At 35.0% G+C, this 63,456-nt stretch overlaps 3 protein-coding genes across 4 annotated transcripts; 2 read left to right on the top strand and 1 right to left on the bottom strand.

Annotated features, from left to right (window-relative positions):
- Positions 1-28,725: 28,725 nt before the first annotated feature.
- LOC145637910 (uncharacterized) lies at positions 28,726-34,056 on the top strand. Of its 2 annotated transcripts, none has more exons than XM_081688912.1 (5): positions 28,726-29,169; positions 31,577-31,691; positions 31,776-31,857; positions 32,680-32,731; positions 33,673-34,056. In XM_081688912.1, exons 1-5 carry the CDS (start codon positions 28,819-28,821, stop codon positions 33,925-33,927), a joined length of 855 nt encoding a protein of 284 aa, XP_081545038.1. In that variant the 5' UTR covers positions 28,726-28,818; the 3' UTR covers positions 33,928-34,056. The 2 variants fall into 2 exon arrangements, with proteins under 2 accessions (XP_081545038.1, XP_081545039.1); XM_081688913.1 differs by having other exon boundaries at positions 28,731-29,169; positions 33,660-33,868.
- Positions 34,057-38,830: 4,774 nt separating this feature from the next.
- Positions 38,831-40,890, top strand: LOC145637911 (ent-kaurenoic acid oxidase 2-like). Its single transcript, XM_081688914.1, has 7 exons — positions 38,831-39,300; positions 39,393-39,647; positions 39,766-39,855; positions 39,980-40,058; positions 40,139-40,245; positions 40,340-40,458; positions 40,589-40,890. Exons 1-7 carry the CDS (start codon positions 38,845-38,847, stop codon positions 40,680-40,682), a joined length of 1,200 nt encoding a protein of 399 aa, XP_081545040.1. The 5' UTR covers positions 38,831-38,844; the 3' UTR covers positions 40,683-40,890.
- Positions 40,891-45,118: 4,228 nt separating this feature from the next.
- Positions 45,119-56,932, bottom strand: LOC145639056 (uncharacterized). Its single transcript, XM_081690173.1, has 13 exons — positions 56,606-56,932; positions 55,055-55,177; positions 54,923-54,949; positions 54,032-54,122; positions 53,722-53,765; positions 53,168-53,266; positions 52,664-52,721; positions 52,513-52,565; positions 52,101-52,202; positions 48,299-48,364; positions 47,013-47,125; positions 46,676-46,847; positions 45,119-45,513 (listed from the first exon to the last, which is right to left on the bottom strand). Exons 1-13 carry the CDS (start codon positions 56,729-56,731, stop codon positions 45,439-45,441), a joined length of 1,149 nt encoding a protein of 382 aa, XP_081546299.1. The 5' UTR covers positions 56,732-56,932; the 3' UTR covers positions 45,119-45,438.
- Positions 56,933-63,456: the final 6,524 nt, after the last annotated feature.

The following is a 63,456-nucleotide window of genomic DNA, read 5'->3' on the forward strand; positions in this document are numbered from 1 at the left end:
CATGTCCTTTATCGCCATCCTCAATAGCAAGTTGACAATCACTCCAGCCTTATACAAATTATGACACAATCAGATTTCATATACATAATTTACATTCGAAGATGTATGACTTTTAATACAATACCTCAGGAAAAGTGAAATTGCTCTTTTGAGGCCAAGATCAGTTTAGATATCATCATGATTGTTCTGATGTGCATGGTCATGTTGATTAATTTGCTTTTCTTAAGGCGTAGAAACATTGTACATCTCAGCCTCAAAGCTTTGAAGATTAACCTGGTGCACGGGAGGACTTATGTGGGCCTTACTACTACGTGAAACATTAGCAGCATCCTAAAATTGAGACTCTAACAATTGATGACCTTCACTTTGTTGTCCTTCAACCCCTCTAGTTAGTAGTTGTGTAAGTGGAATGTTAAGCATTCCATGGTCAACCAAATTATTTAATTGGGTAAAACCTAACCTATTACCATAAAGACCACAAAAACCACCGAATTCAGCTTGACCACCAAAACCAAAACCAGTCTGACCACCAGATTCATCTTGACCACCAAAACAAGTCTGACCAGAAGAACCAACCTGTTGACCATGACCAGACTGACCACCAGAACTAGACTGACCACTAGAAGCAGGCTGACTACCACCATTGCCAAATTGACCAACCAGCCACCCAAACTACCAAATTGATCAAAGGTATTTGATTGACCAAAGATGGCCATGAACGATTTCAATTGCTCCTGATTTAAGCATGACATGATGAAAGACAATAATAAATTCTGATAAGTTTTCATAGTTCCCATCTCTAATTGCATCATGCCGATTTTTGCATACAATTGGCTTGGTGCAGTTGGTTTGTTAAAGCCAAAATATTCCTTATTTGTGATACCTTATCCAACTACCCTCACAGAACCACCATGCTCATGCTTACTCAATTCTCTTGCTAATATGTCATCACGACCATTGCACACGTATTCTCCTCTTTGAGCTTGAGCCTCCACTACAATTTGTAATTTAAAATTTCAAGGGACGTAATAGATGAAACCAATTGAAATAAATTCAAATCAGGGCAATCATTAACAAGAATTTAATAAAAAATTATTGCGCAGAAGAGTCTTCATTAGATTTCTTACTACAACTTCATGGATTTCCCTATCGACTGGATTTTCAAAAATTATGATTCCATCTTTAACCTGAGAATGAGCTGTGATCCATGTTAAGTGTCGAGGCACTTGTGACACATGGACTCCCTATTTTTCAATTTCTTTTTCCTAGCATTGTACAAAATTAATTTGGACTTGTGTTTGAAGTATATGAATAGAAATTTTCAACACCAATACTGTATATATGGTAGTTACATATAGAATATTTGTCAAACTTACTATTTATTCTTCAAAATATTGATGCCCAAGTCGGCCTCCTCGATACTTTGAGGTCTTCTTCTTTTCCTTCACACAATTTTTGTCACTCAATTGCTACAAAAAAAAATAATTTAAGATTAAATTCAGTACACACTATCTTGCTAGAGGAAGCTTAACATAAATTTATATAGCATCAAAACTAATAAGCTTTGTAAAGGGGATAAACTGAACTTCATAACTAAACTCAGAATTAAGCTTCATAACGGAATTCCAAAACTGAACTCTTGAACTGAACTTTAGAATTGAATTCAGAACTGAGCTTTAGAACTGAATTCAGAACTGAACTTCAAAACTGAGTTCAGAACTGAACTTCAAAACTGAGTTCAGAAATGAACTTCAAAACTGAATTTAGAAATGAACTTCAGAACTAGATTTAGAACTGAACTTCAGTACTTGATTTAGTACTGAACTTCAGAACTGAACTTTATAACTGAATTCAAAATTGAACTTCAGAATTGGATTTAGATTGAACTTCAGAACTGAACTTCAAAGTTGAATTCAGAACTAAATTTTAAAGTTGGATCTAGAATTGAATTTTCATAACTAGATCCACAACTGGATTTCAGAATTGGATTTAGAACTGAATTTCAAAGCTGAATTCAAGGATGAGTTGTTTCCTAAATTCAGGATTGATTTTAAGGAATGGTAGGGAAAAGGGGTGTTTGCAAGGCAGGTGATTATCAGTGGAAAAATAATAATTTAATAGGATCATGTAGCTAAATTTGAATCCAACACACTCAGATTATTTTATAAATATAACAGCTACCTGAAACTCCTTCGAAGTACAATATTTGACGAAGATCTCCCAATATGTATCTTTTATGAAAGGTTATTTCCATGGGGGTTGTTGTCTGATTGCTCCATCTTCTAGAAAACATCCATTCAAGTCTTAACATAGTCTTGAAAGCTCTCCATCGCTTATAAGCTTGTCTCGGTATCTAATTTTTGCGATTCTCGATGACATAAAATCCCTTCAGCATTGTTGATACGGTAGCATTAAACCTTCCTACATAAAAGTATATTGTATGACTTATTCAAATTTCTTAGAACTTAATATGTTTGCTTACTTTGATAGCATTGTAGACTTCGTCCAAGACTCCATTTGGAAGGTCAGACCACTCCTTACAAGTAATCGTAACTCTTTCACGAGAAACAACACCAATGTAGGTGGAGAAACGAGACTTGTGCTCTCCTACTGGAATTCTTTTAATAGGATGCCATTCCAAACGAATCTTGGTGCCTGCTTGGATCGCATTCCTTACCACAACATGTACAGTACAACCCCTCTTATCCTCACGCCTTATTTTCTCAAAATCCTCATGATGTAGTGTGTCACCATCATTAGATGGGCGTACACGTTTTCTCTTTCTAGCCATCAACCTGTAAAAAATCAGAAAAATTAATTTAATAGGTTTTTAAATGAAAAAATCATTGTAATAATAAAACAAAAATTTTAAGTAGCACATTATAAGGGAAAACCAATAATAAAAAAAAAGTTAGTACTTTATAAAAAAAAAATATTTATATGTGTTACGAGATCGCTTTCGCTTGACATTTTTTCTCTTCTTTGTAGTATCAATCCATGTAACCTCATTATGATCATCTCCCACATATATTGAAGAGTCATCAACATTATCGTCCAACACACTATAAAAAGTACAATCATCAATGGAGTGTCGAGGCCTTGGTGTTATGACTACTGACCTTCGCTTATCTAAGGGGTCAGTCATATAAAAAATTTGTTTTGCTTTGGTAGCTAAAATAAAAGGATACTCTTTGTGACCAACCTCGTTAAGATTTACCAAAATAAGTCCCAAGTTACTTTCTTCAACACCATTGTTGCTGTCAACCCATTGAAAACATGGTGTAATGCAACTCACAATAGTATCTCATAGTACCACTCACGGGATTCTTATCTTTTGCACTAGCAAAGTGAATATCTTGAGCCTATAAAGTGACCCCACTATTTTGCATAGTGTTGTGTTCATCTTGGAACTTTGTGTAAAAAGTGCAACCATTTATAACATATCATGAATAGTATGTTGCACTAAAGTTAGGTCCATATGCTAAACTCTTGACTCGATCTGAGATTACTATTGAAGAGTCATCGAGCTCCCTCATTACTTCATCTTTGAACTAAGAAATGAATGATTTGCTATGTTTGTCAGCTAATGCCTTTTCGCTTGCTCTTGGATTGTACTTTCTCAAGTGTCTCATATGTCTTTCAACATAGGGTGCAACTTCATCCTCATTATGCCGAATGTATGAGTGTGCCTTGTGTCAATTGTCATAAGACATATCACGTTGCTTACGACCTAAGGTTCCCACACCATCCATTCGCCCTCTAGGATGGGATGCAGGAATCCCTATTCTCATTGAATTTATCATAAATTCAGCAGCATATTGTAGTACTTCTTCATAGAAAAGTCGCTCAGCAATACAACCTTTAGGTCGATAAGAATTCTTCACATACCCTTGGTATGTTCTCATTTGCCTTTCAAAATCCCATTAAACTCTCAAATATATTGGACCACAAAATCTTATCTCTCTTACCAAATGAACCATCATCAAATGAACCATGATATCACAAAAAGATGGAGGAAAGTACATCTCTAATTGACATAAAATTATAACAACTTCTTCCTCCAAAGCATTCAAATGTTTGGGATCAATGACTTTACTATAGATTGCATTAAAAAAAAGACAAAGTCTAGTAATGGCATATCAAACATTTTTAGGCAATATTGAACAAATAGCTACGGGCAACAAATTTTGCATCAAAACATGACAATCATGAGACTTAAGACCCATAAGTTTCAAACTTTGCATGTTTACCAGGTTGCGAATGTTAGAAGAATAACCTTCTGGCACTTTCACTCCGGCCAAGCTCTAACATAACTCGATTTTTTCTTTTCTAGAGAGCGTATAAGCAACCGGTGGAAAGTACTTTCGACCATTCTCATTCTCAATGCTTGAAAAGGGAAAAGAATCACATCAAAATATTTTTGAATTTTCTCATTTTCACCTTTTTCATATATTCAAAGCAAATGTCCTAGCCTCTTATAACTTTGGACGGATTTTTCAATTTTGCATTTATTATGTCCTTGCCTCTTTTGACTTTGGACGGCTTTTTCCATCATTCATTTGCCATTATTCACAATATATACAAAAGACAAGCTTGCTTACAAATAAAACCAATCCAACCTTTTAGACCACAAACTCAAAAAACATGACCATTTGCTTCACAAAAACCAAAAATGGAACAAAAAGAAACAAAAGGTTCAAAGTTCTAAAGATGTGGCTTGAAAAGAAGGGAAAATGCTAAAATTGTTTGCAAGTGGGAAAATGTAAACCAAAAAACCAAAAAAAAAAAAAAAAGAAAACTATCCTAGAAAAGAAAAATTACCGCCCCGAAAAGATGCCTTTGTCCTCCCTAAATGGCTTGGTCTCGAGTTTGAGAATTATGAGTCAAGATTCTAGATTAGGTCCGCAATAGTTAAGGATCCATGCCACTCATGCAAATATATGTTGAAGGCTTGAAAAATAATTAACCTCACATGGATGTAGCAAAAACTCACTATTGGTGTCAATTCGACTATAGGAAGCAACTACCAACATGCCACAAACAAGTAGAATCCGGTTTCATGCTCCCACTAGTTCTAACAACTACCTTAGCATGCTTTATCCTAGAATCAACCAAGTATACTCTCAAATCGTGCACACCGTTACCACTTAAAAAGAAAAGCATTCAATTACAAGTCTTAAAGTATTATGTCCAAAGCAAGAACAAAACAAAACATATTGCAAATTTGCCTTGATAGAAACAAAAATCTTTTTGGGATTTTTTTTTTCAAAATAAAGAACATGGAAATGCATATACAAAGTTGCATAGCATATATGGATCAATATCCCAACAAATATGATAGAATACCCTCCCCCAATCTTGAATGAGACATTACACTCAAACATAAATCAACTATTCCACGGGAGGGGAAAACAAGGACATCAATCCAATTAAACCAACATATGTCCAACAAGTCATCATCCACATGGTAAATAGCAAGGAAGGATTTTACCGGATATTAGGTGGGTGTAAATACCCGCAAATGACCCAATTAAACCTTTCAAAGCCAATTTCCTCAAGAATTGAACCTTGCCTTCCATATGCTAGCAAAAATAGGAGTTAAACTTCCTTGATTCTTGATCCAAATTGAAGCACCAAAGTATATCAAGTCATGTACCTTGCAAAAGGCACACAAACATTTCCATAAGAGAAAATCTATTCTAAAATGAAAAGAAAATGAAAGCAATAAAACATGGGTTACTTCCCGAGAAAGGCTTGCTTAAGGTCCAAGCTTGACCGCTCTATAAAATAATAATTCAACGCACGCAAGAGCTTGTCAAATGCACTACTACACATTTTATATGATAAGAGGTAGGAAAATGACGGGAAGAGTACATGCAACAATGATAGTGCACCAAAATGAGGAGAGAGGTCCCAAGAAAAGGAAGAAGAATCAAAAGAAAATTCAACAAAATAAGAAAATGAAAAAGAAGAAGGCAAACTCTCCTCAAAATATTTTTGGGTGGCTACATCACCCTTTTCCTCAATAGGAGACGAATAAGGGACATACAAATCATCATAGACAAGATGGTCCTCAATAGGCTCATTAACAAAGGAAGGGAGGGATATAGGAGTGTAGGGAATATGGTTCAAATTGCTTGAAAAGGGGACATGAGAGGAGGGAATAGGGGCTATGGTCTCACAAATGAACTCTTCCTCACCACCGTGCCTCAAATTACCAATGAGAGCATGAAAATCAATCATAGAATCCTCAAAAGAAGAACACTCATGATCATCATCTCCCTCAAACATCAAACTTCCAAGAGGAACTACATAATCCCCTTCACTACAATCATGAACCACAACTCTCTCAACTTCCTTAAAGCCTAAAGTCTCAAAGCCATGCATGAATGGATGCAAATTGATTTCAAAATCATCTCTCTCCCATGAAGCATTCTTAATGAACTCACTCAAAAGGCTATGGGTTTTCATTTGAGACTCAAGTAACATATTGGACATAACCTCAAATGAATCCTAATACTCATGGATAGAAGAGTCACAATCATGCACTTGATACTCATCAAGATGGGAAAAGAGGGTTGAGGTTATCAAAATCAACACTCTCTTCATTCTCAACTCCTTCACCATCACTCAAATGCTCACCAATGGGATCCTCACACTCTCTTGGTTGCTCAAAATCATCATCATCATCCTCAACACACACACACACATTAAATTGGGATTTTTCACAAACAAGCATCAAGGATGACAATTGGCTTTCTAACTCTTCTTTTCTTTTCCTTCCCTCCTCAAGACGCTCCTCATTCTTTTTCATTATCTCTAATTGACCTCTCATAGATTGAAGAATCATCTCCTTACTAGGCCCAAGGTCGTTATCAAGCTCAATGCGCCTAATTTGAGACTCAAATATATCAACAAGAGATTTAAAAGATGTAGAAGGTTGAGGCTCAACAAGAGAGGAAGAAGAAGTACAACCAAGATTGGAAGAATCAACATTAAGATCATGAGCATATACATCACATTGGGGATGGGGGCACAATCAAACACATGAGATTCATTATTAAGGGAACGAAGCACATCACAAGAAGGCATGGTAAATAATGAAGAATATTGAAACACACCATTGGCATCAACTTGAGCATGCACTTCATCATCATGAATAAAAGGAGAAATAGAGTTAAAATCATGTGTTCTTGGTTCACTTAAGGGATCATGTGACAAATCATGGTAATTCATGCTAATATTAGAAGATTCAACACATTGCATATCAATATTAAACTCATGATTGCCCCTATCATAAACATCCCTAGTAAACCAAACATAAAAATTCCAAACATCATCAATTGACAATGCTCTAAATTCACCATTATGCATACATTAAACTTCATCCTTAGTTTGCTCATTCAAACCAAAATAACAAATCTCACAAGCCTCCCAAAGACTATAACAATTATAGTCCAAAAATTCCTCAAGTCTATTGAAATATTCACAAAAAGGCTCAATGTCATATTGAGGAAATAATAGACATGCCATTTTTTTTTCACAAAACAAACAAAAATCAAATAAAAGAAAAGTATATATACACAAAAACCTATACTCAAGCAATTAAGAACACTCAAACATAGACACCGTTCCCCGGCAACGGCGCCATTTTGACGAAAGGAAAACTAGGTCGTTATCTAATCCTCCCTCGGTCAAACTAAATTTATAAACACTTAACAAACCTAAATACTAGTATAGAGGCAAGTCAAGGGTCGAACCCAAAGAAACGGTAATGTTCAAGCACTTTTGATTCGGGTGCCTAAGCTAGGTCGAAGACAAAGGTAAGAGAGAATACTAACAACTAACAAAACAAACAACCGAACAAATAAAACACTAGGAACGAGGATCAACAATTAATCATGTCAATTGCAACAATTTGGAAAGATCATGCCAATCAAAGGTTGTGAAGACTAATGATAAGAGCAATCAAATGGAATTAAGAGCTATCTCCTAATTGTTAAGCTAGGGTTCACTATGAATAACAAACTAAGAGAATCACAATCAAAACCAATCGATAATTGCAATTCCTAAATCAATTGTTCGTGTCATTAGCAATTGTAATGCAATCTAGCATAATTCTCAAGGCCTAATCGAATTATACACATGCAAACCTTCATTAATCTCTTTAATCTCAACAATCAATCAACACAATTCCCAAATTAATCATAATTAATCAATCATACAAGTTTCACACAATTCCTAGCCAACAACTACTCAAACATCATCATCTATAAACAATCAACTAAAGAAATCAAGAATCAACAAAATATCAAGAACAACTACACTAATCAAGCATCAAACATCAAAATTAAACCAAACAAACATGAAATTAAACAAAGCAATAAGTTGAGATAGAGTTAAGAATGCTCATTGATAATAGAGAAGATCTTCAACACAATTGTCACCCTTGTATCTTCAATCTCTCAATCACCATTGAAATTATTCACTTTCTCTCTCTAAAACTAATCCTAATCTAGAGAGAGGAACTCCTAATCTACCCTAATCCTCCTTAGAGGAGAGAGAAACTATTATAAAGTAAAGAATTACATGTATGAAGAAAGAAACTTTACAATATATATACAAAAGGAGGAAAGAAAAAAATCGCAAAGAAAACCCAGAAAGTCGCACCCTCGGAAAAATCGGCCGCGCCCGCGGAGGAGAAAACCCCAAATCCCGCGCCCGCGGCTGGAACCCTCGCCCACGGGGCTAGGACCCGCGCCCTCAAGGTGCCCGCGACCTGCCCGCGAGGAGTTCCTGGTCGAAATTTAGAAGTTTTGGGCTATAGCAACCCGCGCCCGCGGCGGCAAACCCCGCGCTCGGGTGCTGCTCGGGTGCGTGGATTTGGTGCGCTTGCTCGGGGCGGCTTTAAGGCTTTCATGCTTGCGAAGCTTCCTTGGTTGGCTTGACTTGCATGCTTAGCTTCTTGAACTCGACTCTGTTGAATTCCTTGAATGCGCTTGAGCTCCCTCCTTGATTATTAAATCCCGGGGAACTCGACATACCTACAAAACAAGTCAAATAAACGGAGAAGCGAGAGAGATAGCCGAGAAATGAATAAAATAATAAGGAAACCATTAAAAGCACGCATTTCTCTAAACTTACACGCAAATCAAACATTATTCCCTAAAAACACGACATAAACGACTAAAAACGAGCATAAAAATATGAAGAAAACCTAGCCTAAAAGTGCCATAAATGGCACGCATCAAGTTCATCTCTAATCCTCATTTCCTTTAAGTCATCTATAGATTTCTTCCCATCTTTGGTCTTTCCACTAATATTTAATAGTGTACCAATAACACTATCACACACATTTTTCTCAATATGCATCACATCAAGTAAATGTCTTATAAAAAGGACTTTCCAATATGGTAAACTCCACAATATTGAACACTTTTTGAATCCCTGCTGAGGAAGAAGTTTTTTTATGCTTCTTACCATATGTGATCTTGAGATCTTTGATATTTTGAAACTCCTCTACTCCAGATAGTATCTTAGGGCGCACCCTAAACTCTTGTTTTCCATTGAAGGCCTTTTTCAAGTTATGATAATGATGAGTACATGGTAAAAATGTACGATTCCTATAAAAAACATTCTTCCTAGATGCACTCAACCACCAACCTGGAAAATCCTCCATGCATATGGGACAAGCAGTTTTCCTGTAAACAGTGTATCCTGATAGATTACCATATGCTGGAAAATCTTAAATAGTATAGACCAACATTGATTTTAAATTGAAATTCTCATTACGATGTGCATCGAACACCTCTACACCTGTTTTACACAACATCTTTAAATCGTCAATTAGTGGAGCCAGATACACATCAATATTAGTAACTAGGCTACCTTGGATCAGAAATTAGTAGTGATAACATCATATACCTTCTTTTCATGCAAAGTGCAGGAGGTAAGTTGTAGGTAATCAAACAACAGGCCATGTACTATAAGTGCTACTCAATAAACCAAATGGATTGAATCCATCTGTAGAAAAAGCAAGGAGTAAATAACGCTTTTCTTTGGCAAACTCTTGAAATTATCCATCAATAAACCTCCATTGTGAGGAATCAGCGGGATGTCTAAGCATTCCGTCATCCTCTCGACCATAGACATGCCATGTTACTTTTCAGCATCTCCAGCATTAGAAAATAGCCTTTTAAACCTAGGTATTATTGGAAAGTACCACAATACCTTCGCAAGCACTCGTCCTTCATTCTTTTTGTATCACGAGGCATTACAAATTGCGCATCTCTCTAACGATTCATTCTCGTTTTGATACAACATGCAATCATTAGGGCAAGCATGAATTCTCTCATAAAGTAAATCCATGACACTTAATGTCTTTTTTGCCTCATATGTACAACTTGGAAGGACATTAACATCTGGAAGCATGTCTTTTACCAATTCTAGGATTATATTAAAGCTTTGATCAGTTAAACCATGACCTGCCTTCAAGTTATACAACTTAAGTATGGCAGACAACCTTGTGTATTTAGTGCAACTTTCATACAAAGGCTTTTCAGAGTCACTTAATAAGCTCTCAAATTTAGTGGGATCTTCATCAAAATTCTCCTGTACTACATGGAGCATTTCCTCTAATCTATCTCCCTCATTTGTATGTTGACCTTCATTAGCATTATCAGAAAACTTACTCACCGAAGCTCCATCCCTACATCCATGTCAAATCCAACAGGTATATGTTTTATCAAATTCCCATTTCTCCAAGTGATTAAGTATCTCTTCGGGTCTCTTATACAAGAAATTATGGCACATGTGACAAGGTCATGGTAGCTTATGGCGGCCTCCACTATTCTTAACTGCAAACTTAAAAAATTCACTTACACCTAACACCTACTTGATATTTTGGGTCACCTGGCTAAGTTGTTGTTATCCAACTTCGATCCATTAAATATTTTCTACACAACAACAACTAAAATTATTAATCCCATTCTAATGATTTTATTCAATTTTTATATACTCTTGCCCCTGCCTTTGGCCCTCTCCCTACACCTTTCCCCCTCATCTTTTAATAAATAAATTGACAAAAAGCATAACTCAGGAACCAATAAGCAACGAAACTCACGATTTTGTGTACATGCATGAATCCATAGTGCATTTTTAATAAAAAAAAAACAATAAAAAAAACAATTTGGAAATCCCAACCAACATTAAAGATGTCATACAATCTAAAGTAGTGAAGAATTTAAAGGGAAATTCAAACAACAAATTATCTTTCTCTTCATCACAATAAAACCTTAAAAGAAAAACCCAGAACATTAAACATTATAAAGCACATAAACTAAAACCATCATAAAACCTAGAAAATCAAACGACGAACTAACACTTAATATGAAATTTCAAGCAGCAAAAATCTGAATAGACTTACAACTTTTAATAAGCAACCCAAAATTAACTAAAAGAATAGCAGATTTTGCCAACATTAACGACTTACTAGTTAAACTTCTTTTTCATTTCTATAATTGCAAATTTCGCCAACAAATGTCGAATAAGATAAAAATTTTATTTCAATAATAAGTCTAAAATAAGTTAAATAAGAAAAGTCACAAACAAATAAATAATCGATACACAAAACCCTAATAAAGCACATGCATCAATTGAGCCAAAAATCTAACCTTTAAGTCTGCGGTGAAGCCGTGGAGGAGATGTTCTTTCTTTCTTTTTTTTTTGTTTTTTGAAGAAAACCCAAAGATGGGCAGCTAGCAATATCACTGGCCGCTGTACAAGTAATAAAATCCAATTTTCATTCGGGAATTTGATGAAAATTTGAAGAGATGAAATCCTACAGGCGACAATCAATACAGTTGAGGCATCAATTGAAAAATTGAAGAGGGTTATTTGATGAAATTGAAGGGTTTATTTTGGGTAGGATTTGGGAGGGAATGGAAAATAAGAGGCGACAATAATGAAACTCTGTAGAAACTAAATATTAACATTTTTTTTACCTTACATGTATGAGACCCGTTGTACCTAACAACATGTCTCTTACCTAAGAGATCGGTTCTGAATAATAACGGGTCTTTAATATTACCTTGTTATTTAAAACCGCAAAACATAATATTAGCGCCTACTATTAAAGACCTGTTATGTGTAAGTCTTTTATATAAAATAGACCCGTTAAATTGTACAACGGGTCTCTTAAAAGGGGTCCCTTTGACACTTCTTGTAGTAGTGCCGGACTCATATCCATGGACCCTATTTTGACTAACCATAATCCTTGAATTTTAGAGAACTAGAGCCATGGTTAGATTGCAAACTCATTGCATCATATTTTGCCTACTTGACTACTTGTGCATCTCTTGCTTGAGCATAGCTTGTATGTGTCTACGCTAATCGTTTGTTTGACTTGTGTATAAGTCTAAATAAACTGATTAATGACTATATAGGACTTTGATTAATTGATCATAAATTAAGGAATGATTAAAGTTTAATAAAATTGAATAAACATGACTTAGCACGACCATAGGCACGCCCTTTTTAAAGCAGAACGCTAGAAACAGGTGCAGACCGACGTTTCAGTAAGGACGCATAAGTCTAGCCTGTGGCGCGACATGCAGGTGTCCAACGCGCTGCGATAGTAATATCGAACCACGATGGCTCTGGCGCGATACGACAGTGCCATCGTTTACGTGATGGTCCAGTTTTCAGTTTGTGTCTTCACGCCAAGTATGTTTAATTAACTTATTAATAATTGAAGTCTTGTTTAGTCCTTAATCGAGTCTAGACACATAATCCCAAGGTCTTACACAAGTGCCACTTTCACCCACTATTTTAAAGCACACGCTTTATGTATGTTTCACTATGACCATATATAGAGAGTCTTACGTACACGTGTTTTCCGTCATTTTTTAGGGGGGGTAAGTCGGATATTAATCCTCCCAACATAACCATGTTCCTTAAAACAAAAAACTTGATTCCCAAAAATGCACCCCATATTTTTCTTTTATGAACCTACTAGACAGCAACAACTTGAGCATATGGAAGAAAGCTTGAACAAAATTTCCAATGACTATAAGTTTCATGGAATTAGCTCACAAGGGGTCTCAATAGACAAGGAATTTCTTCCACAAAATTTCAATGCCAATGGCATCCCTATATTCAAGCCAACTTACAATCCCTATTTTCATTTAAGAGCTTTCGAAACTATAATGAATATCAAGGGGATTGATAGGAAAGTTTTCCATTCGTTGTTTTCACTATCTCTAGAAACTGTTTGTCAACAATAGTTCTTTTCCCTAGACAAAGAGAAGATCTCTTCTTGGTATTCTATAACAAACGCTTTCATTGATAGATACAAGTGCAACATTCAAGTTGAAACTGACCATAAGGAACTAAAGATGTTGAAACAAAAGGAGAATGAAGGATCTACTTCCTTATTCAAAAAATAGACGACCTTACAAAACAAAAAGCTGTTAGCAACTCCAATAGTGGCTAGAAAGGAAAGAAGAACGACAATCCTTCTTCTTTCAAAACTACCAACTCTAACAATGTTGGCACCTTTAACTTGAATGAGGTCCTTGTCATAAATAATCAAGGGCAAAAGAAGCCATTTAGGAGGAACATCACACCTATTGGCATGAGTTATGAAACGGGGTTAGATCGACTTCATGCTAAGGGTCACATAACTTCTATTAGACCTTTTGGAGATCCACCAGTCGAAAGGAGGACGGCTAGCTGGAACCCCTATGCACATTGCAAAAATCACCAAGGAAGGGGTCATCTCACTGAGAATTGCTGAAATTTAAAGGAAGTTATCCAAGACTTAATTGATAGAAACAAACTCCCATTGCCTCCTACAAGCAAGAAGCCAAGTATTAATAATGCTCCACTTTCAGATTCCTTGGAAATTTCTGATAAGGAAAACCATATTGATCCATCATCCCTCATCAAACCAATTGAAGAAACTCATGCTATCAAAGAAGAGGAGGAAACCTTTTTCAATGCCATGAGTGATTACCCCACAGGAGAACAACCACTAAAGAGTAAGTATGGCTCCTCATAAACACAATGAGTGAGTCAATAGACATATGTCGAGAGGCCCTCGACCATGGAAAGATAGTTCAGAACAAGCGTGTCATTGAAGAAATGATGCCCACAAAGACTACTAAAAGAAATCCATTTTCTTTTAATGTAGTCGAACCACCCCAAAAGAATAATAAGGCATACACACCTATTGGGACTTCATATGCAAACATGTTCAAAATGCTCTTCGAGAATCTGTTCAAAATGCTCTTCGAGAATGGAAAGATCAAACCTCTCGAGCCAAGACCATTTAAATCATTGAAAAGGACATATAGGTTCTACTGTCCATACCATCAATAAGGAGGACATACCATAGAAAATTGTTTCGAATTCAAGGACCTAGTCCGAGGATTGATTGACAGTAAAAAGTTGGTTCAAATTCGACCTGAAAAGGATGTTAGCATCAATGGAGTTTGGGAAAGCAATGATGAGGATGTCTACCTCAAAGATGTTGATGAAACTCCACTCTCCACGATTTATTCGGTCGATGATATTTGGGATGAAGAAGATACCTATCAATGTCCTCACAAGATTAGGGAGAATGCAACCTCCCACCACGAACCAACCCATTCCTACCTGTCAACAAGTCCCCATTCCAATTATAGAAGACAATGATGTTGTCAAACAATTGAAAAATACTAAGGTAGAAATGAATGTATGGAAACTCCTAGCCATATCCCATGAGCATAGGCTTGATGTAATGGATGCCTTAGAAAAAGTAGGGATAGATTCAGAAACCTCACCTAAAGGTTTGGCTAATTTCCTTACCAGTGATCTTTCTAGTCTTATCAATTTGATCACCTTTTCTGACGAGGATTTACCTTCTGAAGGTGATAAGCATAATAAAGCTTTAAACCTCATAGTGGTTTGCAAAAGGATGAACGTTCCAATGACCCTCGTGGATAATGGGTCGATGATTAATGTTTTCCCACTACGAACCGCGAGAATGATAGGAATAAGATATAAGGATTTGTCCTTATCAACACAAGGCATAAGACCTTATGATAATAATCGTCATCAAGCTCTTGGGACTATTACCATGAATGTCACGACATGAGTAATTGAGCATGCTACTACTTTTCAAGTAGTAGATATTAAAGCCTTCAACCTATTGTTGGGACGCCCTTGGCTTCACGACCTTAAGGTCATACCTTCATCCCTTCACCAACAAGTCAAGGATATAGTTGGAGGAGTTCCTGTCACCATCGATGCTTCCCCTATGAGGATCAAAGCAATTGATAAACCACTCATAAATATGGAGCACGATGAGAAAGATGAAGACTTATGGGGCTTTGCTGAGGAGGTCTCTTTTATTGAAGAAGATGAAAAGACCCCTCTTCGCTACGAAATCCATTCAAATATGATAGTCAATGGTATTCTCAGAAAACAAGGACACTTTCCTGGAATGACCCTAGGAAAGAAGAAAGGAATAGCAAAGCAAATGGGACTGTATGGCCTTCCTAAATTAGATACTTTTGGACTTGGTTTCAAACCAACTCTGGAAGACTTTAAGCAAGCCCGATAAAAGTTTATTGCATGGAGAAATGCTCGTACCCAGAAAAAGGCTAATCCAATGGATCATTATCCTTTCACTCTAAATGGATAATTCATAAAATAGGGTGAAGATTATCCATGACACGAATTCCCCGAATCGTTTGTCAAATATTGGATAAGACAACCAGGGTTCGAGATATTCTTAGACTGTAATTTCTTAGATGAGATCCCAACTCCCATCTACAAGGAGCAAGCACCTCCATGATTCAACTTCAATGTTATAGGTCTTCTGTTAGGGTACGAGAAAAATGAGCCTAAGCGTATCGACGATGATTCTGCGCTTATCCAAACGGTATTACAAAGTGGAAAACTTTTATCCCACAAAGCTCCTTAATCCGGCAGAAAAATTAGTTTAGGGATTGCAAAAGACTGTGAAGGTAACTATGCCAAGTGGAAAAAGAATCTCCATCACCACAGGACAAGGACCAATGTTCAATGAGTCTGAGTCACCTGAGTCTGAGTGTGAGTCTGCATTTAAGCCTTCTATAGTCGGGTCTTTTAAACCTTCTATAATTGTGTCTTCTTCTAGCCGTTCAAGTTTAAAACCCACTCCTAGGATAATCAATAGTCAAGTCTCAACAGACGTAGCTCTTTTTGATGTAATGATTTCAGAATTTAATAACATGTGTTCTTCCGCTTACTTCTCGTGCCATCTCTTACTCAAGATGATGAGCATTGCTTTGCTAACAATGAAAACAATAAAGAAATAATTAAAGTAGTGTAAACACTTGAAAATAAAAACACCAGTAATTAAAGGCATCGAAACGGTTAATATTTCAAAAGATCCAACTATTAAAAGAGAAGTTAAAATTGGTTTAACGCTTAATCAAGAGGAAAGAACTGATTTAATAAATCTTCTAAAAGAACTTATCGATGTTTTTGCTTGGTCATATGAAGATATGCCAGGAATAAATAGAGAAATTGCTCAACACACTATACCACTAATCCCAAGAATGAAACTTGTAAAACAAAAGTTACGTCGAATGAAACCCGATGTAGCTTTTTAAATAAAAGAATAAGTGCAAAAGAAAATAAACGGAGGTTTTATCAAGGTATCCAAATACCTCGAATGGGTCGCAAATGTGGTACCGATTCCTAAGAAGGATGGTAGGGTAAGAATGTGTGTCGACTACAGAGATCTAAATAAGGCAAGTCCAAAGGACGACTTCCCTTTACCACACATCAACATTCTAGTAGGTAATACAGCGAAATCGCGCGCTTTTCTCATTTATAGATGGATACGCAGGATATAACCAGATTCTCATGGATGAAAATACATGGAAAATACTACCTTCATAACACCTTGGGGCACTTACTGTTACATAATGATGCCATTCGGGTTGAAAAACGCGAGTGCCACTTACCAAAGAGTAGTGACTGCTTTACTCCATGACATGATGCATAAAGATGTTGAGGTATATGTGGACGATATAATTGTAAAATCAAAGGACCGTCAAGGACACCAAATATCCTTAAGGAAATTCTTTGAAAGATTAAGGAAATATAACATGAGGCTAAACCCAGCCAAGTGTGCATTTGGGGTAACTTTAGGAAAACTTTTAGGCTATGTCATTATCTCTAGAGGAATAGAGATAGATCCAACTAAGATCAAAGCAATCATGTCAATGCTGCCACCCAAAACCGAGGAATAAATTCGAGGATTTATTGGCCGGCTGCAATACATAAGTAGGTTCATATCTAAACTCACTACGACATGTGAACCAATATTCAAGAAGCTCAAAAACAATGTACTTGTAATATGGACGACGAGTGTCAAAAAGCCTATAATAAAATCAAAGCCTATCTCGCTATAATCCTCCTGTAATAGCACTTGCGCTTCCAGGAATCCCTCTTCGACTATACCTAACGGTTACCAAAGAAACAATGGGAGCTATGCTAGCACAAGAAGTAGAGAATAAAGAAAATGCCATCTAATATTTAAGAAAAAAGATGCTCGAGTATGAAGTTCGCTACACACCACTTACAAATTTGTGCCTCGCATTAGTGTGGGCCACAACCAAGTTAAGACACTACATGCTTGTCCACACAGTGTACGTAGTATCTCGAATGGATCATCATAAATACCTCTTTGAGAAGTCTACACTCAAAGGGCGAATATCTAGATGGATAGTCAACTTACACTACTACAAAAAGTAGCAAAGAGACCCGTTCAAAAATGCTTTACAAACCGCCAAACAACCGGTCTCTAGCTAAGGGGTCTGTCAGATAAACAAACCGCCTCTTTGGAGGGGTCTATTTTAAAAACATAACAGACCCGTTAATTAAGAAGTCAAGTTTGTCAGACTAGTAATTTGAAAAAATTATTTAGAAGGATAAGAGACCCGTTATTTAACATAACAGGTCTTTTTGGTGGGGTATCAAACAGACCCCATTTGCTACATAACGGGTCTCTTTCTTCTTTTTTTTTTTGTAAAAAAAATTCTCGTGATTTTTTTATTATACGTAGTATTGTGAAATTTGAATTTCATTGATTTATTAAATTGGCGGAATACTGAAAATGCAAACTTTGTGTATATAATTAAACAAACCGACATATATTAATTATTGTAATTTACAAAATAATTAATTACTACAAGTGGTAGCTTATTGAATAAATTACAGGTATATACACCATACAACCATACATTAATAGTGTATCTTGTACTTCGTATTATTCCTTCCATGATTATCAATAGCATAACCTGTCCAATGATATAAACAATATTAAGAATAATTATGCCCGATAAAATCACAATATTAGGAACAATTCTGCAAAATGTTACGTAGTTATATGAAATTAAAATATATCTTGCTAAAAAAAGAGCCAATAAAAAAGTTAAGATTCAGTAAAATGAAGAGCAATAATCTAATTTAACATTCAAACTAAATAAAATTAAAAAAAAAAAAAAAAAAAAAAAAAACCAGATAAATATCAAAACACCAACAATTTAACACCACTAGACTACCTCCACACCCATATAAACCACCCTTAACGGCCCGATCCTCCTAAATACCCTAGCCGCCGCCACTGCCTCACCGCCAAAAACAATCTAAAGCTACACCCCAACAACCCCCATAAAAACATACTCACCCACGAAAAAATCCAAAATCAAAACAACCACCATTAAAAAACTTGTTTTTACCCACCAAAAAAACAGCAAGTTCTACTACACAATCTTCGGACCTTTACTCGAAAACTCTGGATCTATCCCAATGATTAGAGCGCAAATTACACAATCACATAATCTTCCAATATATACAACAAAAGGATTATAATCAATATAATGAAAAGAAGAATTTGAGAAAACATGTTTTCATTGTTACCAGCATCTCCATCCTTGGAGTTATTTCTGGGTTGTGACGAATCCTCATCTGGGGTTTGAAAGGCGCTCGAGTTGTTCTAAGAGCTCTCAATCTCTCTTTCTCCTCTCAATTAGTGCTTAATCAATTGAATCTTCTTCCATCACCATTAAAGCATGTTCAAATTACTTTACAAATTAAGGTAATGAAGATAAAATAATTATGAGAATTTCAATAGATGGGTTTTAGAGTGGGCATTGATAACTATGACAATATGAAAGAGAAGGAAAGAGATAAGGGTTAGCTATGGGAGTGGAGGAAATAAAGGCTCAAATAGTCAAATTACTAAAGCTACTCTGTAATATAAAAGAATTAATAAGGTAAGAAACCCGTTCAGTCTGACAACGGGTCTCTTAGATTTCTATTGTTTTTTCCACCTCGGTATTAGTGGACCCTATGGCATTGAAGGGACCCGTTAGATTTCACAACGGGTCTCTTATTTCTCCTCTAAATAAATTAGTAGGACCTATTGCACATAAAAGACCCGTTATCTCTAATAATAGATCTCTTACATCAAACAGACCCATTATTAAGATGACGGGTCTTTTATTAGGGGTTGTTTTTCCTGATTTTGTAGTAGTGTTAGCCCAATTTGATGTAAGATCCATGCCTCAAAAAGGCTATCAAAGGATCAGTGATTTCGGTTTTCTTGGCAGATTTCTTGATTGAAGATTCAACACCAATGCATGAAAACGATTTTCCAGACAAAGACTTAATGGTCATGAAAGATGATACTTGGACATTATACTTCGGTGGAGCATCAAACTAGAAAGGATGTGGTGTAAGAGTACTATTAGTATCACCAAAACAAGAACACGTCCCAATCTCAATAAAGTTAGATTTCGACGTTACCAACAATGTGAAAAATATGAAGTATGTGTGGTAGGCCTTGAAACCGCTTTGTCATTGTTAGTAAAGAAGCTACGCATATTTGGAGACTCTTCTATTATCATCAACCAGATCTCCAAAAGATGGAAAGTAAGGAGTGAAAGTTTAGCCCCTTACCAAACGTACTTGAAAACCCTTACCGACCAACTCGAGAAGGTAGAATATACATATTTACCAAGAGAAGAAAATCAATTTGCCGACGCCTTGACAAGACTAGCCTCGATGGTTAAAATTCCTAAGGAAATTGAGCAAATGAACAATAGAAAAAAAAAAGGCATAAACTAGCTTATTTTCAAGGCATGGAAGATAATGAAACCATTCAAGAAGAAGAAGAGGAGGAAGAGGAACCTTGGTACACCGACATCCTTAATTATGTCGCAAGAGGGGAATATCCACTTCATGCTGACAAGAGAGAAAAATGTGTTCTAAGACTTTTGGCTTCCCAATTTGTGCTCATAAACGATGAGCTACACAAAAGGGTAGGGAAGAGCTAAAAGGAAGCTCAAAGAGTGATGAGAATAATCCATGAAGGAGCATGTGGAACTCATATGAATGGAAAAATGTTGGTCCAAGAGATAATGTGCCAAGGATACTATTGGACTACCATGAATAGGGATTGCCATCAATACGTAAAGAGATGCCCTAAATGCCAAATATACGCAAACTTGCAACATGTTCCACCATCGCTACTTCACACCTATACATCTCTATGGCCATTCTCAACGTGGGGAATAGATATCATTGGAAAAATCACTCCTCCGGGGACAGGAGGCCATGAATACATCCTAGTTGCAATTGATTACTTCACAAAATGGGTTGAAGCATCATCATATGCTAAACTCACTACAAAGCATATAGAACTCTTCATCGAAAGAAACATTATATGTCGATACGGAGTCCCACATGAAATGATAAGTGAAAATGGAACTCACTTTTAAGCAGAATGTGAGAAGAATTACTGCAAAATTACGGCATTCAACATCATCACTCTTCTCCATACATACCTCAAGCAAACGGTGCAGTGGAAGCACCAATAAAAACTTAAAGACTATCATCGAAAAGATGACGGAAAACTACAAGGATTGGCCTGACAAACTCTATTTTTCTCTTTGGGGTTATCACACATCAATTCGCTCATCCACAGGAAATACGTAATTTTCCTTAGTATGTGGAATGGACGTCGTACAACCTGTAGAATTGGAAATACCTTCCTTACGCATTGCATTAGAAATTAAACTCGATGAGGTTGAATGGACAAGAGCAAGATATGAGGAGCTAATTCTACTCGATGAAAAATGACTAGAAGCTCTACATCATACTCAATTCTATCAAACTCGCATGGCTAGACACTTTAACAAGAAGGTCAAGATAAGAAACATCAAAGTAGGAGACTTGGTGTTAAAAGCATTAAGGAAAAATGTTCTAGACCCAAGAGGAAAATTTAGGTCTAATTGGTCTGGACCATACATAGTCAAAACTATTTTATCAGGAGGCGCTGCAAAACTAACTAATATGGATGGTGATTAGTTCTCGAACATGAAAAATCTTGACCAACTTAGAAATTCTACCCATGATTGCTTGAGTTTTATACTCAAAATAGCTACGTTTGGCCTGATCCTAAGGAAAGGATACGTAGGCAACCCTTTACGGGGCGCGACTACTTTAAATTTTACAAATATCGCATGTTTACATCAGCGCGCTGAATCAGAGTTAGCCTCGTATAAGAATCTAAGCCATCGCGCCACGACAAAAATTGTCGCTCCACGACAGGGGCGTCGTGCCACGATGAAATTTTGTTTCTAGCGTCATAATATTTTCGTCAATCCGGGCAAGTTTTGGTGAATTTCGGAAAATTTCGACTTCTGTACTCGAATTATTTTTTCGAAATTTATTCAAGTTGTTTTCCATTGCTTAAAATAAAATAAATTTTCTTATATAAAAGTCAATTTATTTTTTAAAGCTGAAAATTACATTGATAAAAAAAAGTAAAATTATTACATTATTGATGGAATTAAAGAAAGTTTAAAATAAAATTGACATGAAATAAAAATTAAAAAAAAAAATGGAAGTAATGCAATGCTCTAATCGGCCTTCTCTTATCTAGCCCTTTTTCAATTCTTGTCTGGTTCCTCTTCTACATCCATCTCTTTCACCAATAGGGATCCCTTAGATGATCTGCATACAATTTTAGTAGATCGAGATATAGTTTCCCCCTTGGCCATTCCACCAATCTTTTTCTCAACCCATGCTTTCTTTTTTGTAGAGTCAACTTTTCTTTTTTCTTTGCCTTTTGCAATACTTTTCTTTTTAGGCATTATAGGAGTCTTGAATTCAACACTTGAACCTAGGCGATCCTTAGGACGAATTTTCTTATCCCCTAGGCGGTCTTTAATGCTCGTTTTGTCCTTGTTCATGTTCTGAACCTTGTTCTTGTCCTTGTGAGATCTGCCAAGTAACCACTACTTCGCATCTCTTGACAAAGGAAGAGGAGCTTTGTGGGACACAACTTCCTATAAAGGCCTAGCGCACCAATACTCAAATCTTTCCGCATCTTGAGAAATAGGAACTTCATAAGGGCGACGAAGATCTCCCGATGGAATGGTTTGAGAAAGACCATTTTGTCTCTTTACCCTAGAAGGGTAATAAAAAGTTAGCTTTGATACGCTTGGAATTCGACAAATGGGTTGAGCATTGGCACCGATCATCTTATCAATTCTCCACCAAGGAACGATTCACTTGATGGAAAAGTCGCGAGTTTCAAAGATCCTACTCCACTCCCGACGCCCCACCTTTATGGAGAAGCGTTTCTTCCTTCTTACAAAACAATTAGGAGTATATTTTTCAATGTTGTCAAGAGGGCTAATTAGCTCTAGCCTCTCCATTACCCAAATCTGCAAAAATTCAATGCAATAAATTATTTATTACTATAAAAGTTTATATATTTTTTATTTTTGTAATTAAAAATATTGATTTCTACCTGTAATAAAATTGAAGAGCCTCGAACAGGTGCTTTTGGATCTTTTTTTAGCTCATCTAAGCTAAGCAGTGTTTCTCCAACGATTAGTGGCATGGGATTTCTCCTGGCATCCACTTGCTCCATGACACAAGCTAAAATAGCTTGACCTTTATGCATACTACCATTAGTGAGCAAATATTGGCTAAACATACAAAAAGGAAATCCCTTCTCTTGTAAACATGAAAAAATTCTGACTTTGGTCTATTAAAATAAAAACATGCAAACTTTTTAAGATCAAATTCGGTGTCATCAACTATGACTTTCAAATCATTACCCTTGAGGTTAAAGGATCGCTCAAAATCTTTGTAGTAATACTCATCCAACCTAGGAATTACTGCGAGATCTGGAGAAGGAAAGCCAAGGATGGCACCAAACTCTTCCGGCATAGGGGAAATCTCATCATCTCCTAGTTTAAAGCAATAGGTATTGGGATCCCAATATTCTAAAGCGGTATGGATAAAATCTATGTCAAGATTTACCCCCTTAATACCGTATAAACCCCCGCAAATGGAAAAAGTCAATCTTTTATCTCTCTTTAGCGGTCAGAGAGCGACAGCACTCAAGGTTTGTATCACAAAAATTCCTAGCCATAACTACTTAATTGAGAATTAACAAGCTAATTTTTGTTGGTTCGAATTGTGCTGGAATCGGCAGATTTGGGGGCTATTTATAAACAGAAATTGACACATATTAAATTCCATTCAAATTCGGAAAAAACAAACCATCGCGCCGTGACAACCTTTATTTTCTGCGACAGAACAACGTGCTATACTAAACGCATTTTTATCGACTTTGGCTCCAATTTGTACCTTGAATTTACGGTTTCCGAACCCCTCTAGCCTTATTCAATTTTATTTTTGGGATTTTTTCCATAATTGATTATTTTAAGTTTAATCAAAGTTTATTTTAGTCAAACTTCATTTTATTTTTCATTTTTTTCTTTTTGGGGGAGAAAGTCGGATACCCTCCAAGATAATAAAAATAAGGACGGAAATTTTTGCGCAAAATTTATAACATTTTTTCACACATACGCATGCACATAAAATAACATAAAGTGAAAAATAAAATGCAAAAGATAAATACTACGTAGTAATACTAGTATGAATATATAAAATCCTATATAGTCTAAGTACATGTACATCTATAACCCCGGAGGACGAATGCCGAATGTATATATTCATGTTTCCAAACAAACTATTACAATCAAGAAGCAAATCTATTACATAAAGGTTACAAAATTAACACCAAAAACATTCTTTATATGTACATATAACTCTACTACCATGTACATAATAACTAAGCAACTACTAACATGCACTACTAATAAACAATTTTCGATTGCATTTTTTGCCCCAATGACTAAGTTTAAGTTCCTTATATAAAAAATCTCTAGCCCTTTTCTTATACTTCTTCAAGATCACATCCAGTTCTTTCTTCGCCATGTGTTTATCCTTTTTCAATTGTTGAAACTGAAGGGACCTTTCGACAGATGTTTTCTCTACACGATTAAGAAACCTTACAAATCTTGGAACCACATTAGGTGCTTGCACATCCACACCCTCTATTGCATTTTTCAGGATCATCTTTACTCTAACAGTCTCTTCATCAACCTCTAACCTCAACATTTGTGCTCCAACCAGAATTACCTCCATGATATGACTATGCACAGCGCAAAACATCTCACACTTTGCAATGGCAGCATCAAGTTCTTCATAATTTCCCATCTTTAATAAAATTACCAAAAAAACTTAACCTCGGATTGAAATCTATAGACAAGATACAACAAACCAGAAACGCACTAATAAATATTCAACAGCTTCATACATACAAGAGTATTAAAACGCTTCAATACCCTTCAAAAAAAAAAAAAAAAAAACCCTCAATACCCACCAAAATCTTCATTTCATACCTTTTCTTTTTTTTCGGATTGGGCCTCTTATATTTTGTTAGGCCAAGTTACCATCACAGCCTTACAAGTTTCCTATCACCGAAATTAAACATTGCTCTTTCTTTTCTTAAACTCGAACTTATTACACTTAACAGTTGATTAAAACCCCATCAACCATCATTTTCATAATTTTTTTCCTCTAGCAATAATTTTTTGAATTCCCTGACCTAACTATGTTATGCCATACTTACTCACATATTAAGTAATTTTTTTTGTCATACACTATCTTGTTAATTTAAATCACATGATATTTTTACAACAACACTAACATGAAATCCTGATCCGTGTCATTTATGGCACCTTTAGGCTATGTTTTCTTTATATTTATATGCTCGTTTTTAATCGTTTATGTCGTGTTTTTAGGGAATAATGCTTGATTTGCGTGTTTGTGTGTTAGTTTAGAGAAATGCGTGCTTTTAATGGTTTTCTTATTATTTTATTCATTTCTCGGCTATTTCCCTCGCTTCTCCGTTTGTTTGACTTTTTTTGTAGGTGTGTCGAGCTTTCCGGGATTTAATCATTAAGGAGGGAGCTCAAGTGCATTCAAGTAATTTAACGGAGCCAAGTTAGGAAGCCAAGCACGCAAGTCAAGCCAATCCAAGAAACAAAGGACAATGAAGGCTTGCAAAGTATCAAAAAGGACCTATGTGCATTGTTTTGGCCATATCTCGAGTTCTACAGATCTGATTGAGGTGATTCAAGTTGGGTTGGAAACTAGACTTGAATAGCTTTCCAATGATTGGTCATACGCCTTCATACAATTCCTTGATTGTGAGTTACAGCCTTCCAAAGTTGGCCCTGCAAATCTGCCGCAACCTATTTCTGCCGATTTGGGCAGTAAGTCCCCGAGGGCTGGCCGCGGGCTCCCCGCGGGCGCGGGATTTGGACCCGGGCGCGGCTTTTGGGGTGTCCGTTCCCCTCCGCGGGCACGGCTTTCGAGGTGTCCGTTCCCCTCCGCGGGCGCGGCCGATTTCTCCGAGGGCGCGGGCTTCCGGGTCTTTTACGATTTTAAGCTTCTTTTCTCCTTTTGTTTTGAGATTGTTTTTTTTTTTTTTTTTGGTTTTTGATGAGGATTCATTCATGTAATTCTTAGTCTTAGAATAGTTTTCTCTCTCTTAGGTTGAGAGCTTCTCTTTCTAGATTAGGCTAGATTAGGAGTAGTTTTAGAGAGAGAAAGTGAAGGATTTCAATGGTGATTGAGAGATTGAAGATACAAGGGTGACAATTGTGTTCAAGATCTTCTCTATTATCAATGAGCATTCTTAACTCTATCTCACCTTATTGCTTTATTCAATTTCATGTTTGTTTGAATTGATTTTGATGTTTAATGCTTGTTTAGTGTATTAGTTCTTGATATTTTGTGAATTCTTGATTTCTTTAGTTGATTGTTGATTAGATGATGATGTTAGAGTAGTTGTTGTCTAGGAATTGGGTAAAACCTGTATGATGGATTAATTGTGATTAATTTGGGAATTGTGTTGATTGATTGTTGAGATTAAAGTGATTAATGTAGGTTTGCATGTGTGTAATTCGATTAGGCCTCAAGAATTATGCTAGATTGCATTGTAATTGCTAATGATACGAACAATTGATTTAGTAATTGCAATTATTGATTGGTTTTGATTGTGATTCTCTTAGTTTGTTATTCATAGTGAACCTTAGCTTAACAATTAGGAGATAGCTCTTTGATTCCAATTGATTGCTCTTATCATTAGTTTTTCACAACCTTTGATTGTCATGCTCTTCTCAAGTTGTTGCAATTGACATGATTACTTGTTGATCCCCGTTCCTAGTGTTTTATTTGTTTGGTTACTTGTTTCGTTAGTTGTTAGTGTTACATCTTACCTTCAATTTCGACCTAGCTTAGGCGCTTAATTGAAAGTGCTTGAACATTACCGTTCCTTTGGGTTCGACCCTTGACTTGCCTCTATACTCGTATTTAGGTTTGTTAAGTGTTTATAAATTTAGTTTGACCGAGGGAAGATTAGATAACGACCTAGTTTTCCTCTCGTCAAATCCTCAAATAACTTACCAATAGAAATAAAGTTCAACGATTAACTATATTCATAAATCAAACTAATTAATTACAACCACATTATTGTTTCAAAGGCAAAGATTAACCTCAAAAAGTAAACTCCATGTTAATGCACAAAACTAAAATCAATACTATTATTGTCAAAAACATTACAATTACATCCAAACTCATTAACCTAATACACTAACTACAATACTAATACATGACTTTCACAACCATTCTGACCAGAACTATGCAATTCTAAATATGAAGCTTCCCCAACATAGTTTAGCAATACCACTAACCATATTTTCCACTATTAACAACTTTAAAGAACATTACACACTAAATACTAACAAAACGAACTTTTTTCAAATCACAATGTTTTACCTTGCCCAGTTTTGTCCTCAAAATTTACGGCTTCTGCTTAATAATGTAATAAAATTCACATATACTCCTTTGTTCAATTACACTACATTTATCATACAAACATGTTTTTAGATTCACTCCTAACTACATTATGTTTATAATTAAACCATATAATAACACATAGCTTATAACAAAATAACGCAATTTATACCACACATTTAACTTCACAAAATTGAGGGGGCACACGCATTGCGAGTGCACCCACAACTAGTAAAAAAAACATCTATAAAAAGAAAGTAATGCAATTAATAAAAAAATAATAAAAAAAAAAAAAAAAAAAAAAAAACGGGAGTAAATCATAAAATGTGGTGAAAGTTATTTTATTTTGACCGCATGAATAGTAAGTGAGTCGAAGTTTCAACAACAATCGTTCCTCAATTAATTCTTGTTTGATTTTGATAAATTTATTTCATTATCGTTAATTGTCAATTGTAGATGTCGTAAGACTTTAATTATTGAAATACAGTGTCCTCTAGAACTATTTTTTCAAACAAAAAAAATATGTAGTTTTTTTTAGTTGATGAAAATAATTTTGATCATCTAGTAAAAATAAAGGCCATTTAAATATTCAAAGTAAGGCCTTGTTCACTTCATCTTAAAAAAAATAAAAATAATATTCAGTAAAAATAATTTTTATTTAGTAAAAATAATTTTTATTTGGTAAAAATAAGTTCATTTTAGTAAAAATAATTTAAGTTTAGTAAAATAATATCAGTTCAGTAAAAATCAATAACTTTAATGAAGAAAAATTATAGAGAATCAGTAAAAAATAATTTCAGATCAGCTCATTAAAATTATTATCAGTTCAGTAAAAGTAATTTAAGTTTAGTAAAAGTAATTATTTTTATTTATTTTTTTTTTTTAGAGAGACTAGTAAAAGTAATTTAAGTTTAACAAAAATAAGGTAAAATGAATGAGGCCTAAATGTAGATTATCAACTAGCTTAGTTAGTTACCCCGTAAATACTTATAAAGTGTACTCAAAACCTAGTATCAAATCTCGTCTACATTATTAGCCATTGTCTGGTGGCTGAACAAGGCTTATGCTTTGCTCTTGCTCCCCCAAACAAAAAGAAACACAAGTTTAAAATGGATATGGTGCAATATTTGAGTGGTACAATATTTTAAAAAAACAGAGGAAGTATAAGTTTTTAAAAATTTCATAGAATTATTGGAAATATCAACTTTTGGAATTGTACGCATAAGGTCGATGAACCAAACCCCTTCATAATTGGTTAAATTTATTTATTTATTTATTTATTTATTTTTTTTACGAATAAAATTGGTTAAATACTTAAGAGATGAAGTAGCACTCAAAAACTGATACCAAATCCCGTCTAAATTATTTCCCCTCATATCTTGTGGGTGAAACACAAGCCATCCCCAATTCCCTAGCCCTAATTTAGATATTAGAGGCAATTGCATTTGCCTAGCTCCCCAAAACAAAAAGAAACACAAGTTTAAAATTTCAGTTACAAATACCCCAAAAAAAATCAGTTATTAAGATAAAATAATCAAAATTAAAGCAACAATGTCACTCCTCCAAAGCAACTGCTACTTCAACTCACCTCTTCCCTTCAAACCCAGAAAACACAATAACAATCATCTCCTCTCATTCTCATCCTTCTTTCTCTCTCCTCCAACTTCTAGAATTTTCAGGAACCTTCCATTTACAGCATCTTCGTTAGAGAATCCTCTGCAACCGGTTGCACTTAATCAAATTACTCCGCCTTTATCATCACCGTTGATTTCAGCTACTGATGTTGTCAGAAATTTCTATGGAGGAATCAACAGCCATGATCTTGCTGCAGTCGAGCCCTTGATTTCTGAAAGTTGTGTTTATGAGGATCTTATCTTTCCTCAACCCTTTGTTGGTCGCAAGGTAATTTTTATTTGATTTAATTAATCAATTATTATTCAAATTCATCATTATTTGTTATTCAATTATGGTTAATTTGTGAGTAAATGTGATTTTGTTGAGTGATATTATGTTTTTTGCATTGATAAGGCTTAATTGTTCTCATAAAAGTTACTCCTTTTTATGTGAAAAATAATAACTGTTGAAACAGGAAGAGATTGTAGAGACGGAAGGTTTTTTGAATTTATAGAAACAGGAAGTTGTCTATGATGATGGTTCCCCCCCCCCCCCCCCCCCCCCCCCCAAGTGTAGGACAAATAATTATACGAAATAATCACTTTTGGTTCATCTAGCCCCCTACTTATGGGATTAATGCTTTGATTGATCGAAGGACAACTAACTATAATTAGAGAAGGAATGTGTTAAGGGTATTTGAGATTTGACCTTTACTGATAAGAATTTACAGCATTTACCGCAATAGGTTGGAAATGCCTACACCTCAGTGCATATAAGAATTTGTACTTAGAATCAAGTTTGATAGACAAATATTCGTAAATGGATTTTTAGTCCCATTTCAAGTGTATGTAAGGTTAGTTATTGTTGTTCTTTGGAAAATTTAGTGACCATTTTGATGAGATAAATGAATGACTCTTAAGAATGAAAGACTCTTGAATAAGGAGTAAAAGAAAGAGAGAAGGAAGACGAGGGGAGAGATGGGAAGGAATTGGCTTGCATTTTTCTTCCAAATGTTTCTAGTATCAAAGAATTTGATTTAGTTAAAGGGGAAGGGAAATTAGCTATTTTTTCTTTTTTCTTTCCTGGATATGGGTAAGATTTTTTCGGATTTTAGGCGAACACCACACATTCAGCAGGTAAAATGCACTACCAAAGTTGTGTGCCACCTAGTTGTTCTATTCAAATACACGTCTAGTCCTTGTCTGTGATCAGTAGTGATTTATGTTTGTTATTTAAAAGTTAGTCCTCTGTTACAGTTTTTAGTTTATTATTAACATATCAGATGGCTTCATGAGTTAAACTGAGAAGTGCTAGACCCTTGGTAGCATAATGATCCATAGATACTTTTCTGGGGTAATACAAGCCATTTATGCCTTTTCTGAGTTGCTCATAGACCCTTGGAATTATACTGATTAATACATACATTTATGGGGGTAATTCAAGTCATTTATGCCTTTTGCGTTGCTCATGGACCCTTGGAATCATACAGATTAATACATACTTTTGTGGGGTAATTCAAGTCATTATGCCTTTTCTGCGTTGCTTATAGATCCTTGGAATCATACTGAATAATACATACTTTTGTGGGGTAATTAAAGTCATGCTTTTCCTGCGTTGCTTATATACCCTTGGAATCATACTGATTAATAATACATACTTTTGCGGGGTTATTCAAGTCATTTATGCTTTTACTGTGTTGCTCATAGACCCTTGAAATCATACTGCTTAATGCGTGCTATTCTTGAAGCGCAAAAATTAAAATATTATCGTGATTCGTGAAAACTATCTACTTATACCCTACAAATTAACAATCTCTGTCCTAGAAACCATGAAGAGACGTATCAAAATCACAATTCACAAAATGAATCTGAACTCCTTCCAGGCTCCATTTCTTGCTAGTTGATCTCCTACCTTATAATTACATGTTTTACACCAATTTCTTCAGCATCCATCTAAATGCTGAAAACCATCTAATATCCATCGATCTTTCCCTTTGTACTTTTTAGCTATCTTGGGACTTTTATGATTTTATTGAGCAATTTCAAAATTCAGTTGATTTTGAGGTATGACAAACTCCCTGTGTGTAAGGACTATGAATTGGCTTTAGAAAATGTCATTTACAATGAAGCTACCCTTATCCAAGTCCATAAGATTAATATGAATAATGAAGAAGGACCTCTGATAATTGGTAATCTCTTCTAGTCTTGTTTACGAAACCTTGCTCACCTGCTGGACATGTTTCCTTAGTAAATTACCACCTTAATTACATAACTAAATTCCCTAGTGCGCTTGTTTAAAACTGGTAGAATCCTGGGAACTGTGACTCTGAGTCTCTTCTAAAATGTAAGGCAATAGAAAATATTGTGGGCTAATCTCATGTCTTACTGATTCTACTTTGTAGTCAAGGTGCATCTAACAATTGACTGCTGACATAGCTATTTAGCTGTTACTGACTTTAGTCAATGTGTGCTTGTTCACCTTGTTGGATAACAATGATGGTATAAATTTTACGATCTATGGGTTAAGATGGTTCTAGAATGCTACAAAATAGATTTGCATGTTTAAATGGTATAAAAGAAATTGTCCTTTAATTTATACTTCACAACTTTTATCTATGATCTTATCAATATTGTCAATCCCATCTTTGTATTTCATTCTTTAAGAAACTTCACTTTTTACTTTTTGGTTTCCACAGTCTATCCTGGAGTTCTTTGGGAAATTCATAGATTATGTCAGCACAGATTTGCAGTTTGTGATTGATGCTATTTCTGAGGAAGATTCATCGGCTGTTGGTGTGACATGGCATCTGGGTATTTTGGAAATTATATGAATTGCTGTTCTTTCCTATGTTATTTGATACAATTGGATGCAACTCACTGAAGAAATAATGACAGAATGGAACGGAAGACCTTTTCCATTTAGCAAAGGTTGCAGCTTTTATCAATTGAAGGTAATCAATGGCGTTCGACAAATAATGTAAGTATCTTTTTACTCTTTTCTTTATAACTGGCTGAACATATATTCCTTATTGTCTGTGTCATGATCTAATCTATGTCTGGTATGCATCCAAGTGTCCTACTCGACTATTTTCTGTAAAAAAAAATCCATAAATCTGGTCTGTAATCAAGTGTCCACATGTCCTACCCGTGTCTTAGTGGTGAGTGTCTGAAACGAGTAGAGGCGAAATGAAGAGTTCAAGTAACATGGGATCCAGTATTGTTTTGTTTCCATCTAGTAGAGGTGAAATGAAGAGCTCAGGCAAACATAATGACGAACATATTGTTATTGTGATAGTCTAAGTTGCTTTGTTTAAATACGAACATATTGTCCTAAGCTCTTCGATGGGCTCTAGCGTAGGACTACCATCGAATAACCCTATACTCTGACTCAACAACACTGGTTTACTGAGGGAGAATAAGAATACAATGGTCACCTTTTTTTGGCCCTTAAAGAGGAAAATGGGAGTTCTCTTCCAAAGTTATATCGTATGGAAGGTAGACAGTTTCAACAGGGAATATCAATTGGCTAATGAGTGTGTAGTTTGTATTTCTAGTTGTCAAAATATAAAAAGTAAAACAAATAATGTTAAGAAGTTAAAGCCTGCTAATGATTGTTAAAAGCTTTAGGGTGATGATATTTACAATTTTGAATAGAATTATGTTAGGGAATAGGGAGTGAGTGTTTGTTTGGGGTAACTATGAAAGAATGTGTACTAGGTATCCATTGCTTTTTTTTGTAGAGAGTGACTTTTTCGCTTGTTTACCACTTTACTATGAATGTTTTCTGTTTATAAAACAGCTATGCTCGAGACAGTGTGGAACCTGCAATTAAACCTGGAGAATCAGCTTTGGTAAGTTATAAGTTGATGGATCTTTTCAACTGATGTATTATTCTTAAGTTTCTCTTACATCATACCTCACCATATTGACCAAATTATCATTTTAACCTAACCAATCTGTTTTATTGAACCTTAACTGAGGCACTTATACCTCATACCTTCGTCATACTGTCATACCTGTTAGTCTGTTACTAGTCCCTCGAGAGTGTAACTCTCCTAGGCTATGTTTGGATAACAAAAAATGGAAGGAAAGGAAGGGAAGGGAAAGGGAGGGAGACAAACTTCCTTGTTTGGATAATATGTTGGGGGAGGGAAGGGGAGGGGGAGGGAGGGATCCATTTTCCCTCCTCCTTTAATAAAGACCATCCCTTCAAAATTGGAGAGATTTGGAGGGAAAATGGAGCTCATCATTTCCTCCACTTTCCCTTCCTTTCCCTTCCTCCTATTTCCCTCCCTTTCATTTCCCTTCTAATTTGTTATCCAAACATAGCACTAAGTGATCTTCCAAAATCCATGACCTTGTGGATTTAGTAAAATTGTTTGGCAGCCTAATGCTATGTTTGGATAACAAATTAGAAGGGAAATGGAAGGGAGGGAAATAGGAGGAAGGGAAAGGAAGGGAAAGTGGAGGAAATGATGAGCTCCATTTTCCCTCCAAATCTCTCCAATTTTGAAGGGATGGTCTTTATTAAAGGAGGAGTAAAAATGGATCCCTCCCTCCCCCTCCCCTTCCCTCCCCCAACATATTATCCAAACAAGGAAGTTTGTCTCCCTCCCTTTCCCTTCCCTTCCTTTCCTTCCATTTTTTGTTATCCAAACATAGCCTAAAAGTGGGCTGGATGAGACTTGCTATCAAGATATTGCTCTTCCCTACTACTTAATGATTGTCTACATAGTATTACAGTAAAATTTACTCTGATAGTGATATGGTTCTAAACAGACTGCAATCATAGGTGTTACGTGGCTGCTGCAGCAATTTCCAAACCTTGCAGAACGGTTTTGATAAATCACCATATGACTTTGGAGTGATTTTCCTGTTGCTTTTGCAACGTTATTACAGAAACAGACTGCATAGGCTGATGCATGTTCTGAAAACAATTCCTTGTATATTGCCAATATTGATGAACATAAACCCAAAAGGTTGGACCGTCTCCTGTCGGGGGAATCCGCTCCTGAGTCGTCGCTGTGCTGCGTCTAGCCCGAGCTAATTAATATATTTTCTCTTATAGTGTTAAGCAAATAATGGTAATACCTTAATTAACTAGCTTTTGGACTCGTTTTACGCACGGGTTGTGTATAAGTTATTATTTATACTTAAAACTCACAAATTACTTGAATTACCTTTTTTTAATCAGCTTTTGACATATTAGAAAAATTGACTTAAAAATTGTTTAATCAACTTATATTATTGTAGGGTAGTTAATCAATAATTCGTATAAAAAAAAAGACTAATTATCAAACCTTGTCATAATTTTATATTTTAAAATCAAATAAAAAGCTCTTTACCAAATCAATTTCTCTTAGAGTGCACTTAGGCCCCGTTCTTTAAAGCTACTCTGCTCTACACTGCTCTGTTTAAAAATAATACTTAATATTGAATAATAATAATAATAATAATAATAATAATAATAATAATAATAATAATAATAATAATAATAATAATAATAATAAATAAATAAATAAATAATTCATATTTAATAATAATAATAATTAATAATGAAGTATTATTATTATAATAATAATAATAATTAATATTTAATAATAATGTAATTAATATTTAATAATAATAATATAATTAATATTAATAATAATATTATTAAAATTTATATTTAATAATAACAGTAATAAATAATTAATATATAATATTAATAATAATATTAAAAATTCATATTTAATAATAATAATATTAATAATCAATAAATAAATAATATTTAATAATAATATTATTATTAAAAATTAATATTTAATAATAATAATAAATATTAAATAATTAAAAATAATAATTAATATTAAATAATAAGTAATAATAGAAGTAGTAGTAGTAATAATAGTATTAGTAGTAGTAATAGTAATAGTAATAGTAATATTTTTTCTCTAAAAAAATAATGACAATAATAGTAATAATAAATTAATAATATTTAATAATAATAATAATAATAATATTTTTTCTCAAAAAAAAAATAATGACAATAATAGTAATAATAAATTAATAATACTTAATAATAATAATAATAATAATAATAATAATTGATTTTTTATAATAAAAATTAATATTTAAAGATAATAACTAATATTTAAATATAATATTAACTATTAATTTTTAATAATAATAATAATAAATAATAATTTTTAATTTTTAATAATAATAATAAAAATAATGATTTATAATATTTAATAATAATAATAATTAATATTTAATAACTATAATAATAATGCAACAATATTAATAATTGTAATAATAGTAGTAGTAGCAGTAATAATAGTAATAGTTTTAGTAATAATAATATTATTAAAAATTAATATTTAATAATAACAGCAATAAATTATTAATATTTAATATTAAAAATTAATATTTAATAATAATAATAATAATCAATAAATAAATAATATTTAATAATAAGATTAATTAAAAATTAATATTTAATAATAATAATAAATATTAAATAATTAGTGACGGAGGCAACAGAGGGGGGATAGTTGTCCCCACAATTTAAAAAAAAAAAAAAAAAAAAAAAAAAGGGTTAAAGTCATAATTAAGTATTATATTATATTTTACCAAATGAGATGGTGTAGTGGTGAGGACCTTGAGTTATTATTGGAAGGATCTAGTGTTCGATCCTTGCTAGAGGCCTTTTTTTTTTTAAAATATTTTTTTAATGCATAGCATAGTATTCCTTCATTTATTTTCTAAACAATTACTCCGTATATTATTTAAGTAATTATTATTACTATAATTTTGCATAAACAAAACCTCAATATTATGGTTGTGATTATGACAATTGCATTTATTAGCTATATTAACTAATGTTCGAATTCTTTAAATTTCCGAACCCATAGGCAAATATCTCTAGTGTAAGATCTTCTCAAAAATAAAATAAAATAAAATAAAAATAAAAATAAAAATAAATCTCTTGTGGAAGAATTGGTATGCGATGTTGGATTATTTGAGTTGTAATACATTAACTATTTAGCTATTCGTGAGTAAAAGTACATGTTTTTGTCAAAATTTTGTGACATTTATTTGTCCCCCCGATTTAAAATTTCTGGCTCGCCACTGTGTAAACCTAAGAAAAGAGAATGCTTCTAGAAATGTAAACGGGGAGGAGGATATGTGACATTTTTGGTTTGTGTTTTAAATACTAAGTAAAGATAAGGCTTGCCTCATATAATAATAGGAAGAGTGAGGAATGACTCAAGTGGTTAGAGTTTTCCTTTCGATTCTAAGAGATCTTGAGATCGATTCTTACCTCGCCTTTTGTGGCTTTCTTAAAAAAAACAAAACAAATCTATAACTATAACTAAAATAAAAACCGCTTACATCACCACTGTACATACACTTGTCAATTGCTCATATAATTTTTCCCACCAAAATTGGTTATGACATCATTTTTATCAATTTTTTTTCCTTCTAATTCAATATTAGGAAAATAATTTTTAATAAATAAATTAAAGTGTGAACATCAAATAACCAAAAGCATATGAGTGATATTTCTCTTTCCAAAAACCCACATTTTGTGAATTAATTATTTTAGGGAAATACCCATTGGTATAGTACACCCGTGGTTCTGACTTTTCCCATTGATATATACACTCCTAAATATCGGTACACACATGGTTTGGTTTTTTTCCCAGCTGTGACTAACACCGTTAAAAAGTATTTTATTAAGTTAAAATAATTAAGGAAAATACTATAATACTTCCTTTAAACATTTAATGTCTCGATTTGCGTGTCGAAAATTGTCCGGTTAAAGTTTTGGGAGTCATATTATATCTTAAGGAACCAAATTAACCTCGAAATTAGCAAAAAAATAACGCAAATGTCTCATATGCGTGTCAAAAAATGTCTCGATTTGTGTGCCGTTACTTTTTTGTGATAACTATTATTCGATTAAGGTTTTAGGAGTCATTTTGAACCTTTATGGGACTAAACCGAACTCGAAATTGTCAAAAAATTAACGAAAATATCTCATTTTGCATGTCACAATATTTCTTACTCTGTATTTTTTTTGTCATGACACGCAAAACGAGATATTTTCGTTAATTTTTTTACAATTTCGAGTTCGATTTAGATCCATAAAGGATCAAAATGACCCCTAAAACCTTAACCGAAAAATTACTATCACAAAAAAGTAACAACACGTAAATCGAGACTTTTTTGACACGCATATGAGACATTTGCGTTATTTTTTTGCTAATTTGTGGTTAATTTAGATCATTATGGACTAACATGACTCCCAAAATTTTAACCGGACAATTTTCGACATGCAAATCAAGACATTAGATGTTTAAAAGGGGTATTATAGTGTTTTCCTTAATTATTTTAACTTAGTATACTTTTTAACGGTGTTAGTCACGGTTGGGAAAAAGACCAAACCATGGGTGTATCGATGGGAAGTCAAAAATTTAAGAGTGTATCAATGAGAAAAGTCAGAACAACGGGTGTACCAATGGAAATTTCCCATTATTTTATATTGTATTGAATTTTTTATTCTAATTTATGCATCGCACGAGTGTTAATCTAGTTAGAAACAAAATAATATCACCGTTTAATACTAGGGTCGTGGAATATCTTCGATCATGGAGGAATTTCCCTTCCTTTGGTTTATAAATGCTAAAAAACATTTTTATAGGGCCCAACCGGTGATCTGGTAATTTAGCACCATTAAATGTATATATTATATAAAAGCATCGTGACCTCATTCATTCGCGTAAAGTCGTAATCATCGTCATTTTCTAATCTAATTTACGTAGTATTAAGAAACAATGTATCTTTATGATCTGATTTATACTTAGTCCTAATTAGAGCCACCTTGTTATTACAATTTTAAAATTTTGAAGGAGTCTTATACTCTTATGATCATCTATTAACACGATAATAAACATCAGAATATCTGATTTTATAAACATTTCAACCAACACCTTATAAAATCTAATTATTATTAATTATAAATTCCACACAAATCATCCAAGATCATAAAGTATTCGGTTATATTCAATATTTTTTTAAATTCTAAAATTTTAAGATTTTGAGTATGTTGATTCATGTATTGTATGTTACAAACGTATCATATAGAATATACACCATTGTCACCATATCTACATATATTTGATACTAGAATTACAAGCATATATTGAAATTTAACTATAAATACAGGTAACATATATTGAACATAAAATTCAAGTTACAACTTAAAAAGAAAACGAATCATCTTATATGAACTAGTTTTCTTCAATTGAAAAAAAAAAATCATCAAACAAAAAAATATTTCAAATTCTTCGATTGTGGAAAATTTAATGGAGATAGGGTGGTCAGTTTGGATGGTGTTGACTTTTATTTTGGGAGGTTTATTGGCATTTTTTGGGCTCCTAAAAAATGCAAATGAGTGGTTTTATGTGAGGAGTTTATGCAAAATGAAAGGACAACTTCCTCCTGGTGATATGGGATGGCCTTTCATTGGCACTCAAATGTCTTTCCTTAAGGCCTTTAAGTCTGATAACCCGGATTCCTTCATCTCCACCCTTGCCGAAAGGTTTCTCTTTGTCACTCTTACTCGATTTTTCTATTGTTCCGTCACTCTTGTTGTTCTGTGCGTATTCCTGTTTTGGATATCCCTTAGTTAAGTTAACATTTATGTTGTACAGAGATAATGTGAGGGTTACCTCAAGTGGTTAAAGCTTCCCTCCCGGTTTTAGGTGATCCTTGGATCAATTCTTATCACCCACCCTTGTGGCTCTCTAAAAACACACACACACAAAAAGAGAGGAAAAAAATATATCTATGCTGTACATGTAACTTTTATTATAAGATAAGTGGACTTATTCTAATCTGTCATCGACTATATAATTAACATGTTACTTGGATAAAAATTTACAGATTTGGGCATACAGGAATATACAGAGCTGTAATGTTTGGAAAACCCTGTGTCATAGTAACAACACCTGAATCCTGCAAAAAAGTTTTATCAGATGATGCAACTTTTGGGCCTGGTTTCCCTGAATCAATTACGAAACTCATGGGGAAAAAGGCATTTCATGGTATCACACCGGAAGAACACAAGCGACTTCGAAGGCTTACCACGGCTGCCCTTAGTGGCCAAGAGGCATTGTCCATTTACCTCAAGCACATTGAAGAAATCACAATCACTTCACTTGAGGAATGGGCTGGCATGTCGAGACCAATCGAGTTCTTGACTGAGATGAGGAAGATTGCCTTCAAAGTGATCATGTATGTTATGGTGGGTGAGACGAGTACTGATCATTCCATCATGGAGGCCTTGGAAAAGGAGTACACTACTTTGAATCATGGACTGAAGTCTATGGCTATTGACCTACCGGGCTTTGCTTATCACAACGCCCTTAAGGTTAAACTCTGGATTTTTCAGTATTCTTGTCGAACTTCACTCTCTTTCGAGTTTTTTTTTTTTTTTTCTTAAATCTGTAATTTTTGAATCAGGCCAGGAAGAACTTGCAGAAAATATTTCAGGGGGTTGTAGATACAAGAAGGCTAGAACAATTGGCAAATAGAATAGAAGAAAAGAAGGATATGTTGATGGGAATCGAAGATGAGAATGGGTGTAAATTGAGCGATGAGGAGATTGTAGACTTAATCATCATGTTTTTAAATGCCGGACATGAATCTTCTGGTCATGCAGCTATGTGGGCAGTTGTGCTCTTACAAGATCATCCCGAGGTCTTCCAAAAAGCCAAGGTCAGTGTCACAGTGTGCCTTGTAACATACGACTATACGAGTATCTCAACTTTCAATATACATGTTCAAATTTTCTTTGTATTTTGAATTGAAGTTATTGATTTTGCCATGATACCAGGAAGAACAAGAGCATATTGTAAGCAAACGGCCGCCAAATCAGAAAGGACTGACATTGAAAGAGACCAGACAAATGGAGTATCTATCCAAGGTACTGTACATGATCAACAATATAATTAAACAAACAAATGGATAATTCTTCATATGCTGTTTGAAGCAAAAATGGTTTATTTTTAATAATGACTAACCATAATTATGTTTACGGTTCCTTTTAGATCATTGATGAGACACTACGCGTTGTTAACATCTCATTTACACTTTTTCGAGAGGCAACCAAGGATGTTAAAATCAATGGTTAGTGCTACCGAAAATTCTTTGGTTCTACTTGTGTTAACATATAAGCGAACTGATATAATTTTCTTTGCTTGATAAAGGTTTTACTGTACCTAAGGGTTGGAGGATATTGCCCTGGCTTAGAAGTGCTCACTTAAATTCTGACAAATATCTCAATTCCAAGGAATTTAACCCTTCTAGATGGGATGTAAGTACTATACATCAATCAATATCTCAGCTCCAAATTTGATTCATATATAATAAAGTTTACAAAAATATAAGATTGCGTTTTTTCTTGGCAGGATCCAAAAATAAGAGCAAATTTCATTCCGTTTGGAGCAGGAAGTAGGATGTGTCCTGGCCGCGATTTAGCCAAACTTGAAGTCTGTATCTTCCTTCACTACTTCCTCCGTAACTACAAGTATGATTGCTTCTAATTCTCATACTAGCTTACTGCATTATGATTATTTGATATTTTAGTTTGTCAATGTTGTTTTGATTGCCTTTCGCCGCTACTGCAGAATGTTTTACTAGTAATGCTTAAAGTGCAGGTTGGAGAGAATTGATCCTGGATGTCCTGTAAAATACTTACCAATCTCAAGACCTGTTGACATTTGTCTCGCCAGAATTAGGAGAATGTCATAAGTACCACATTGACATTAGAGTTCATCTTTATGTACTTTGTTTTTTTTTTTTTTTTTTTATAGAGTTGACACATAATCCTTAGGTTGTAATCTCAAATATGCTATTAAGATTTTTCGTTTATTTGTGTGATAAACCTGAGCCTCCTCTTCAAGTTTCATGTTCTGTCGATTTTATCCTTCATGTTCTTTCGAGTGTACATTATTGTGCACAAACCAAGCAATGATAAAACATAAGTAAGAGAATGTCCAAGTTACTCTCGGTGAGTTTTTTTGTTGTTTCTCTCACCCGCCATGTAGGACAATTGTATTTTAAAAATATATTAACCAAAATATGGAACCCATCAAGGCATCAACCGTAAGTAGGCGTAAGTTGACTCTGTCAGTTCCGTTTGTTCTTCTCTTTCTTCACTTCACCCCCACCTCTCTACTCTTGTTCCTCCCTCTCTACAATTGTTCGTCGGTCTCTCTCTCTCTTCACTTGCTCGGTTGCTCCTCTTTGCTTGATTTCCCCCATGAAATATCTCTTGAATTGCTAATGTGGTGCACCCTAGATCTGATTTATTTGCGAATCGATGTTATCCCGGTCAAGCATTTTCCGTAGATCTAATGTAAATTGTGCGGCTTTATCCAAGTGAAATTCTGTCGAATCTTACTTTGAATTGTTGTTGAATTGTTAATTGTTGTTGAATTGTGAATTGTTAAACTAATAAATCTCATAAGTGGCTTAATTGTCTTGTTTTGGCAATATGGCTTCAATTTTCATATTAATTGTAATAATGTTGAACTCGTGCATCTGTTGTGATGATTGAAGGCTCTCCTAACTAATACGAAGTATGTTTTTAATTTTGGTAATTGTAATGTTAAAGTGGTCGCAATTTGTGGTTGGGCTGTTATGCGTTGGATTTATTGATTAGTTGTTGGTAGCTTAATTTCACATTGATTTACATTTAATTGACCTAGTTCAACACTGAGTGCTATTGTTGTTGGGATAGGTATGATAGTTGAGTAGTGGTGTGATATGGATGAGATGTATAATTAGGTTTGTAGTTGGTCATATACCACTGTCATTTTGTATTGTTAGAAAGGGAGAAAGGGAATGTATGGTGGTGAGGTGGAAACCCTTATAGATGTCCATTGAACATTTCGCATTGTAATTTTTATGTACATCGCTCATATTAGATCATAGCCGTAAAATGTAAACCATTACAATATTTGTACATACTGGCATCTTCTACAGTCCTATATATATTTTAGTTGAGTTCTTTCATCTTTCTTTCCTTTTTTATCTTGTTCGCTTTTGTTTGTGCTATGTTAACCTTTGGTAAAGACCACATTCATCGCTTTTATGTTATTATGTATCAGGGGCCATATATGTTGCTTTGCAGCTAATCATGATCTCCTTTTCGTTGATTCTACTTCTATGATCAAGTCTTCCCTTTAGAAACAACAAATTTGAAATATTCAATTCAATCTAGTCTATTGTCCATCTTTATAAATACTTTTTATGTTTAGTGTAGTAGTGATACACAAAGGTTTAAAGTTTAGAAATTAATCCAAGCATTCCAAGAAACGCAACTATATTACACTGAATAATAAGCTATTCAAAATATACACTTAAACAAATACCCTTGGCTCTATATGAGTATCAATGTATGTTTTGAAGTTGAGTATCAATGTATGTTAAGGTACAGTGAACGCCATAATTTATTTTATTTTTTTTTTTTTTGACGGCGGAGAAAAAGGAGACTAGCTCCCAACAGACTCGAGACTACCAAAGTCATACAGATAAGGACTAGGAGAGAGTTTAAATCTCTTAACAGAACTAATACAATGATATAAACGAGGGATGGGGGTACAATCTTCAAAACATGCTAAACAGTGCAAATGTGAGAGTTTCGGAGCTTCATCACAGATCATAGTCTTCAGATGCTCAAGGCTTGCTCCTTTGCGCTTCTTGGACCTGTAATGCCAATACCTGAAAAAGAATTTACCTTCCCTATTCTTCATTCTTGACTTATGAGGCCTTCCATACTTCCTTTTTGTGGCGGAGAAAACGAAAGTAGAGTGTGTGAGTGTGGGAATAACTTGCACTACATCCGATTCAAGAGCCATGGGGTCATCTTCATTTGAGCCAACGGATTCCACTTCCACAAGGTTAGTGGGGGTGAAATCTTCCGCCGGCACATCACTCCCATCCTTTGTACTCAAGTTCGTGTTCAGATTAGGGCTGGACTTTCCAGGCCTAACATCATGGTTGAACACTCTTAAGTCAGGGGGAGACATGACCTTTTCCTTTTGATGTTTTTTGTCGTTGCTCCTATCACCCGGACGCATCAAACTAGATGGCATCCACAAAGTATAAGGACCTTGTGAGTCAGTAGGCTTGTGATTTTCAAGATGCCTCTCATGAGTAGTCTTGTCCTTCATTTGTACATTCATCCATGAGCCAACAGATTTGTTCCAGAAATTTAAAGTCTTCCCTTGATTGAGTTGTGAGTAAGATAGGGTGGACACTTTAAGGGTTTGGTTTCTTTTCATTCTATTGGAAAAGAAGTGAAGGTCCTCACGATCCTTCCCATTTGAGTGTCTAGCTTCTTGATTCATTGTCGAGCGGGAAGAGGTTTCTTCCTTATCTTCCAGAGGGGCATAAGAGTTGTGGGTAGGAATAGTGCTTTCTACTTCCATTTTACTAGCCTGGTTTGAGGTGGATAGGCACCTAGTAACACCACTTTGATCCTCACTATGAGATGATGGGTTGCACATAAGGCTAACATGGGGTTCAATAGTCTTTCCCTTTTTTGGGTGAGTACAGTGAGTGAGGACAGAATTCTCGGCACCCCTCTTACCATTGAGTTTTCTAGCTTGACCACGTAGTCCCTTCAACCTCTCCAACTCGCGGAGAATATCCTTATTATTTGGCTCTATCTTTGCTGCCTTGTCAAGATCTTCATACGCCTCTTCCAATTGGTAAAGTTTAATTTCTACTAAGGCCCTTCTATAAAGAGCTTTAATATTGCTACCATCGAACTTTAAGACTAAGGAGCAAAGCTCCTTAGTTTGATTATAGTCATAGACCTTAAGGGCGCAAGCTGCAAGATTCAATTCCAAGACAATTGCTAGATTCCAGAGCATGACACTATCATCCACATTACTTGGTAAACCAAAACAAAGAAATTTTAGGTCTCTATCGTATTTTGCACCGGCAGAAACAACCTCACCATTCTTAAAACATACATTACCTTCATCCTTCAACCGCTTAGCATGAATATAGATGTTACGGGGACAATTATTAAGAGCGAAATTAACAATAGTATCATCATAGTCATCATTCAAATGCATGACCATAAGAGCATCAATTAAAGACTTGCAATCCATAGTTATTTGACATAATTAAAGAAACTAAGAAGAAAACGATAAAAACGAGGGAATCATATTTAAGTACCAACGGATTGTCTTGAAAGCCAGGCTCAGGTGGCTATTGCAGAGGTCCCGACACCACGTACCACCACCACGTAGTCGCTGCCGACGGTGTTCCAACGGACCGCCGACGGGACTCCACCCGAGGGAACGAAGGATGGCAAGGGCGTTGGCTCAATTAACAGCCTCCAATTTACCTTGGCGAGCTTGAAAGGGGGAGGGGGGTTCGTCGACGATCGAGGAGCAAGCCCACCCTCTCTGATCGCCGGCGATTCGCGGGAAACCTGACTTTGTCTTCATTTATTTGTCCCTCTGTCTCCATTTATTTGTCCTATTTACCATAAAAAGGTGTCCCTTAAAAATTACGTCATAGAATACATGTTTATAAGGACCACAACTCATACTACCACAAAAATTAATTTAAGTTCCTCCATTTTTCTCTCTCATCAATTCTAACCAACTAAATTTTACAATTTACAATATGAGTATGGGACAAATATTTAGGGACGAAGGGAGTATAATGCAGCCTCAATCCCTCTGGTCATTTCCAAAAGCCACAGCATGAATGCATGATGGGTGATCTATATTCCTCCACAATAGAAGATGCTACTATGCTAGCGATGTAAACACCACTTCATATCAAATATCGATTGTGTCTTGGTTTTTAGTATTCAACTACATAATAAAAATCCTCTTGCATTAGGGTTGATGATTCAAGAATGATCTGGTCTCGACTTATACATCCAACTATCCAAATACCCAATTTAACCACTCATTTGAATGTGCATCGAAAAAAATGTTTGAAAATTTTACGGAGTAAATTTCAAGCAAATAACTCAAATTCAAGTTGCATGTCAAATAAGTATGATATAATAACAATTATAAAATACATGATGTCAAAAAAAAAAAAAAAAAAAAAAAAAAAAAAAAAAAAAAAAAAAAAAAAAACAATTATAAAATAAAAAATTATGATTTTTTTTTTTTACGGTGTGTAATGAGCTAGTGATCGAACCTCGGCAATTATTAAGTGGAAGATACAAAATAAATTGAGCAATGTATTTCCTGATACATGCTATTAAAATTTCCTATACGGCTTTATGCACAAAAGAATGCCTACTATAAACTTAACATTACATGATGGAGAAAATCATCTCCTTTAGCAGTAGAGATCCTCTACTCCATTATGGGCCTCATCTTGAGTCCCTCTGCTTTTTTTTTTTTTTTCAATATTAATGCCCCAAATCATCTACAATAACCTATGCATTAAAATTTTCTGGTTTTAAGTTGGTCATGTGTCAAAACCCGAATGTGGACACAATGAGAAACTATTTGAGACATACTCAAAGTTGTGTTGTGAATCCTTCAAACGAAGAAGAAAGTATTTTGAAGAGTCCATCTGGGTTATCAGTATGTACCTATCAAAGCAACAGAAGATTAGCCAGCATGAGATTAGAACACAAACAATGAACACACATACTAAATCATAAACAGGATGGTATTATATCAAAGATTAAAAATCTCATAACAAAAGATCGTGACGCTGGTACAAAACATCGAAAAAGACACTGCAGAGCAAATAAATTGAGAAGAGATCGATCTACAAAGTTAGTCTTGTAGTAATGCTCATGCTATAGATATTGCCTATCATTATAGCTCGAGTAAACTGTTTCACCAAAAAAAAAATACTATTCTACAAGCACTTCAGAAAGACTACTACTGCAAGCTCTTCTGAGTAAAATGTACCACAGCTAGCTTTTTCATAGATTCATATGTGCCCAAATAAGGTTATAGTTTTGCAAACAAGCCATGTGTTCATCAAAAACATCATTCATTTTCCAATGAAAATCTTTGGTAAGTAGAGAAACATATGAATTTGAATTCTAATAAAATAAAGGCAATAATTCAAATTTTTACTTTTGTCTAATAATTGTTCAACTTCCCATTGTTATAACCAAACAACTTTGTGAAATTCCTAGGAATTTCATGAGGAAATAACTTTCCATGAAATTCAACTTCCTACGGGAATTATTTTCAGTGTCAACCAAACGAGGCCTCAATAATAGGATTATCAGCCGTGAAGAAAAATTCATCAAGCAACTAAGGTGCTTCTTTGTTGGCATAAGGAAAAAAAAAAAAAAAAAAACTCTACACCCCTGATTGGAAAAGAAATGAAAATTTTGAACATGTTGAATAAGTATATTTTTAAAAAATTATGTTCTCTTCAATCAGTAGAGAGTTTCCTCAAAACCCTCTACTTTGATGCCCACCTCCCACCTGAGACTTAAAAACACTCCTCAACACTGATAAATTTTTACCAACCTTGGCCACCACCCTTTAAATCATTCTTATCCTAGAATCACTATCAGCTCCCACCGTCCCAACCAACAAGAAAACAACCCCCAACAACCTAATCCCACCACAGCCCTTCCCCACCAGCCCAACTAAAGCCAATAAAATAAAATGGAGCCTTGACAGAAAAGCAGGTAACAACCATTATTTGTGTGACATACAACCTGCTCAAGTGCTCATATTCTTTGCAGGTAACCAAGATGGTCAATATTTACATTAAACACTCACCCAGTGTCCTGCATCTTCAAGAACATGCATTTGCACACCACCTCCCTCATCAACAGCTACCTCCTCAGCAGCATGAATTCGTCGAATATCCTCAAGGGCCCATCTATGCAAGCTCCTCTCTGCTTTTAAAAAATTTACATGCACACCTCGAGGAACATCTTCAACAATTTTCCTGTGCAAAGATCATATCAATGAACAAACTAAGTTAAAACAACTGGAATCAAAACTCTCTAGTGTTCATCGTCAGCTAAAATGCAAATGTTTACTGAATAAATTGTACAGGTAGAGCGGAAAAGTTAAACAAGAAAATGATTTTTTTTCAGAAAGTTTCCATTACCACAAGTTTGTTTCTTCAAAAGAGTGATACATGTCAGCAATTCCATCAAGATCAAATACCCATGAGAATGATGATCCTGAGTTGGGTGAGCGCCGTAGATTAGTTGCTACCCACTGTACACAAACACAATAATAGCAAAATTGCTAAATTAGTTGTTTCTACTGAAGCCTGCTGTCTGATAAAAGTGAGTAAACTAACAGATCCCGCTGAAAAAAGTAAACATCCACATTATGGCTGCATAAGCAATGGTCAATGATGCATCTCGCCCCCCCCCCCACCCCCCTCTCTCCCTTTTTTTTCACCCACAACTAGCGCATAGAAACAGATTGCATTGCATTCCACTTTACAATTGGCTACTTCAACAAATTATGAATGGGGTATTAGGGAATTCAAAAGGCAGATCTAATATTGAGAGAAGATGCATGTGAAAACACAAGAAAAAACAATGTTCACTAGATTAAGCTTCTACTTGTTGTACACACTTACATAGCACATAAGTTTGGAAAGAGAAAATAAAATAGGTGTGGTTCCATTCCTAAATTAGATGTATGATATAGGGACAAGTCAGAAGTCACATTCATTTTAACTTTGCTAAAACAGCCACTGTTCAATTCCTTATTACATTCGAGTTCTTGGTAACACTGGTCCCACAGACGTTGACTTCCCAAACTGACTATTCAATAAAACCTAATATCAACAGTCAACACTTCATCAAAGCCTTTGATCATGGGCTTATTCAAAATTTTAATGGCTTTCATTGATATGTGTCTCCCCCTTATTTAAATTTCTTACAAGTACATTCATTACAGTAAAATTTATAAGGAAATCCTATAAATTTTTACTCGGTTATCAAACTGCTGAAACTTCCCCTTGCAAATTACAATGGATTGAATGATATGTATAACCTTTGTGCCATCAATTCTCATTTTTGGTTGAGTGTAGCGTTTGGAACATGAAAACCTAATGCTAAATAAATCAAATCCTCTCCTAACTTTACGCCAGTATAATTGTTGCTGTGCAGTAAGGAGGTATGGCCTGATGAAACTATCAGATAGCTGTTTATATAGCAAAGCAATAACCATATCATGTCCCATACTATCAACAAAAAAGATCCACATTAGTAAGTAACATTGCAAACTAATGGGTCAAAGGAGGAAATTGAGAACAGGAGATAATAAAGGTTTAGGAAATATTGCCAACAACAAACATAATAAAGAGGCAGAACATACTAAAAGCAAATAACTGTATTATATTGATACAGATAAGAATTAATAATTAAAAAATACCTGTGCTACATCCTTAGAGAACCCTTCATGCACAAGAGCATCCAGAACATATTGCTTTGATGGAATCTTCTTCATCATAACAGTAAGAGTCACATAAGATTACTGCTTAACACAATATTAATATAAATATAAAAGACAATGAGTTTAACAAATATTTGAAGAATGAAGTACACCCATATAACTGATGCAAAAGCATGGAAGAAACTTCACAAGTCAATTGATTTCAAGCCTACTCTAACCGATAAATTAAATGATAAGTTTGTTTGTGTCCCTTTAATGCATATTTTTGGCTCACTCATCATGGCAGCATATAGTACTTTGCACAGAGCATATGTAGAAGTATGGAATAATCTAAAACATAGATAGGAATAATGCCATGCATTTAATTTTGATTTTATCAAGCAGCAGCAATGTGTATATACTATGTTACTCGGACTCTTTCATTAACCTCACGTGTCCGTGTCGACACGACACATGTCGGACACCGACATCGACACTTGGACACTTCATTTTTAACTAAAAACACAACTTTTTCCAAGAAAATGGATGAGTCCGTCCAGTTCGATGCTTGGACACCCGTGTCTAATTTGACACTTCATCCAAGTCCAAGTAACATAGTGTATATATAATCATCAGTTCAATTCAGCTATATTTGTGCTGAAATAAATGCAGCATTATAATTTATGTAGCAGCATCATTAAATTGCTTGAGCATGTGAAAATTTATTGTAAGGGTTTAAATCATTTACATGGAAGGATGATACAGCTTTTTTTTTTTTTTTTTTTTTTTTTTTTTGTGACTTAGATACAAAAGTCAATACCTTAAGAAATACAGGAAATTTCAGCATAATGATGAAGCAGTGTTTTCATCGGGTGTGTGGGAATTGGAGCAGCAAAACAGTGGAAGTTACATAAATAATTAAGGAAGTTATTTCTTTAAGCCTTTACATGGACTAGTTGGCATTTTTATTGCAATATAACCTATTCTATTTTACAGTTTTTGCAAGGTTAACCAACTTGGATTTATACTCCCGCAATTGCAATCTAATCTACACACTTTATAATTTTGCACTATCCACTTACTCCACTTTGAAAGGCATTGGCTCATTGCCCATAATGGTGATTAATAAAAAAAAATTCAAATTGAAATCTTTTTAGAATTTTCACGATGTATATTTTCAAAATATTAGCTTTAATGTAAATTTTCATTATTGCTAATTAAAGAATGCATCAACAAGCCTGTGTAGATCAAATAGTATTTACAAGGATGAAGGCCCAGTTCTTTTGGACTGGATGTAGCTAAATTGAACAAAAACTACTGTAGCAGAACTGAACCTAACTTAATGGAACTTAATGGAGCGATATTGAACTGAAAATAGTTAAGATAATGAATTAAATGGAGCAGAGCTGTGCAGAACTTAAATTCTAAAAAAGTAAGTCCAAAAGAACATGACTAAGACTACTATATTATTTAGGATTGCCTTCAAGTCACGAGTAGAGCCGTAGAGGGCTATAAAATCCATACTAAACTAAAACATAACATTTATTCAAGGCTAGAGTTGCATAAGCGCATATAAACCCTTGTGTTTAAAAGCTGAAACTAAATTCAGGTCCCTTAAATCAAGTGAAAACATAAGTGAAGCCTACAAAAACATATGACCCTGGTGATTGAAGCTTGCTAATCAAAACTTAATCCCTTAGAGAGAGAACATGATTTTTCAGCCTCTCACCAGATCCCATTCTGCATAGAATGAGCAAAGCAAGGGTAAATATGATGTATCCTTTTGGTAGGTCTGAAAAGTTAGTTTATTCTGCAATAGAATATCCTGCATCGTATAATATGCCCACAAAATTTAATTTATTATTTTATTACTATTCATTATTTCATTATAATTAATTTTAACTGTTGCAAGTACCCCTTGAGGGAATGGGGAATCTCCACCTCTAAAGTGCCTCTAATGGAGTTTGATCCCACATACAAACTTTTATCACTAGACCAAGCCTACTTGGAAAGTGTATACAAATACATAATATACTGTCATACGGAGTATAACATACCAAGCTTGGCTTGGTCTAGTGGTAAGGCATGCATCTCATAGATCCTAGGATCAAGTCCCACTAGAGGCACTTTGGGGGTGGGAACCCTTGCCCTCTCCACCATCAAGGTGCCTAGGGCTGTTGTGAATGCCCTAAGGCCCCAAACCCAAGGCTATACTTGTACCTGACCCAAAAAATGATATTGTAAATTTTCACACACTTGTCATATTAAAACACTAGAGCAACACTGCTATTAAGTTTTGGTTGCCAATACAAAAACTAACAATTGAATTTGTATATGGCAATACAACCAAGACTTTGTTTTTTTTTTTTTTTTTTTTTTTTTTGGGGGGGGTGGGTGTTCCCCTCTACTGTTTTTTAAGAAATTCACTCCAAAACCACATAATGGCCATATCTCAATTATGGACCATAATGTATCTCAATTAAGGACTATGTATCCAGTCCCTATCTCTCCTACTCACCATACCCCTATTAATAGTGTGATTCAATTCTGAATTTTGTTGACTTCAAAGAGATAATAGACATAACTCGTTAGTTTCATAAAGTATCATTTTTGTTCTGCCAAATGATGCATACAGTAGCCATCAGTGCAACCAGTGGTCACCTTTGTTTGAATGCAGACCCCTTATAAAATCTCCTTATCAAGCCAACTATAACCTTGATTTTCAATTTTTCTAAAATAAAGTGAGTTTTAAGTTTCCCAAACTGACCCTTATTTTGAATGAGTGATGAGGAGAGTATGAAAATATTACAACTATAAATACAGTGTTTACAAGATACAAGTCATCTCATTAAGACAACAATATCTGGATACATGAGAGAGAAAAAATTAAAGAATCTCAAAGGTCATAGATTTGCAATGAAATTTTGTCAAAAACCACCTTATAAATCCTTGTTTTTGTGAAAACCCACCTTTACAAAAAAAAATGTTGTAAAAAACTACCCTATTAAAACCTTTTGTTGTAATTCACCACCTCCGGTAGGAAAATGAGCTTTGAATTCTAATGATTAAATCGTCATTTGTTTCGTTGTTGGTGGCAAATTACAACAAAATTTTTAAATAGGTGGTTTTTTACAACTTTTTTTAAAGGTGGTTTTTCACAAAAACAAGGATTTAAAAGATGGGTTCTCACAAATGAAGATATTAATGAACAATTGAACATCAAATTTCATCTCAATGACTGTCTCTAAACACATAAACTTGACCATGAACTCCAAATAATTCCCAGTTTCTCCCAAAAAAGGTAATTAAAAAACAAAAAAGGACCAAGTTAGAGAACAGGAAGGAGAAAGAAAGGAAAAACGGCTTCTATTTTCTACTATCAATAAAATTTGGTAAACTTCCATTAACAAGACTAGGGAGTTTCAACCTTTCTTTCAATGGATCCAATTTACATTAGTTAAACTACCAAAGTAAACACATACTCCTTCCAGCCCAAATTCATCTAAATGCTTCTCATATTTGGGGTCCCTAAAATCCTCTTCGGACTTCTTTATTTACAGTTATCGGTCAATTTTTTTTTTCACTCTTTTCAAACTCTCACTCGCCCTCTTCTTCCCCCATCCACTTTCAACTCATTATAGTACAAAGGTAATATTTTCCTTTCCATGCCAATCCCAATCCCAATTGTAGAAAAGATAAGAACGGAGAAATTATCTGCCTCACTGCCAGCACACTGACACACATGGACTGTAGCACAGAATAAAAAAGGAGAAGCATTTCACATCAAGCAACATCAACAAACCTTTTCAGGCATTTTCCGGAGAAAAGAGATAAGTTCTGCTGGATGATCCTCCCCGTGGCCTCCAGGTTTTACTTTTCCTGGAGTAGCGTCCAGAACCCAAACCTATGAGAGTAAAAGGGAGGATGAACATATTATTAAGAAAGTTTAATATAGAGTAAAAAGTGTAAATGTACATGTTCTCCTGAAGTTACAGAGTTGCTGACTACAGATTCGATACACTTGAATCCACATTGTCAAATACAAAAACCTTTAGCCTAATAATATCCACTGTCTACAGAAATTTAGAAAGACAAAAGGGAGAAGGTAGAATCAACAGCCAAGGGACACATACATGACATTCTCATAATAAAAAATTTAATCAACAAAAGCAGAAAGAATTGGAACACGGAACATCCAAATGTTACGTCCTTACCCTCACAGGTCGTGCAAGAGGTTTTGCAGCTTGCTCCACCATGCTCAAGACAACTGCAGTGTTTTCCCATATATATTGATCAAGTAAACAAATGACAATTATTATGATATAAACATCAAGGATATTTAACACAGTCCAATAAACTACACACCTTTTCCTCCGAAGCTATGACCAACTAAAACTCGAGGTATAATTCGAAGCTGAGCAACCTATAAAGGACAAAAAAGTAGGATTTTAATTAGAATGCTGATCATAACAAGGAAATGAAGAAAAGTTGAGAACAAAGAGGTAGCATGCATTCTTATTACAGTTGACATGACAACCCGATTGATAAGTGAGAAGGCAAGCAAAGCCATCAAACTATTATATTGCCAAAAAGCACTTCAACTGAATAAAAGAAAAGTGACATTTAATTGTAACTTCAATGGTCCATGAAGCATAAAATCACTATCCATCTAACTACCTTAGCCTGAGAAGTTTAACACAAAAAGACAATATGTATGCCCAAAAAAAACAGAAAAAAATCTCATGTTAAATTCAAATTCCATGCTATCCAATTAGCAAGGAAAATGCAGATATAAATTTCAAAAGCATAGTCAAGTTGCTAATTCACTGATTTAGACACTGAATGGTAATTGCAAATACACAAACCCACCAAATTCAAGACATCACGACCAGCAGCAGCAACGGTATTGGGCAGTCCTTTCGTAATTGATGCCGAATCACCATGGCATCTCAAATCTACAAGTAGAAACTGTACCAAAAAAGAGAAGTGATCATTCTTTTAAGCTATGGACTAGAATCTAGAAATACAAACCAAAAGATATGACATGCAACCCTTTTAGTAATGTTTACTGCAAAAATAGTTTGGTCAACTTAACCAAAAGCACTAAGAAAATTTAAGCATCTCCAATATCAGAGATACAAATAGCCTTACCCTCCTCACTATACACAATAATTGTTAGATGGACTATGTCATGTAAGCTTTATTTAACACAAATCTCCCTCTCAGAAAATCGCTTCCAGCTACAGCAAAAAGCTTTATAAAGGAGAGGAGTGGCAAATATACATTGATACCAGTTTTTTTATCCTTTTCCAACCCCCACCCTCCTCACTATACAAAATAATCATGTTTTGAGACCACAAAGAGCTGAAATGCTACATATATGTTATAGTAAATTTAACATAGTAAACTAATGTGGAGGTTACCTGCCACATTGGAAAACTTTTAGCCAACCTGCGAGCAAAGGAACCTAACATAAAAAAGAACGTGAAAATCAATCTTAAATTTTCACAAACTAGATCAACATATACACACCTCCCATCAAAAGTAATCCAAAATTTTCACTACTGCATTTCCCAATTTTTGCAAGCAATAACCAGTAAAGCTAAAGCAAGATATAGATAAGTTACTTGACTTCATTGAAAGTGCATATCCAAATTTCATAAAAGGAAATCAACAATAGCTTGTATCAGTTGTATGTATCTCCCACCTTCACTACAAAACTAGGATACATACCCCAATTCTTCCGACAGCCAAGAATGCCATGGATAAGAACTGCAGTTGGTGGTTCAGGTACTGACTTGTCCATAAGAGAGCTCCATTTGACCTGAGACGTAGAAATGTCAACATAATTCAGCAATAAGCTTGGAGCAAGAAAGAAAAAAAGAGAGTAGAGATTTAGTGTTAAAAAAGAATACAGCATGTACTTTATTAGCTCCAACGAGCCCTCTAACAGATGCATAAACAATGTAAATATTACAGGTGAAAAAAATACACATTATCACAGAGAATCATCATAGTTTCAAGCCCCAGACACATTCTGAAATTATGAATACAATAAATCAACAGTTGGCAAGCAACACCTTTGCTAATAGGTAAATCTCAACACAATAAGTTCAATGATTGATATGCCAATCTACTCCTGAAGATTCCACGAAACAAGTAAAGAGATGTGACAACAGATCTAACTTGATCCACAAAACTAGATATTATAGTTGTTACATTCAAAGCAGCCAAATTTATAGCAGTCTACCATTCTTACTTTTCTATATCTTATCTAGCTAAAGCACATTTTCTATCTCTACAATTTTGTATTAGAGGGACTGAGGGAGGCAATCCAAGGAAAAAGACACTACAATAATAAATATTGGCAAACCCTTTAACAGATTCAAGCATAATAAGCTCTAGTGGACAACCATTACCATAAATCACAATTTACAGTGGCTCTTTTGATAAAACCCTTGTGGTCAACTAGTCTAGAATGCCAAGTAGTTCTACAATCACATGTATATCTAGATTCCAACATAGCAAAGAATTTAGGACCTCATGCTTAAAATTATAGTAAGGAAAAACCATATTCTAAACAACAAAAATAATTAAAGAAAATAGAGATAACTGGTCACTTACAAGAGCTCCCTGCACTAGATCATATGCCTGCAAATACAAGTCACTTATTTTGGTCAAGAGAAGTAGCATATATGTATATGATAAAAAGTACTGGTAAATTTCACACATACAACAAAAATGTAGACGTAATACCAATGTTCCAAATTGCTTGCCCACATACACATTACGCGCGAGCCTCTCATCCACCAATGCCATATTAAGAGTCAAACCATTACTAACACTTGTCGAAGAGAATGACATGCGAAGTGCTGTACTCTACAACAAAAGAAAAAATAAAATAAATAAATAGATAAAGAGATCAAAACTAACTCTTATAACCTCACACCCTCCTCAAAAAAAAAAGGGGGAGGGGGGGGGGTTAATCATACCTAACATGAAACAGGGGCTCATAGGATTGATCTGTAGCAATAAATTGTAGTACTTGTTCAATTATTGTGTTGAATATATTCGAAATAGATCTTATATAGGTTATATTATTTATTAGTTTCTTATGACAAAACCATCAATGCTAATAATCTCAACTTTTACAAAACTAATGATTGCCCCCATCTTTGTTATTTGGCAAGTAAGGTGAATGGACCAACTAGTCCTGTACTCCCAATAAGACTTTAGGAGTCAAGCCTTCAAACCCCTTGGAAATTGAAGGAATGAAAATAGTCTTAAATTTTAAGGATTTGTTTTCGGAGGGTACATTGAGTTTATGAGTTTTCATAAAAATCTGTGTGAACTTATGAGACGCATGTTCATGATGAGACTAAGAGAGAATTCTTATTCGCCTCAAATTGGTAATGCAAGCAATTTGTTTTCCTAATTTTAAATGATCCCATGATAGGAGAGGCCAATTCATATCAAATTTCCACCCCACAAGTGATGCTTCTAGTGGAGTTTCATCATATAAGTATATAACCCCAAATTTTGAGAGACCACCACTTGTGTAAGGCTATGATTAAATTAAAAAAATTTCAAAAATAATACAAGTTTGGGTCATATAATTCAATAGATATGAACTAAAGTTACCTTAATTCAATAGATAATCCATAGATATACTTAAAGAAAACCCATATAATCATTAAAAAAACACAAACCAATGCTTTGTGCTTTTCAAAACTCCCTTATTAAGTTATGCAACCTAAAATCTTTAATCCGCGTCGCATCTCATTTTTTTGGACTAAACTTTACAGTACAACCAATGAGCCAAACAATCACTTTTAATCCATGTCGTATCCATCTTTTTTGTCTAAGCTCTAAACTACAACCAATGAGCCAAATAGTCCCTTTCATAGTCTGATCACATCACTCACAAATCAAGTTAAATTTCGATATAATTATATTTTATCAATGAAAATCAAACTAATTCAGCAAAAAATGAAAAAAAATCATTATATTCAGCAGTATAAGCATTAAAACATAGACGACAACCAATACTACAAACCGTATTCCACAAATTAAATATTCCGTACAAAAATACTTCCAAAATAAAGTATTAAATAAACATTAATAACACCGATCAACACGTGAACTCATCACGAACACCTCCAAAACTAGTGAGTATTACTCAATAAAATATACTATATAATTCAAATTAAATACACTCCAAATTGAAAAAGTGAAATTAAGCAAAACATAAAAAGTCTAATTACTATTAAATTAACTAATAACACGATAAAATGAAAAAACTCGCACCTTAACAGATTTGAAAGGGAGATTAGTGCCGAACCAATCGGACCTAAGCGTTGATCGTCTCTCCTCGGAAATCGCCGGCGTCGAAGCGTATCGTAAAACAGCAGAAGAGGTTGAAATTGACGACATTCTTACGACGATGATGAAACTGGCGAGGGAAAATGGAGGAGAGAGAAAGAGGAAAGTAGAGAGAGAAATCGGCGGTAGGCGGAGATGCCGAAGCGCGCTCTTTTTTCTCTCTCGCTTTCTTTCTTTTTCAGTGTCTCACTGTTACTTTGTGTAGCGCTTCGTCGTATTTGACGCGGTTGATGATTTCTAGTTTTGTTGCTTTTGTGATTTGGACTAACTCATCATGAGTCATGACACTTGTTCAAAAAAGTAGTTAAGGGTTAGAGCCCACAATTTAGAATATAAACCCGGTTTCCAACCTGGGAGTTGAGGATTTGAGACTCCGTTTGTTTTTATGGAAATTAATTTTTTGAGAAAATGATTCTCCATTTCTATGGAGAACTACACTTAAACTCGTGAAATGCACGGCCGTTTAATATGTTGTAATTTTTAATTTTAAAAAAATAAACATTATTAAAAGGAAAAATTAGAAAATAACACCTAAAAATTGTCACAATTTTGATAATAACACCACAAAAAAAAAAGTTTTTATTATAACACCACAAAAAAAACCAAAAATTTGCTTTCACCACCACTTAACTTTGCCATCCAAAAAAACCGTTAAGTGGGCCCCACACAGTATACGTGTCAATCAACTATTGGATAAAAAATTCAAAAAAAAAAAAAGAAAAACCCTATAATCCTAACCCAGCCACCACCACCGGCGCCCATGGCCGGCACCCCAACCCAGCCCCTATCACTGTCTCCCAAACGTCGCCGAACCACCCAGACCCCAAACCAGCCAGCCCCCATCATCGTCTCACCGCCGTCGCCGAACCACCCAGACCCCAACCCAAACCAGCCCAGGCCCCATCATCGTCTCCCCGCCGTCGCCGAACCACCCAGACCCCAACCCAAACCAGCCCAGCCCCCATTATCGTCTCCCCGACCCAAATCCATCGCCAAACCACCCAAATCCAACCCTAACCAGCCCAGCCACCGTACTCCTCTACCAAACCCAACCAAAAGTCGTCGCCAAACTGCCGAAACCCCGACCCACCCATACCCAAACCCACTAACCGCCCTACTCCTCTCACCCTCACCTTGAACCAAATCGGGGTTCGGGTTCTTTCGTGGGTACGTTTGGGCTGATTTCGGCAGTCAAGGGGTGGTCGGCTGGCTAGTTTTGTGGGTCGAGGGTGGTCGGTTGGGATTGGGTGACAGCGGTGGAGGCTGAGTTGGAGAACGACGGTAGGAATGGCGGCTGGGTATTTTAAGGGTTTTCCTTTTTTTTTAATTTTCTTTTTTTTTTGTTTTTTATTTATTTTAATCCAATGCACAATTGACACGTGTACAATGTGGGACCCACTAACGGTTTTTTGGATGAAAAAGTTAAGTGGTGTTGAAATCAGAATTTTTGGTTTTTTGGTGGTGTTATAATCTAAGTTTTTTTTTTGGTGGTGTTATTTACAAAATCGTGACAATTTTTGGGTGTTATTTTCTAATTTTTCCTTAATAAAATACTGGAAATTTTTTTTCAAAAATAATATTACATCCGTTAAATTTTAGTTGTAATTTTGGAATATTTTATATCTCACAAATAATACCTAATGTTGCAACTAAAAGTTAACGGAGGTAGTACAACCTTTAGGAGGTGTTAATTTTAAAGAAGACAAATTTGAATTTTTGGTGAATTTTGAGGTTAGGAACGGGAAAGGGTTGAGTTTTTGATGGTGGGGATGGAGAAGGGGGAAATTAAGGTTGGCCTAAAAATCCGATCCGTGATCCAACTGATCCAATCCAAAAAATTGGATATCCGATCTGGTTTTTTAACTTTCGGATCGGATTCAGGTCACGAATCCAGAAAATCGGATATCCGATTTGATCCGATTTTCTATAATAAAAAAAATCTTTAACAAAAACAAACTCACTCCAAACATTCCCCTGATTCAGCCATTCACCAAAAGCACAAAAGACCAATAATGTCCTAAATTCCCTCCCACAGTCACACATATTTCCACCCACCTCTTTCACTTATTCGTCCACCCGCAACGTCGCACCGGAGTCACGGATTACCACGCACAGTTCCAGCCAATCACCCACCACTTCCTCACAGCCCTCACCACCTCATTGGAGCAGCTGCAACGGATCCGCAAACCTATAAATCAACATTCGATCCTTCGTCTTCATTCCATAATAGATCTCTTTCACATAAATCTTAAATTGAGCAATCTACAGCTTGTATTCCTTGCAATTTACTTTATGGCTTGTTTGGATATGGGGATTTCATTTGAAATTCTCATTTGGGCCAAATGGCCTGTTTGGATAATACAAGCATTTGGATTTGTATTTGGGTCAAATCCATGCAAACCCAAGCCTTTACAAAATTAAGTCCAGCTCAAATAAATTCAAATTCCTTCTCACATATTGTCATTTCAAATTCTCCACTTGCCCTAATTGTGTCTCTCCTACTCTATTCCCTTTCTTGATGCTCCAATTTCTGTCTCCTCCATTGAAGCAACTCGATTTTCTTTCTCCTCCATTGAAGCAGCTCATGAGATTGCCCGATTTTCTCTCTCCTCCGTTGAAGCAGCGCATGTGAGCATCCATTATTATTGAATCGACTTGTGAGGTATAACCTTTTGAACTAATCGAATATCAATTTTTTTTTGGGTGTTTTTGTCCCTTGGGAGAGTTACAGCTCGAGGACTAATCCGACTGCGCCTGTACCTGCAAAACAACGGAGACTCCGGGTGTTTGGAGCTCCACCTCCGACGGTCAAGTTAGTACTTGAATATGAGTAGGAGAAGGTGTGGAAAATGAAATGAGATCTTCTCGGATTTTAAGATCAGGTGTTCTCTGTTGTGAGAAAATGTAGGGTAGGTGTAATAAATGATTGAATGTGTCCCAAAATTTGGGGAATATCTCCCTAGTTATAGGGTCATTGGAGAACATGCCCCTTCTAGGTCATTTGACCTAGATTTGGTGGGTTGCGCCGTTTTGCGGCGTTCTTGGAAATTGGGCCTTGAAGGCCGTAATTTCTAGAAAACATCTGAGGCTGACACGTGTTAGCTAGCAACTGGCCCAAATGGACCTGCCAAGGCTTGACACATGGCCCTCTTTGATTGGTCCACGTGGACAGGGTAATTTTACCCAAAACATTTGCCCTTCATAGGTGGAACGTGGCTGGCCACATGGCGCCTGTGACACGCGACATTTGGTAAACGGTGGATAGTAAAACTAATCACCTTCTACGGTTTTACGAGGATGCCCCAGCTTTTACCCTTCTATAAATAGAATGTTTTACCCTCTCTCTCCCCCCATTTCACACCTAAGTATTTGACTTTTTAGACAGAGAAAGAGAGCTTATTAGAGAGAGAAACTCTGCATCCGTCTGCTTGGGATTTTTGCGTTTTTTTCGGCTGCGTTTTGAGGACACATTCGGTCACCGCGTGTAGCTGTTTTCAGATTCCCAGAGCTAAGTTAAAGGTAACCGCCTATACTCCTTTCAAGCTTTTTATACTTTTCTGCTTGTGTAGTTAGGCTTCAAAAATAAAATGGACTCTCCATCGACCCACACGGCACCGCTTAGGTCATTCAGCCGGTCTCCTAGTACGACTTGTTGAAGCATAAAGGTTTTGATGATGAAGAACTTGAACTAAAGAAAACTCAACTAATAAAGGTTTTCAAGTGTGTGATTAGTCTAGGTGAAGTTGATCTTGGTGATGGAAGAAGTAATTGTAGGAGTTTATTAGTACGAATGCGGAAAACATAAATCATATCCATATAGCACCTAATACCAAGATCATGCATAACACATAAAGAATTAGAATTAATACCTTTAAAGCGTGATTCCACGTGCGATCGAACAAGAACAAGGGAGATAAAGAACCTCAAACGTCATGATTCCTCTACTTGGTCCACAGGCACAGATTAAGTCCTCCACTAATGCTAGTTAGTTGCAATCGAACACTTCAATTGACCTTCTATGGAGTAGAACGAGCAAAGAACAAAACCACCACGAAGGGAGGGGATAGGCGTGTGGTAAAGAGAGATAGATAGAAGTTTGGATTACTGGTTGCTTGGTGCACAATTAACTGTTAATTATTGTGTTGTATCATACAACCCTAGGCATGACCTATATTTATAGATCTCATCTCTAAATAAGAGTCCATGACAAAGCCCAAATCCTTACTATAATCTAACTATACTAGCCCAATCCAATTCATGATTGGTTACTTGTTCATGAGGCCCATAAATGGGCCTCTAACTTGCTTAACCCAATACCTTTGTTGTGTGACCTCATAGGATCCATTCTAGTGGGCTTTGGACTATTTGACTAGCCCAAAGATCAATGAACATAGTTTAGCAACAGATAATGACGACCCAAAAGAACGAACTTATTATCTCCATAATAGTGATCCTTGATATATCTAGTAATTGCACTTATCGAAGACAGAATTCCTTCAATCTCCCACTTGTCTGAGACAAGTACACGATATTCAAATTCCTTAAGTCAATGTGTGTCGATTTGATAATATGAATGCATCTCATGTCGTGATCATATTAATCTACAAATCTTTTCTTGAGAAACTGAGTTAGAATTACAAAACAAATGATTACTTTGTAATACATTTGAGTACGGCCATACATTTTCTGAATTCTCCCTCCTCAAGAGGCCAAGACACATTCCTAATTAAATAGGTAGACTCAATCCAATCTTGTGGCAACCAAGGCTCCCATTCAAATCATGAGGTAACCAAGAAACACCCTTTATAATCTCCAGTTACGGGAAGACGTTTAAATGTACACAGTTACATCAATCATTGACTGAAATCAATGTTCCACTCATGTCAAAGGAATCCACTAATATATCCGGAAGCTCTATACTTGAACTTCAAAGTAGGTCTATAGTTCGATCATGCATCATTCATGCATATCCATGTGATTGATCGAGCTTCACTATGCTCCTATAGCCCAAGAAACATCGCTATCCAATCAATCTTACATGCTAGTCCATTTAAAGAGATCATTTATGTCCACTTTAATGACTCTAGACTAGGAACTGGAATAATGTATGGATTTTGTTCACCTGTGGGGTTTCATTCACCAGGTTATTTAAATAAATTAACCTGACGAGCCCATCAATCCATAATTATTTTAGACATTTTATTTAATCATGAAACCACGATTAAATAAGATTGAAACTTTGTTTCAATTGATAAACATAATTCTGCAAATGAATGTATTACACATGTAACTTGTTTTTCTCCAAAAAAAAAAATACAACTTCTAATTACATCATTTGACTCAATCCATCATTAGCATGTTTCTCATGCTTTGGAAATGGAAGGGGTTTACTAAGTAGAGTTCATGAGACATTCTCGTAAACATGAATTTTGCAATTTCTAAATCTTATAATCATTTTCATCTCCATACACTAAGAATTTTCTTTACCCTTTCGCAAGGAACTCTGGAATTTCTAAGTTGTATTCCAACGTTATATTGGATTTCGATTGAAATCTATCATCACTTGTTCTAAAAACACGTGAATCAAATAGACGAGTATAGTCCATGACATGCATGATGCATCCTTTGCGAATTGCATAAGGATCATCACTCAAAACCTTAATTTCACCAACCTTTCTCAAAGCATTGAATCTTTAATCAATGTGTCATGTTACATGGGATTGAAACTCTTTCAATATAATGTTGAACCTTATAAGAGTCTTATCAATATAAGTTTCTTAACTAAGCTCAAACATCCTTCGAGACCTATCTCTATAGATCTTGAATCCCAAATGTACTCATCATCCTCTTCAAGGTTTTTCATACAAAATGCACTATCCATCAATTGACTCTTCAAGCAATGAATAATTTGCTCTTTATACTAGACCAAGAAGACTTCATAGCTCCCACTAAACATCTTATATACATAACATCTTCATTTTGTGAGAACATCAAAAATTTTTGATTAACTCATAAAATTAAGAACATCAACTCCCTGATGCTAACTTCAATCCATTAAGGATCTTTTATGCATCCCTAGGATTATTGTTTTTCAAACTTTTGATTGTATCATATACAAATCTTCTTTCATGAACAATTACAAGAAAGCGTTTTGAAATCCATCTACCGAATCTCATAAGGCATAATTCACTAGAATATCTTTAATAGATCTTTGCAACATGACTAATGTAAAGGTTTCATCATAACAATAGTCATACTATGAATTAGTTGAATCCTTTAACAAGTATTTGCTTTAGTTAGAAAACATTTTTCTTCCTTGTCTGTTTTGCTTAATGGGTCTCACCCAATTAGACAAATTAATCAAATGTCATACACTTGCTTACAGAATTAGAGTCTATTTCAGATTTCCTATTAAACCACTTGGAGTCATAACTTGTCAAATCATCTTTATTATTTGCATAATCATCATGTTCCAAAATGAATGTTTTAGAACTCTTAATCAATATGAAACCATATTTCTTTGACTAAGTTTAACATATGCTAGTCATCATTGTGGGTTTTTATGCAACAATTGAAACTCATACAACAACTTTGTTTAGTTTTCAATGAGAAACGACAATTGAGGATGTGCACTTGGAATGTACTACCTTCGACACATGGTTATTATTCTCATTACACTTAATGAGACCACGCGTTGTCATTTGAAACATGAGGTGAATCATGCTCATATTGTTGCTTTTATTCAAATACTTCTCGAATTTCTTCAAGATTTTCGA

Source organism: Chenopodium album, chromosome 7 (assembly GCF_948465745.1).
Source record: "Chenopodium album chromosome 7, dcCheAlbu1.1, whole genome shotgun sequence".
Lineage (NCBI taxonomy): Eukaryota > Viridiplantae > Streptophyta > Magnoliopsida > Caryophyllales > Amaranthaceae > Chenopodium > Chenopodium album.

Bases quoted from the DNA above. Each gene is read 5' to 3' on its own strand.
- LOC145637911 (XM_081688914.1), top strand. From the start codon at position 38,845: ATGTTTGGAAAACCCTGTGTCATAGTAACAACACCTGAATCCTGCAAA. The intron at 39,301-39,392 runs GTTAAACTCTGG...TTTTTGAATCAG, and splicing joins CTTATCACAACGCCCTTAAG to GCCAGGAAGAACTTGCAGAA. The intron at 40,059-40,138 runs GTTAGTGCTACC...TGCTTGATAAAG, and splicing joins CAAGGATGTTAAAATCAATG to GTTTTACTGTACCTAAGGGT.
- LOC145637910 (XM_081688912.1), top strand. From the start codon at position 28,819: ATGTCACTCCTCCAAAGCAACTGCTACTTCAACTCACCTCTTCCCTTC. The intron at 31,692-31,775 runs GTATTTTGGAAA...AAATAATGACAG, and splicing joins TGGTGTGACATGGCATCTGG to AATGGAACGGAAGACCTTTT. The intron at 32,732-33,672 runs GTAAGTTATAAG...CTGCAATCATAG, and splicing joins AACCTGGAGAATCAGCTTTG to GTGTTACGTGGCTGCTGCAG.
- LOC145639056 (XM_081690173.1), bottom strand. From the start codon at position 56,731: ATGTCGTCAATTTCAACCTCTTCTGCTGTTTTACGATACGCTTCGACG. The intron at 55,178-56,605 runs GTGCGAGTTTTT...CTTTTGTTGTAG, and splicing joins TCCCTTTCAAATCTGTTAAG to AGTACAGCACTTCGCATGTC. The intron at 47,126-48,298 runs GTATTTTTTAAT...GTTTGTGTACAG, and splicing joins TCTCTAAGGATGTAGCACAG to TGGGTAGCAACTAATCTACG.